Here is a 72,089-nt window from a genome sequence, read left to right on the forward strand (position 1 = left end):
TTTGATCATTAAACACTGCACATTGGTTGAGCATCACAATTTTGAAGCTCATTAATTGTGATAGATCTATGAAGTTAAATAAGATTGAGAGAATGAAAGCAAAAAGCTGTCAGTAATTGTAGGGTGCCCTATATATAAAGTTATTTAATAATTAAAGAGTAAAATCTCACATAGGCATGTGTATAGGTAATACATATTATATATAAGATATGTATGTGTGTGTGTGTGCGCACAGAGAAAGAGAGGCAGAGGAGAAGAGAGGACAAGAGAGAAAATACAACTATATTAATATTACTGAAAGAAGGCAAAAGTTAGAAAATTGACGTGGTGCATTTTTTTAGTGGAAATACGTGGTATGCTGATTGGCAAGCAAGAGTTAGGGTAGGATTTAGTTGAAATCAGGATAATGATCACTTTATTACTTCTGGAGTCCTCCAACCTTTCTTATCGGCTCTTGAATCTCCTACTCCCAGTATGGAAATACTACACCTGAGTTAGTCAACCAAGAAACTTTGGTCTTAGATAAATTATCTTAATTCTATGTCATTCATTTTACCAAATTTGCAGTCTCATATAATAGCTACATCAGAGCAGTAGAGTTGGGAGTTGTTCCCTTTTCAGAGGTATGGAGATTTATAGAACCCTATCAATAACCTCAGATATACAGATGATGCCACCCTTATGGCAGAAAGTGAAGAGGAGCTAAAGTCTCTTGAAGAAAGTGAAAGAGGAGAGTGAAAAGTTGGCTTAAAGCTCAACATTCAGAAAATGAAGATCATGGCCTCTGGTCCCATCACTTCATGGCAAATAGATGGGGAAACAGTGGAAACAGTGTCAGACTTTATTTTGGGGGGCTCCAAAATCACTGCAGATGGTGACTGCAGCCAGGAAATTAAAAGACGCTTACTCCTTGGAAGAAAAGCTATGACCAACCTAGATAGCATATTCAAAAGCAGAGACATTACTTTGCCGACTAAGGTCCGTCTAGTCAAGGCTATGGTTTTTCCAGTGATCATGTATGGATGTGAGAGTTGGACTGTGAAGAAGGCTGAGTGCCGAAGAATTGATGCTTTTGAACTGTGGTGTTGGAGAAGACTCTTGAGAGTCCCTTGGCCAGCAAGGAGATCCAACCAGTCCTTCTGAAGGAGATCAGCCCTGAGATTTCTTTGGAAGGAATGATGCTAAAGCTGAAACTCCAGTACTTTGGCCACCTCATGCAAAGAGTTGACTCATTGGAAAAGACTGATGCTGGGAGGAATTGGGGGCAGGAGGAGAAGGGGACGACCGAGGATGAGATGGCTGGATGGCATCACTGGCTCAATGGACGTGAGTCTGAGTGAACTCCAAGAGTTGGTGATAGACAGGGAAGCCTGGCGTGCTGTGATTCATGGGGTCGCCAAGAGTCAGACACGACTGAGCGACTGAACTGATCCATGGAAAATACATCATCCTCACTGCATACATAGAGCAGTTAGCGCGTGGCATGACTTTTTTTTTTTTTAGCTTTTTATTCCTGCTCTCCTCTGACTATCCTGTGACCAATTTGAGAGGGCAAACTACCTGATTAACCTGTATAATTTCAACATTACTGGTGCTCAACAAATGATAATGGAATTCAAAGAAGTTTAGATTTAGCAAAAAGAACTTTTGATAACCTGAGTCAAATTCATTCTCTAAATTTAGTACAATAAGTTCAAAAGCAGGTTTTTAGGCAGAACTATTACCAAACTAATAACACGCATTTTTTAAGTAACAACTTTACAGCACATTTCTTCTGTAAAAGACCCCATGAGAGACACAAAAGTAAAGGGATATATTACATGGTAGAAAAGACTTGTCATGAATTGACTTAAAAAATTAATTTATTTATTTAAATTGGAGGCTAATTACTTTATAGTATTGTGGTGGTTTTGCCATACATTGACACGCGTCAGCCACAGGTGTACATGTGTCCTCCCATCCCTCCCACCTCCTTCCCCACCCTGACCCTCTGGGTTGTCCCCGAGCACCAGCTTTGAGTGCCCTGCTTCATGCATTGAACTTGCATTGGTCATCTATTTTACTCATGGTAACATACATATTTCAATGCTATTCTCTCAAATCGCCCCACCCTCACCTTCTCCCACATAGTCCAAAAGTCTGTTTTTTACATCTGTGTCTCTTTTGCTGTCTGGCATATACGGTCATCATTACCATCTTCCTAAATTTCATATATATGTGTTAATATATATATTGTTTTGTATTGGTGTTTCTCTATGAATTGACTTTAAGTGTGGTTGCTTACTGAAAGTAAACGATTCTCCCCAAATACAGACATCCTAGAAACAAAGAAAAATTTCTACTTTTGTGATAGTGAAAGTCACTCAGTTGTGTCCAACTCTTTGAGATCCAATAGACTATACAGTCCATGGAAATCTCGAGGCCATGATACTGGAGTGGGTAGCCTTTCTCTCTTCCAGGGGATCTTCCCAACCCAGGGATCGAACCCAGGTCTCCCACACTGCAGGTGGATTCTTTACCAGCTGAGCCACAAGGGAAGCCCAGGAAGTTGTTTGAGTCAACTCCATTTTTTTTGAAGAATCCTTTCTAGAAACTGATGTTTATAGGTCTTTAAGTGTGATGGAATATAAACCAGAGAAAAACTCAAGTAAGAGAAACTTAAAGATGGAGAAGGATGGGGAAAAAGCAGTGGGAGTTTGATTAGAAAGCTGTCCTGGCTGCTCCAGTAGCAGCACTTCCTGTCACTTAAATTGAAAATTACGTGGTCTGATTTATCATCTGAGTCACAGTACACACAATACTGAATTTACTTCTGTCTCTTGATATCTCTTCCCTCAAACTTCACTTTCCTTGGTCTACAAGGACCAGAGAAAAACTGAGGTATTAGACATGGAAACAGAAATATTTTTAAATACTGCTATAGTGCAGCCCAGCTTGCCTTCCCCATAGAGAGGCAGAAGGGTAGAACTTTATATCAGACTCTGCGGATGGTGCATGGGCTGGCTGTGTGGATTGCCCCAAGGGGTGAAAGATCAATTCAGCTTTGCTAAGCTGTGTCAGCGGTGGCTTTCTCTAAGATGCTGATATGGCTCTGGTTGACATTTTGAAGAAATTTAGCTGCTTTGATAAGGTTAAAGAGGGCAACCAGCCACAAAAAGAAAACAAAACACAAGGCTGCTTAGAAGCTTGATTGCATTGCTAGAAATGGGTTGTCAACTGACAAAGTTACCAACACCCATGACCCATTAAAAAAATTAAAATGAAAGGGACAAAAAAACAAAAAAGATGAAAGCAAAGAAAAGGAAAAAATAAAACAAAGTTCTAATAAAAACTTCTCCATTAATTTAGGATATTTATCAGCTATTCTAATACTGTAAAAAAATAAGTTTGGCTCCTGCCAATTAAAGGCATATCTGGCCTACTGTTTCTAACCCCCTTGAGAAGTGTAATGGCACCAATTAAAAATCCACATGGGATCAGGGAGGGAATAACAGCTTTTATGGATCTGTTGAGAAAAATAACAAAGTTTGCATTGTCTTACAAAAAATCTTTTTTAAATGAATTGCTGTTGATGTCCATACAGTATAAAGAAAATCCATCCAATAAAATTTAGCAATATGTACCTCAATGTAACCTATACTTTCAATTTAAAAATTCAACCAAAGCATTGAATTTATGCCTTGACATTGATCATGGCTATTTAGCTTCAGTTCTAAGTAACTCAATTTAGTAACATGGTACAGAACACAGCTTATTAAAAAGGTTATCATATAATATCATATGTGAATCAAATAGCCAGTCCAGGCTCAATGCATGATACAGGATGCTCGGGGCTGGTGCACTGGGATGACCCAGAGGGATGGAATGGGGAGGGAGGTGGGAGGGGGTTCAGGATGGGGAACACGTGTGTACCCGTGGTGGACTCATGTTGATGTATGGCAAAACCAATACAATATTGTAAAGTAATTAGCCTCCAATTTGAATAAATAAATTTATATTAAAAATAAAATAATATAAATTAATTTTAAAAAATAAAAAATTAAGAGGTTATCAAAAATATTCTCCAGGAGCCCACAATAGCTGTTGCATGAACTAATAAGCTATCTGGTTGGATATGTTTGTTCACTTTTTTAAGAAAATAAGGAAACTGCACTTGTGCTACTCTCAATATCTAATATCCACTTTTAAAAGATGTATCTTGTGGAGTTAGTTATAAAGTGTAATTCTTCCAATCTCTGCTTATAATATTAATGAATGAGTGAATCATTAATTCTTCAAAATCATATAAACTGATTGGTCTATGTACCCATTACTATTCTAGATTTTAAGTTCTAGGGATTCATCATTGAAAAAAGCTAATGTTGCTCCTCTCAAAGGACCTTAAATTGAGAGGACGAGTAGTAGATGGAGAAAGTAAGATAAAAGTCAACATCGCTAACAAACTATCTGGTAATTTAGAAGATGAGAGGCTTTAAGGAAGAAAGAAAAAGGAGGGTGGGGGAAAGGATGTGATGCTTGTTGCAACACAACTAGGGTGGTTATGGTAAGCTTCATTGAGAAGAAACATTTGAAGTAAGGCTAGAAGAGAAGAAGGTCTGTGTTCCTGTATGGGTGGCAGGGTATGAGCGGACTTCAGAGAGAACAGTTAGTGCAAGGCTCCAAGGCCTGAGCTTGGGTCTGGAGTGTTCCAGGAAAGCAAGGAGGTTGGATTGGCAAGAGATTGTGATGGAAACAGAGAAAAGGCAGGGGATCAAGTTACAGAGGAAATGGAGAGCCAGATTATCTGTGATTTGTAGCCCTTTGAAAGGACTTGATTTGCTCTGATGAGAATAAGGAATCAGAAGATTTCCAGCAGAGAAGTGACATGCTCTGACTTATGTTTTCAGAAGATTGAGTCTTCATGATACAAAGAAGCAGGAGAACCATTAGGAGACTATTCCAGTAAGCCAGGAGAGATGGTTTAGACCAGGGTGGTAAGAAATAAAGATGGCAGGAAGCATTCAGATTCTGGATGAAGTTTGTTTCAACTTTTATTTTGAGTTGATTATATAAAGAAATTTGCAAACATAACTGAAAATTCTTGTATACTCCTCATCCAGCTTTCCTTAGTAAAAACTCCTTATATAACCATAGTATGATGATCAACACTAAGAAATTAATGTCAATACTCTATTATTGGGCTTCCCCAGTGGCTCAGTGGTAAAGAATTCACCTGCAATACAGGAAACATGGGTTCAGTCCCTGGGTCAGGAAGATCCCCTGGATGAGGACATGGCAACTCACAATAGTATTCTTGCCTGGAAAACCCCGTGGACTGAGAAGCCTGGAAGGCTACAGAACATGGGGTCGCAACGAGTGAGACACGTCTGATGTGACCGAACATGCGCACATGCATGCACCCTGTTATCAACTAAATTCCAGGCTCGAATCAAAATTCATCATTTTATCCACTGTCTTTTGCCTGTTCCACGATACTTTGCAGAATCCCATCTTGCATTTATTGGTTATTTCTTTTCCAATCTGTGACAGTATTCAGTCTTTCTTACCTTTCATAATATTTTCTCTTTTAAAGAGCACCAATCTGCTACTTTGTACAGTGTCCTTCAATTTAAGTTCAAAGTTTTCTCATGATCAAAATGAGTTTATACATGTTTGTCAAGAATACCAAAGAAATGATATATCTTGATACTTTCCAGGGCATCATAATCAAAGGGTCCATGATATCAATAAATCTTATTACTAACTTTGATCACTTGGTTATGGTAGTATCTTTCTCCATGGAAAGTTAATAATTTGATACTCTACAAACCTGCTTCTCTTCAAATATCCGTCCATTTTTTAGTATTCATCAGTGCATCTTGTCTGCAGCAATTGTGCTCCTTGGCTACTAGTGATTTCCCATTTCTTTTCTATCAGTTAAGTTCAGTTCAGTCACTCAGTCGTGTCCGACTCTTTGCGACCCCATGAATCGCAGCATGCCAGGCCTCCCTGTCCATCACCAACTCCCGGAGTTCACTCAGACTCACGTCCATCAAGTAAGTGATGCCATCCAGCCATCTCATCCTCTGTCGTCCCCTTCTCCTCCCTCAATCCCTCCCAGCTTCAGAGTATTTTCCAATGAGTCAAATCTTGTCATGAGGTGGCCAAAGTACTGGAGTTTCAGCTTTAGCATCATTCCTTCCAAAGAAATCTCAGGGCTGATCTCCTTCAGAATAGACTGGTTGGATCTCCTTGCAGTCCAAGGGACTCTCAAGAGTCTTCTCCAACACCACAGTTCAAAAGCATCAATTCTTCGGCACTCAGCTTTCTTCACAGTCTGACTCTCACATCCATACATGACCACTGGAAAAACCATAGCCTTGACTAGACGGATATTTGTTGGCAAAGTAATGTCTCTGCTTTTCAATATGCTATAAAGGTTGGTCATAAATTTTCTTCCAAAGAGTCAGCGTCTTTTAATTTCATGGCTGCAATCACCATCTGCAGTGATTTTTGGAGCCCCCCAAAATAAGGTCTGACACTGTTTCCACTGTTCCCCATCTATTTCCCATGAAGTGATGGGACCAGATGCCATGATGCTCGTTTTCTGAATGTTGAGCTTTAAGCCAACCTTTTCACTCTCCACTGTTACTTTCATCAAGAGGCTTTTTAGTTCCTCTTCACTTTCTGCCATACAGATGGTGTAGTCTGTATATCTGAGGTTATTGATATTTCTCCCAGCAATCTTGATTCCAGCTTGTGCTTCCTCCAGCCCAGCGTTTCTCAGGATGTACACTGCATATGAGTTAAATAAGCAGGGTGACAATATACAGCCTTGACATACTCCTTTTCCTATTTGGAACCAATCTGTTGTTCCATGTCCAGTTCTAACTGTTGCTTCCTGACAAGCATACAGGTTTCTCAAGAGGCAGGTCAGGTGATCTGGTATTCCCATCTCCTTTAGAATTTTCCATAGTTTATTGTGATCCACACAGTCAAAGACTTTGGCATAGTCAATAAAGCAAAAACAGATGTTTTTTTCTGGAACTCTCTTGCTTTTTCCATGATCCAGCGGATGTTGGAAATTTGATCTCTGGTTCCTCTGCCTTTTCTAAAACCAGCTTGACCATCTGGAAGTTCACAGTTCACTGTATTGCTGAAGCCTGGCTTGGAGAATTTTGAGCATTACTTTACTAACTTGTGAGATGAGTGCAATTGTTCAGTAGTTTGAGCATTCTTTGGCATTGCCTTTTTTTGGGATTGGAATGAAAACTGACCTTTTCCATTCCTGTGGCCACTGCTGAGTTTTCCAAATTTGCTGGCATATTGCATGCGGCACTTTCACAGCATCATCTTTCAGGATTTGAAACAGCTCAACTGGAATTCCATTACCTCCACTAGCTTTGTTCGTAGTGATGCTTTCTAAGGCAATATGCATAATGCCCAATATGCTACTGGAGATCAGTGGAGAAATAACTCAGAAAAAATGAAGGGATGGAGCCAAAGCCAAAACAGTACCCAGTTGTGGATGTGACTGATGATAGAAGCAAGGTCCAATGCTGTAAAGAGAAATATTGTATAGGAACCTGGAATGTCAGGTCCATGAATCAAGGCAAATTGGAAGTGGTCAAACAAGAGATGGCGAGAGTGAACGTCAACATTCTAGGAATCAGCGAACTAAAATGGACTGGAATGGATGAATTTAACTCTGATGACCATTATATCTACTACTGTGGGCAGGAATCCCTCAGAAGAATTGGAGTAGCCATCATGGTCAACAGAAGAGTCTGAAATGCAGTACTTGGATGCAATCTCAGAAATGACAGAATGATCTCTGTTCATTTCCAAGGCAAACCATTCAATATCACAGTAATCCAAGTCTATGCCCTAACCAGTAATGCTGAAGAAGCTGAAGTTGAACTGTTCTATGAAGACCTACAAGACCTTTTAGAACTAACAGCCCAAAAAGATGTCCTTTTCTTTATAGGGGACTGGAATGCAAAAATAGGAAGTCAAGAAACACCTGGAGTAGCAGGCAAATTTGGCCTTGGCATACAGAGTGAAGCAGGGCAAAGGCTAATAGAGTTTTGCCAAGAAAATGCACTGGTCATAGCAAACACCGTCATCCAACAACACAAGAGAAGACTCTACACATGGACATCGCCAGATGGTCAACACCAAAATCAGATTTATTATTTGCAGCCAAAGATGGAGAAGCTCTATACAGTCAACAAAAACAAGACTGGGAGCTGACTGTGGCTCAGATCATGAACTCCTTACTGCCAAATTCAGACTTAAATTGAAGAAAGTAGGAAAAACCACTAGACCATTCAGGTATGACCTAAATCAAATCCCTTATGATTATACAGTGGAAGTGAGAAATAGCTTTAAGGGCCTAGATCTAATAGATAGAGTGCCTGATGAACTATGGAATGAGGTTCATGACATTGTACAGGAGACAGGGATCAAGACCATCCCCATGGAAAAGAAATGCAAAAAAGCAAAATGGCTGTCTGGGGAGGCCTTACAAATAGCTGTGAAAAGAAGAGAAGTGAAAAGCAAAGGAAAAAAGGAAAGATATAAGCATCTGAATTCAGAGTTCCAAAGAATAGCAAGAAGAAAGCCTTTAGATAAGAAAGCCTTCTTCAGTGATCAATGCAAAGGCATAGAAGAAAACAACAGAATGGGAAAGACTAGAGATCTCTTCAAGAAAATTAGAGATACCAAGGGAACATTTCATGCAAAGATGGGCTCGATAAAGGACAGAAATGGTCTGGACCTAACAGAAGAAGAAGGTATTAAGAAGAGGTGGCAAGAATACACAGAAGAACTGTACAAAACACGACCCAGATAATCACGATGGTGTGATCACTCACCTAGAGCCAGACATCCTTCTTTTCTATACTTGATTAAAATTTTATGGTAAGGAAGAGTTGTCTGCTTTCCCCTATGTATTTGTCAGTTCTATTTTTTTATTGATGCGTGTGTGTCTGTGTGCTTGTGTTAGTCACTCAGTCGTGTCCAACTCTTTGTGACCCCGTGGACTGTAGCCTCCCAAGCTTCTCTGTCCATGAGATTTTCCAGGGAAGCATACTGGAGTGGGTAGCCATTCCTTTCTCCAGAGGATCTTCTCCATCCAGGTATCGAACCCAGGTCTCCTGCACTGCAGGCAGATTCTTTACCAATGTAAATTTATCTTATTCTGTGGGTTAAAGTCCAATGCTATCCATTATTTTGTGCTCAATTTTTTTTCAACTTTAGGAGCTTTTTTCACGTTGGCAGCTTATTCCTTGTATAAACCACCATTTTATTTCAAGCATGTCCTTATTTCTGGTACTACAAGATAATCCGTGCTCATGGTGTCCCATTCCTACACCAACCCTGTAATCAACCACTTCACCAATGAACACTGGTTTCTCTGATTAGAACTGGTGTTTAAAAACCATGGCCATAGCACAAGGCAAGCTGGTGTCCTCGTTGCTACTGGATTTCATTTTTTAGATCCTATCAGTGAACAGAGTTGGGTTGCTTTGTATGTTGGTTTTGAAAATTGTAATGTTAGCCTAATTCTTTTGACTTTAGTGGCCCTTCTTCAAAGCCCATTTGAAATTTTTCTTTTGACTCTCTTCTTGCTTCAGTGTATTCTAACTTATTATTCACTTATCAGGTGATATTTTAAAAATAAGTTTCTTTCATTCCTTCCCGAGTTCAATCAACTCCTTTTTCATTCTCTCAGTTTTTAATTCATTTGGGTATTTAACTTTTTTGAATTTCTGATTCAAGGTGAATACCCATTTTCTCAAATGCTTTTTTGAGTTTGTTTAATTCTGTTTGGAGTGTTGATTAATACTTTTCTTTCATTTCATGATTATTTTCCAGGAGAGTTTTATTCGATATATTTCTGTGAAATTTTGCTTCCTTATTATTATTATTTTTTGCAGTAGTTCTTTATGGATTGGACTTCCCTTTTGTACATTTTCATGATATAAGAGTGCCTTATATGATTTCTAAGTAAGTGGTTTTTCTGTTAGTCTAGTAAAATCTAGTCACTTAAATGGATTATTGCTTGTTTGTTTTCTCTTGTTGGGGGAGGGTGATGTGAACCTTCTAATTTTATAGTTCTCTTTTGCTTTGAATGACTTTACATATTTCTCTATTCTCTCCCACCTCCAACCATCATCGAATTTCCAAAAGTTAGTTTTTCTTCCCTTTTTTTCTCCTTCAGAACTATGGTTTTGGAAGACTATCTTTTTATATTTTGCCTGTGGTTTTAATTATATGCAACCCTTAAATCTCTTTCAGTTGCACACCTGGAACTTTAGAGATGCTCTGATTCTTTAAATTATGTGTGCTTTGAAATTCCTTTCCTCTAGTGAGCGCTCTGATCTACCTAGTCCCTTTTTTGTAATTCAGATTTTGCACTGGTTTCATCTTTCTGATGTCTATCCCACTGCTCATAGATTACTAGCACCCTTCTTTTGTTTGCTTGACAGTTTTCTGGACTTTTGATTATTGGAAATTTTTGTGGTTGGGCAGTCGTGGGCAGAAATGTAAGGAATTCGAGTTCTGGCTTTTGCTATCCTTTTCTCTTTCTGGTCACAGTGATTTTGAAGTTTTAGTAGTCTCTGTTTTCAAGTCATATGGATGGTTATATTTTATATAAGAGTTTTATGCTTGTGAAACTACCTTGTATTTTTGGGAAACAAAAATGTAGGAAGTTGATTAAAGTGTAACCTTTTCTTTAGACACCTGGATAACCTCTGGATAAAATTTCAAAATATAACCAATGTAATTTTCTGAGATTATATGTGTGACCTAAGAAAATGAAGGGAGTCAAAGGTGATTCCAGGAATTTTTGCCTTAAAAACTGGAAAGATGGAGTTTCCACCTCATTACGTAGAGAAGACTTTGGGTGGGAAAGTTTTGGAGGGTAAATAACTAATAATATCAGGTGCCATTCTGAACCAGCTAGTTACAATTTTGCTCAGAAGAAAGGCGAAACCAATATTTTATGGTTATTGCTATGTCTCATGATATAATAGATAAATTTAAAGGCCCTTTCATTTTTTGCTTTAGTTTTCTGTCTTTGTCTCTATTTATCTCTCTCTCTCTCTAAATTTGGATTCATTCCAATTTTTATTTTAACTTCTGTTGGATTTTTTCCCATTCAGGTTTATTTCTGTTTTTCATCTTCAGGATACCTTGGTCACCCCCATCACCACTTCCACTGCTTTTCAGTGAGAATCTTTCTCAAATGTAATCCACACAACTAGCTTTTTGTCTCTGTCAGCTTAAGTTAAATATACTGTAAAAATAAGCAACCCTAAAATCTCAGTGACTTAAATCAACAAAATATATTTCTCACTCAAGTGACATATTTATGACGTTTTGATTGATCTTTGCTCCGTGGCCTCTTTGCTCCAGAATCTTGACCGATGGAACAGACTCTATTTGAAACATTGATGATCTTATAGAAGAAGAAAGACACATGGGGAGCCATGTTTCTGATCAGAAGTGGCACACATGATGACTTTTCACATTTCATTGACTTAAGCAGCTCATGTGAATGGGCCTGACATAAATGAAAAGAAATGTAATCAATTTGTTTCATCCATATCTCTTCAGCTTGGTGATAGAAGACTGGGTGTTTAAATGCCATTTTTCCAACCTTGGATATCCCCTGACTTAATCTTCTTCGTCAAGTGTCTATGCAGCTAGTTACATGGCAGTCCTTTAGAACACAGATGTTACAGCAATAAAAGGATACACTCATAAAACTGAGCATGTTTACTTGCAAGGAAACTTTAGGTTACTCTTCCATTTTATTCTTAAATTTGTCCTAAAATAACAGGTAGAAAAGTATCACCTTGAGCAAGGCAGTCTTCAATACACGCAGTCAGTCAGTTCAGTCGCTCAGTCGTGTCCAACTCTTTGCAACCCCATGAATCGCAACACGCCAGGCCTCCCTGTCCATCACCAACTCCCGGAGTTCACTCAGACTCACGTCCATTGAGTCAGTGATGCCATCCAGCCATCTCATCCTCTGTCGTCCCCTTCCCCTCCTGCGCCCAATCCCTCCCAGCATCAGAGTCTTTCCCAATGAGTCAACTCTTCACATGAGGTGGCCAAAGTACTGGAGTTTCAGCTTTAGCATCATTCCTTCCAAAGAAATCCCAGGGCCGATCTCCTTCAGAATGGACTGGTTGGATCTCCTTGCAGTTCAAGGGACTCTCAAGAGTCTTCTCCAACACCACATGCAAGTACTATTTTAAAAGTATGCTAAATCAAGTCTCAAATATTCCTTTTTCTTATGAATAGAAAAATGTGGTATATCAATCTATGTTACATTTGCCATTGGAAAGCATTCTAGAGATCTGATTGGTGGCGTAGTATAGCTCCTCTTTGTTTTTCACTTGATACTAATATTAAATTAGTCTGCATTCCATTCATTCACCCAAAAAAAGTTTATTGCTATCCAATTATGTCCCAGGGCTTTGTGCAAGGCATAAAAGAATATTTGGTTTTCCTGAACAAACTTGAAGTCTAGTGGCAAGATATTTATTAAGAAAATGATTTTACAGATAACCATTATTTTAAAGAAGATGCTCAGCCTACTAGTTGGAAACTCTGATGATATACAGACTGCTTATGGGTGACTGTAAGCCATAAACTTACCAAGTAAAATGAAACATGTAAAAGAAATTAAGTTTCCTATGACTACTCTATAATACACAGAATTTGGAGACAGATTCTCCAGAGAATTTCTCTACATAAAGAGATGGCTTCCCAGGTGGCGCTAGTGGTAAAGTACCTGCTTGCCAATGCAGGAGACAAAAGAGGTGGGGTTCAGTCCCCCGGAAGATTCCATGGAGGAGGGCATAGCAACCCTCTTCAGTATTCTTGCCTAGAGACTCCCACAGACAAAGGAGCCTGGTGGGCTGCAGTTTGAGGGGTCGCAAAGAGTTGGACAAGACTGAAGTGACTTAGCACTTAGCACAAAGATATATCATAAAGCTGACACCTCAAAGGCAGTTCTGGTAGTGTGTTAAATGCAAAAATTATGCACTTAATTGGTACCAAAGCAAATGGCAATGTTGGTACAACATTTAAAGCAAAAGATAAAAATGGTCTTTCTGCTGTCTAACATGTATGAGTTATAAAATAGCTAGTGGGAAGCTGCTATATAACACAGGGAGCCTAGCCTGGTGCTCTGTGATGACTAGAAAGTGAAAGTCACTCAGCAGACTCTTTGCAACCCTATGGACTATACAGTCCATGGAATCCACCAGGCCAGAATACTAGAGTGGATAGCTAAGGGATCTCCCAACCCAGAGATCAAACCCAGGTCTCCCACATTGTGGGAAGATTTTTATTTATTTATTTATTTTTTTTACCAGCTTAACCACAGGAAAGCCCAAGAATATTGGAATGGGTACAGTCCATGGGGTCACTAGGAGTTGGACACAACTGAGCGACTTCATTTTCACTTTTCATTTTCATGCATTGGAGAAGGAAATGGCAACCCACTCCAGTATTCTTTCCTGGAGAATCCCAGGGATGGCAGAGCCTGGTTGGCTGCTGTCTATGGGGTCACACAGAGTTGGACATGACTGAAGCAACTTACCAGCAGCAGCTGCAGCAGCCTATCCCTTCTACAGAGGATCTTCCCAACCCAGAAATCCAATCAGAGTGTGCTGCATTGCAGGCAGATTCTTTATCAATTGAGCTATCAGGGAAGCCCCATGATGACCTAGAGGGGTGGGATTGCTGGTGTGGGGAGGCTCAAGAGGGAAGGGATATAGCTATACATGTAGTTATGACTAATTTGAGCTGTTGTATGGCAAAAATCGAACACAACATTGTAAAGTAATTGTCCTCCAGTTTAAAAAAAAATAGAAATTTGGAGATTTTTTGTTTGCTTAGTCATCAGGTCCTTTATTCAAATTATTCAAAGTTTTACAGAGTTAGGAAGGTTTCCTGAGGAACTGAATATTGTAGGAGACATTTTCATTTCTAGGGGAGTTGTCAATTAACTTGGTTACCTTAAACAAATAACAGCCTTTCTAAGTGTCAGTTTTCTCAAGCCTAAAATGAGCAATTGAACTGGATGATCTAAGCTTCCTTCTAGCTGTGCTTGCTAAATGCTTCAAAGGACTGAAGCAGATTGAAAGGTAGTACATATTATAATCCTCAGGTACCTGAACTCCATTCTTAAGCTAATCATGCAATTCTGCCATTTAATATTTTTTCCTACGTTTTTACTGTCACTATAATTCATCTGATATCATTAAACAATTAGGCACCTATAGTGCATGGACTGTAGCCTACCAGGATCCTCTGTACATGGAATTCTCCAGGCAAGAATACTGGAGTGGGTAGCCCTTTCTTTCTTCAGGGGATCTTCCCGACCCAGGGATTGAACCCAGGTCTCCTGCACTGCAGGAAGATTCTTTACAGTTGGAGCAACCAGGGAAGCCCCATACAAAGCATTCCACTGACTTAATCATAATACTAATATTTAGATGAAAGTTTATTATTTTTAAAAAGTCCAAAGAGTCAATACAAGGGGATACTGATATGTAAAGTTGTAAGGGCATTATTTGGTATACGTGTATGAATATGTTTATGTGGATACATACATATATATATATATCACTTTTCTACATGCTAAATGTATTTCTCATGACTCTACACTTTTCTGCTATAGAGATTTCTGAGAAGCCTTGTGATGGATAAAAATAAGTTTATTTTTTGCTAAGAATACCAAGTCCCATCTTTCTCAAAAAAATAATTTAACACTTTGTAATTTGTATATGGTCACTTTCACACATCGCTAAGCCCCAGGATATTTTGAGTCCATCTGCTGAATACTCAGACATCTCCATCAATCACATAGCAGATGCTGTGCAATCAGAACCTTTGGCTCTCTTCCCTGATTTTTGGATGGAAGAGAGGACCAGTTAGGGGTTTTGGAGACAGCACTTCAATTTCTAGTGGATGCCCTTGCCCATGTAGGGCAGCGGCCTGATGCTCTAGTGATATCTACTCAGCCAGTTTTTTTCCATCCACTTTGGTGCCAGAAGGCTGTGGCCTAAATGGGTCTTTAGCCACTGCTCCCAGACCACTCTTTGCATGCCAGATCTTTAGGAATGCTTGTCAATTAAGGAAGCTTCCCAATAGATCTCATCTGTTGTTTAGTTGCTGTTGTGTCTGACTTTTTTCAACTCCATCAACTGCGGCACCCCAGGCTTCCCTGTCCTTCCCTATCTCCTGAAGTTTCCTCAACCTCATGTCCATTGAGTCATGATGCCATCCATTTCATCTTCTGTCGCCTCTTTCTCCTCATGCCCTCAATCTTTCCCAGCATCAGGGTCTTTTCCTGTGAGTCAGCTCTTCGCATAAAGTGCCAAAGTATTGGAGCATCAGCTTCAGCATCAGTCCTTCTGATGAATATTCAGGGTTGATTTCCTTTAGGATAGACTGGTTTGATCTTCTTGCTGTCCAAGGGACTCTCCAGAGTCTTCTCCAGCATCACATTTCCAAAGCATCAATTCTCATCTGACTTGTAGCTAAGATTTTTAGATTCACCCTCAACTTATAATTCTAACAAATCCTCCAGAGAACCCGAGTTCTTCCACAGGGATTTGGAATAGTTCCTGGGTATCTGAATTCTGTCAAGAGGCAAGACAAGTTTCCATAGTTCTGCCCATATTCCGTTACTTAAGAAGGTATCTTTTTTGGCTGATAGTTCTGAAGTAGAGGCATGTCTCTATGAATTTTTAAATGTAATTCTCACACATCTGCCTTGAAGTAGGTATTTTTAGTATTGATATTTTTCACAGAAACTGAGTTTTATAGAAATGAACTCATATGCTCATGCTCAAGAATACAAGTAGCATAGCCAGGAACTTAAACCCAGAGATGTCTAACTTTAAAAGTTTCCAGTGTAAGACCTGGGGCTTCCCTGCTGACTCAGTGGCAAAGAATCCACCTGCCAGTGTAAGATATGTAGTTTCAATCCTTGGTCTGGGAAAACCCCTTGGACTAGGAAATAGCAACCTACTCCAGTATCCTTGCCTAGGAAACCCCATAGACAGAGGAGCCTGGTGGGCTATAGTCCATGGGGCTACAAAGAATTGGATACAACTGAGTGCCTAACATTTTCTCTGATACTTTCTCCAGTATTTTCAGCAAAGTGAGTCTTGTCTTCCTGTGTGTTCCAGGGATTATGATGATTATTCTCATGCCAGTCTACCAGACTAGATTGACTGAGAATGGAATATAGATTATCCCTCTACCTGACATATCATACATACCCAATATGGAAGTGAATGGACTCCTGGAGCAATTATGTTTGTTTTGAGATTTTTCACAGTATTTTTGACAATGTATCACTGAATAACACATTTTTAGAATCGAAGGGTGTCTGTGTTGATTGCAAAATTTTTATTTATTTATTTACTTGGCTTCAGCAGTTCTCAGTGGTGGCATGTGGGATCTTCAAGCTTTGTTGTGGCATGCAGGAACTTTTAGTTGCAGAGTGTGAAACCCATGGGATCGTTTCATTTCAGCTTGGGGGAATCTTTAGTTGTAGCATGCAAACTCTTAGCTATGGCATGTAGGATCTAGTTCTCTGACCGGGCCCCCTGCATTGGGAACACAGAGTGTTAGCCACCGGACTGCCAGGGAAGTTCCACAGAATCTCAAGTTTTAATTGTTCTAAATTTTGTGGGGAGTAAGAAGATAGACTCGAAGACTTTTAAACCTCTAATAGATCAAGATATTTCGAATTGAAATATGCCCACAAACAGTTCTCTGCCACGGAATCAACTTCATGTAAATTATTAGAAGAGGACTCTCCCACTGTGTGTCTAGAACCTGCAAAAGCAGCATGGTATATATACCATATGACATGAAATAAGTTTACTGTACCCATTGTTATCTAGCAGGATATTCTCTGAGGCTAGAGGGTGAGATAGAAGTGGTAGAAAGTTTTTCTGACCAAGAATATCTTTCTTCTTGGATATTAGAACTATCAGTTCGAATCGCCAGTCTATGTTCAATACAGGATACAGGATGCTTGGGGCTGGTGCATGGGGATGATCCAGAGAGATGATATGGGGTGGGAGGTGGGAGGGGGGTTCAGGATTGGGAACTCATGTACACCCGTGGCAGATTCATGTCAATGTATCACAAAACCAATACAGTATTGTAAAGCAAAATAAAGTAACAACAACAAAAAAAAAACTATCAGAGAGCAGTGTCCCATAGGGACACACCCTCTGAAGAAATGTTTTAAGAGGTGATTTATCTCTAACGATATCTCCACACCCTCTCTTAATGTTCATCCTTGAGAAATGAGTTCAAGTGTAACAGCCATAGCAAGGCCAAAATATACCACTCCATCTTGAAGTAAGAGAATTATTTGACTAGATCCTTACCTTGCATGCTCAGTTACTCAGTCATGTCTGACTCTTTGCAACCCCATGAACTGTCCTCTGTCCATGGAGTTCTCCAGGGAAGAATCCTGGAGAGTGCAGCCATTTCTTTCTCCAGGGAATCTTACTGGCCCAGGGATCGAACCCACATCTCTTGTATCTCCTGCATTGGCAAGTGGATTCTTTATCACTTTTACCACCGCACCACCTGGGAAGCCTCAGTTCCTTGCTTTATTTGGACTTTATATTTAGAGGCAGCACATCCCTTAGATAATCCATGTCTTGAAGCTGAAGTAATAAGTTAACTTAGTGAAACTGGTATTTCTGACTTTATTAGAAAACAACATGAAGGCATTTTATAATGGTTGGTCATTAATATTAAGAACAATGAGTGATAGTCTAATTCTGAGCTTCAGTTTTCAATATAATATACATAAAAGGATGCTAATTATTGTCACTAAGTGATTAATACAAAGTGCCAAACAGGGCAATTCATTTTCTAAAACTCTTTTGGGAAACTGAATTACCTGCTTTTTCTCTCTCCATTGACAATCTCTTTTGTATGGCTTTGCCTTAAGGCAATGATGAAAAATATGTTTACTTTTACAATTTGGTTCATGCAAAGTGCATATTAGAGGAGTTTCAAAATAACAGTTGTGGGACTTCCCTAGTGGTCCAGTGGTTACGACTCTGCGTTCCCAATTCCAGGGGGCTGGGTTCAAACCCTAAAGTTCATTCAAGTTTTTCTATAAGATGTGATGGAAAAACCCAAATGGACTTCTTGGGCAACCCATTAGATCCTGCATGCTGCAACTAAGACCTATTTGTAGCAAGAAAAAAGAAACCTGTTGATTTTCTGTCTTATGGTTAAGACTCTATTCATCAACGACCCAATCAAAAAATGGGCCAAAGAACTAAATAGACATTTCTCCAAAGAAGATATATGGATGGCTAACAAACACATGAAAAGATGCTCAACATCACTCATTATTAGAGAAATACAAATCAAAACCACAATGAGGTACCACTTCACACCAGTCAGAATGGCTGCGATCCAAAAATCTGCAAGCAATAAATGCTGGAGAGGGTGTGGAGAAAAGGGAACCCTCCTACACTGTTGGTGGGAATGCAAACTAGTGCAACCACTATGGAAAACAGTGTGGAGATTCCTTGGAAAATTGCAAATAGAACTGCCATATGACCCAGCAATCCCACTGCTGGGCATACACACTGAGGAAACCAGAATTGAAAGAGACACATGTACCCCAATGTTCATCGCAGCACTGTTTATAATAGCCAGGACATGGAAGCAACCTATATGTCCATCAGCAGATGAATGGATAAGAAAGCTGTGGTACATATACACAATGGAGTATTACTCAGCCATTAAAAAGAATACATTTGAATCAGTTCTGATGAGACGGATGAAACTGGAGCTGATTATACAGAGTGAAGTAACCCAGAAAGAAAAACATCAATACAGTATACTAACACATATATATGGAATTTAGAAAGATGGCAATGATGATCCTGTATGCAAGACAACAAAAAAGACACAGATGTGTATAGTGGACTTTGGGACTCAGAGGGAGAGGGAGAGGGAGAGGGTGGGATGATTTTGGAGAATGGCATTGAAACATGTATACTATCATGTAAGAATCGAAACACCAGTCTATGTCTGATGCAGGATACAGCATGCTTGGGGCTTGTGCATGGGGATGACCCAAGGGATGTTGTGGGGAGGGAGGTGGGAGGGGGGTTCATGTTGGGATCGCATGTACACCCGTGGTGGATTCATGTCAATGTATGGCAAAACCAATACAGTATCGTAAAGTAAAATAAAGTAAAAATTAAAAAAAAAAAACTCTATTCATCTTCCCTTTAAAAGTTGGGACTCTCTGCAACCCCATGGACTGTATCCTGCCAAGCTGCTCAGTCCATGGGGATTCTCCAAACAAAAATACTGAAGTGGCTTGCCATGTCCTCCTCCAGGGGATCTTCCTGACCCAGGGATCGAACCCGTATCTCCTGTGTCTCCTGCACTGCAGGAGATTCTTTACCTGCTGAGCCATTGGGAAGCCCAATAACATATTAATTAATAATAATTTAAGAGACCAAATACTGGTTTTCTAGGCTAGAATTGATGGAGAATTAGGGAGATTATTTTTTACTCTTGATACAAAAAAAACTAAGCTAAAAATACTCAAGTGTACAAATAAGCATCTTATCATCTTGAATTGTGGAGGAAGAAATGGCAACCCACTCCAGTATTCTTGCCTGGAGAATCCCAGGGATGGAGGAGCCCAGTGGGGTGCCGTCTATGGGGTCGCACAGAGTCGGACACAACTGAAGCAACTTAGCAGCAGTAGCAGCATCTTGAACTGGAGATTCACACACATCATTGAAAATGAAATACTCTGTGAGTAATAGAAATTCTAGCCTAGTACATTAAAGAAGCAAAGGTTTGGTCTCTCACATAGAAATAAACAGTCCAGGGCAAGTCTATTATCATAAGATATAGTTCTTGACATCCATCCTCACCTCATGGTCTCTGGATATCCAGCCATCTTTTCTAGATTTAATTCTGAAATAAGGCAGGTAGGTATTAAGAGAAGAAACCTTCCTTTCCCGTGAGAGACATTTTAGAAAGTCTTCTCATGTGCCATTTACCAGGACTTGGTCGCATGGGCCACATGGCTTGTGGCTGGGTCTACTGCAGAGAGAAAAGTGTGGAAATGGATTAGGAGTCTTCATCACAGCTATAGTAATTAAAACTATGGACCTGGCATAGTGAAGGAAACAATAGAAACTACAGATATTTCTAAGAGCTTATTATGTGTCAGGCATTAAACTCAGTGCTTTATATACTTTTTTTAAATTTAATATTTAAAATAACTATTTGCAAATGAGGAAAAGAAGGGAGGTGTTAAGTAACTCAGCCAGGAGATACAAGAGTGGCAATACCAGATCTGAACACAGATTACTCCACACTGTATTACTTTGCTAAAGTAACAGTGAATTAATAGAGCAGAATAGAGAGCATATATAATAATTTACATAAAGTCAAGTTGTCATTGATTCATTAGGCAAAAATAATTATAGAATTTATGATACTAGGATAATCGGTTTTTATTTAGGAAAAATTCAACCAATATTCTCAACTCACAGCATACAACAAGATTAAAATTATATGCATTTAAAAAAACTTTAAACTACAAAATACTTGAATAAAATATATAAGTATTATTAATAATGTTTCTACTCTAATACTGACTAAGCAAGGAACTTCTGACCAGAAATATGAGGAAAGAAATGCAAATAAAAAATTGGTTTGACTTTAAAACTGTTCAAAAAAATTTTTTTAAAAGCTGAACTAGCAAAGAGAATATAAAACAAAATTTCTAGGATGAAATTTAATTTTTCATACATCAAAATTTCATTCCAATATGAATACACAAAAATATTGGCAAAAATCATTAACAGGAAACAGGAAACAGAAACCCAGGAACACATTAAACATGAAAAAATAACTAGTATTTTTTAACCTATCAAAAATTAGCAAAATTAAAAAGCTAATTGCATTTATGTTGCAGCATCCCCATGTGTCCATAGAACTGTTCTAAAAAAGCAACTGAGCAGTATCCCTCAAGCTTTCTTGAAGAAACCACACAGTAACTTAAAACCTTGACCAATTAATCCCTCTTTAGGAATCTATTCTAAGGATTTTGTGAAAGAGATAGTTAAAGATTTATTTCCAGCTATGTTTATGAGAACAATATTTGTAGACACACAGAAAAACTGTATACTGTGTAATGACAGCACAAACAGTATAACGTGTTATACAAACAGTATAACAGTATAACTCTGAAGACTGCAGTCTACAGAGCCACAGACTGAGTTCCTTGCTTACTAGCTTTGAGACCCTGAGAAAATTGTCTAACCTTTCTACGTCTCTGTTCTTTATCTGTAAATGGGTATAATGATAGTAAAGATGATATCTACTTCATGCAGCTGTCTGAGAGGAAAATATTAATATATGTAACAATACTTAGAAATTTGTACAAAGAAAAGGCTATTGTTTCAGTTATTATAATTATCATTATTATTTTATGACTATTTTTATGGTGTATATATCAGATAGACTTCTATTTAGCAAAGCAAAGGAAAACTGTTCTCAAAATGAATGACATAGAATAGCTCTTAATGAAACGTTAAGAAATATAAAAATTATAGAATTACTGTTTTCCTTTTTTTTAGCAAAGAATTTATATTTATAGATTAAAGACTGGAAGGAAATTTGAGAAAATGTGAATAGTAGTTGTCTGTGGGATTATAGGCAATGGAATTCATCATATCAGCAGATTAAATAAGATAAAACTTAGAGTCATCACAATAGATACAAAATACATTTTGGCAAAATCAACATTCATTCATAATAACTCTCAGCAAACTAGAAGTGAAAATGAAATTCTTATGCTTCATCTATGGTATCAATCAAAACATTTACCATTAGCATCATAACTTATAGTTGAAAAACTGAATTCTTTCCCCAAAGATAGGAAACAAGGCAAAAATGTCTACTCCTACTCCACATTCTCCTAGAGGTCCTAGACAGTAAAATAATACATGGAAATTTTGTCAAAGGCAAACAGATTAGAAATGAAGAAATGAAACTGTATTGATTTACAGATGATGTGACTGTATGTAGTGAATTTCAAAAAATTTATATAGAAATGCTATTAGATCAAGTGAATTTAATAGAGTTGCAGAATACAAACTCAACATACATAACAAGAAGCTGTATTTCTATATGCTTCCTATATATAATTGCAAATTGTAAGTTTTTTGAAAGTTTCATTTAAACTAGAATCCCTAAAAGGGAAATATTTAAGGATAAATCTAATAAAGTATGTGAAAGCTTTGTATAGTTTTATGATGAAAACTATAAAATCTTGAGAGAAGTCAAATAAGATTTCAATATAAGGTAAAAATATACTAGATTCATTAATTGGAAGACTGAATATCATTAGATATCAATTTTATCCCAAACTCATCTATGGAATCAAACAAATTACCAGCAGGATTTTTTTTGGAATTGAGCCAGTTCTAAAATTTATTTTGAAAAATAAAGAGCATTGAATAGCCAAAACAAAAGAACAAATTTAGAGGCCTCACATGACTTTATTTTAATAGTATAAAGCTAGAGTAATATAGACAGCATGGTATTAGCAAATGAAGGACACAGATCAGTGGAACAGAACAGACAATAGATAAATATATATGATCAAATGATTTTCAACAAAGGTGCTACAGCAGTTCAGTGAACAAATGATCTTATTTTCAACAAAAGTTGCTGGAATGACTGGGCATTATAAGCAAAAACATAATTCCTGACCCATACTTCACACAATTTATAAAAATTAACTCAAAATTGATCATAGATCTAAGTCTAAACCTATAAAACTTATATCAGAAGTCATATAAGACACTTTTTGATTATCCTTTAGGCAAAGAGTTTTTTTTTTTTTAAGACAAAAGGCAGGAACTATAAAAGAAAGCATTGATAAATTGATTAGACATGAAATTGAAATGTTTTAACTCTTTACAAATCATTAAGGAAAAGAAAGAGACAAGCGACATAGTTAAAGAAAATATCTGCACATATTCTGTATTCAGAATATAGAAACAACTCTCACAATGCAAGGATAATAATAACAAATAAAAAGTGAGAAATGAGTTGAAAAGACATTTTATTATAAAACAGATGTGGATGTCAAATAAGAACAAGAAAAGGTGTTTAACATCCAGACATTAGAGAACTCCAAATTAAAACCAAAGATAATGGTACTTACATATTAAAATGCCTGTTTTTAAATAAAATAATACAAAATGCTGGCAAGGATGTGCAGCAACAGAAATGCTCATATATTGCTGGTCAGTTCGGTTCAGTTCAGTTCAGTCACTCAGTCGTGTCTGACTCCTTGCGACCTATTGAACCACAGCATGCTAGGCCTCCCTGTCCATCACCAACTGCCGGAGCCCACCCAAACCCATGTCCATTGAGCTGGTGATGCCATCCAACAATCTCATCCTCTGTCATCCCCTTCTCCTCCTGCCCTCAATCTTTCCCAGCATCAGGGTCTTTTCAAATGAGTCAGTTCTTCGCATCAGGTGGTCAAAGTATTGGAGTTTCAGCTTCAACATCAGTCCTTCCAATGAACACTCAGGACTGATCTCCTTTAGGATGGACTGGTTGGATCTCCTTGCAGTCCAAGGGACTCTCAAGAGTCTTCTCCAACACCACAGTTCAAAAGCATCAATTCTTCAGCTCTCAGCTTTCTTTATAGTCTGACTCTCATATCCATACCTGACCACTGGAAAAACCATAGCCTTGACTAGACAGACCTTTGTTGGCAAAGTAATGTATCTGCTTTTCAATATGCTGTCTAGGTTGGTCATAACTTTCCTTCCAAGGAGCAAGCGGCCTTGAATTTCATGGCTGCAGTCACCATCTGCAGTAATTTTGGAACCCAGAAAAATAAAGTCAGCCACTGTTTCCACTGTTTCCCCATCTATTTGCCATGAAGTGATGGGACCAGATGCCATGATCTTTGTTTTCTCAATGTTGAGCTTTAAGCCAACTTTTTTACTCTCCTCTTTCACTTTCATCAAGAGGCTCTTTAGTTCCTCTTCACTTTCTGCCATAAGGGTGGTGTCATCTGCATATCTGAGGTTATTGATATTTCTCCCAGCAATCTTCATTCCAGCTTGTGCTTCCTCGAGCCCAATGTTTCTCATGATGTACTCTGTAAATAAGTTAAATAACAGGGTAACAATATACAGCCTTGGCGTACTCTTTTTCCTATTTGGAACCAGTCTGTTGTTCCATGTCCAGTTCTAACTGTTGCTTCCTGACCTGCATACAGGGTCTCAAGAGGCAGGTCAGGTGGTCTGGTATTCCCATCTCTTTCAGAATTTTCCACAGTTTTTTGTGATCCACACAGTCAAAGGCTTTGGCATAGTCTAAAGCAGAAATAGATGTTTTTCTGGAACTGTCTTGCTTTTTCCATGATCCAGCAGATGTTGACAATTTTGATCTCTGGTTCCTCTGCCTGTTCTAAAACCAGCTTCAACATCCGGAAGTTCACAGTTCACATATTGCTGGTGAAAATGAATAAATGCTGCAGCCACATTGGAAAACTGTTTGGCAGTTTCTTCAAAAGTTAAACATACACTTACTCTACAACTCAGCAATTTTCCTCCCAGGTTTCTATCCAAGAGAAACTCATGCACAAGTCCACAAGAAAATCTTATGCAAACATTCATTCATAGCATCTGTAGTCAAAATACCCCCAAACCAGAAACAATTCAAATGTCATCAGCTGATGAATGCAGAAACAAATTGCGCTACATTCATGGTATGGAGTGTTAATAGGTATAAGAAAAAAAAGAAAATATACTGAACATCATGGTTGAATCTCAAAAGCATATGCAAAATGAAAGAAGCCAGACTGAAAAAGCCAAAATACTACATAATTCCATTGTATGCCTTTCTGGAAAAGAGAAATCTTAGGTACAAGGAAACAGGTCTGGGGTTTCCAGGAGGTGGTCATCTATGAAGTTCATAGGGAAATCTTTGATATGATTGAAATATTTCATATCTTGGTTGTTGCGGTGGTTATTTGACTGCATACATTGTCAAACTGTAAGAACTATATACCTAAAAGGAATTAGTTTTTTTTTTCTTTCTTTTTTTTTTTTTAGTTTTTTATTTTTTTAATTTTAAAATCTTTAATTCTTACATGCGTTCCCAAACATGAACCCCCCCTCCCACCTCCCTCCCCATAACGTCTCTCTGGGTCATCCCCGTGCACCAGCCCCAAGCATGCTGTATCCTGCGTCAGACATAGACTGGCGATTCTATTCTTACATGATAGTATACATGTTAGAATGCCATTCTCCCAAATCATCCCACCCTCTCCCTCTCCCTCTGAGTCCAAAAGTCCGTTATACACAGCTGTGTCTTTTTTCCTGTCTTGCATACAGGGTCGTCATTGCCATCTTTCTAAATTCCATGTATATGTGTTAGTATACTGTATTGGTGTTTTTCTTTCTGGCTTACTTCACTCTGTATAATTGGCTCCAGTTTCATCCATCTCATCAGAACTGATTCAAATGAATTCTTTTTAACTGCTAAGTAATACTCCATTGTGTATATGTACCACAGCTTTCTTATCCATTCATCTGCTGATGGACATATAGGTTGCTTCCATGTCCTGGCTATTATAAACAGTGCTGCGATGAACATTGGGGTACATGTGTCTCTTTCAATTCTGGTTTCCTCAGTGTGTATGCCCAGCAGTGGGATTGCTGGGTCATATGGCAGTTCTATTTGCAATTTTCCAAGGAATCTCCACACTGTTTTCCATAGTGGTTGCACTAGTTTGCATTCCCACCAACAGTGTAGGAGGGTTCCCTTTTCTCCACACCCTCTCCAGCATTTATTGCTTGCAGATTTTTGGATCGCAGCCATTCTGACTGGTGTGAAGTGGTACCTCATTGTGGTTTTGATTTGCATTTCTCTAATAATGAGTGATGTTGAGCATCTTTTCATGTGTTTGTTAGCCATCTGTATGTCTTCTTTGGAGAAATGTCTATTTAGTTCTTTGGCCCATTATTTGATTGGGTCGTTTATTTTTCTGGAATTGAGCTGCATAAGTCGCTTGTATATTTTTGAGATTAGTTGTTTGTCAGTTGCTTAGGAATTAGTTTTATTGTATGTCAATTGTACCTCAATAAAACTGACTCAAGACCAATATCAACAGACAGAATTGGTGACTATGGAAGCATTCAGAACCTAAGAAGACCCCTAAGACCTCAATAGCATTCAATTCTTTCCAGTAATTATTCCTTGTTCTTTCAACACCACCTCCTAGTGACTGAAAGTATTGGGGATAGTGGATTATTAAGTAAAGAGAGGTTTATTTAGCGTTAAAACTCCAGCATCTGAAATATATCTTTTGATCTCCTTTACCACCAGGTCAAGGACTTTGAGCTTTATTTCTTTTTATTTAGTGCCTAGTACATGCTGGAGAAATGTGTCTTAGGTTGAATAAAATTGGGAAGGGATAGTCAGGGAGTTTGAGATGGACATGTACACACTGCTAAATTTAAAATGGATGACCAGTAAGTACCTCCTGTATAGCACATGGAACTCTGCTCAATATTATGTGGCAGCCTGGATGGGAGGAGAGTTGGTGGGAGAGTGGATACTTGGCTGAGTACCTTCATTGTTCACCTGGAGCTATTACAATATTATTAATTGACTATACCCCAATACAAAGTAAAATGTTTTTGAAAATTGAGAAAAATCCTCTGAAGTGGTAAAATTTGCACCATCATTCATCTCTGTTTACCCAATAATCCTAGATCTGAACATTTTCCTGTTTCTGTGTGTTAGTCACTCAGTCATATCCGACTCTTTGCAACCCCATGGACTGTAGCCCACCAGGCTCCTCTGTCCATGGGGTTCTCCAGGCAAGAATACCGGAGTGGGTTGCCATGCCCTCCTCCAGGGAATCTTCCCAACCCAGGGATCAAACCCACGTCTCTTACATTTCCTGCGTTGGCAAGCGTGTTCATTAGCACCATCTGGTTCATTAGCACCATCTGGGAAGCCCATATTCAATATAAAACATGGATCCTTTTTGTTTTTTTTTAACTATTAATATATTCTTTTAATCTACCTTTTTTGTTAAGTAGTGCAGCAAAAGGTATCTTCATTTTAACATGTGGTGTACTTATAATGCCCATTTAACTTACTAGATATGCCCAAAACACCTCTTCACTGATTCTGTAGCAGTCTATGAATTCATAATCACCTTGAACATTTTGACATAAGCAAAGCAGGAACTGAAGGAATGAGGCCCAACAGAAGTGAAACAGAATATTGTGTATGCCTATCTCAGACTTTCGAAAATGGCTTGTCTGGTCTGTGAGGGCCCAGGAAACAGCAACTGAACTGGGGGGATCCACAGAGCTGGAACTCGGAATCAAGGTCTCTATGTGATGACAGCTGAGACACCAATAAGGACAGTAGCATCTCACTTTCTCAGATTTGGGGCACTGTCATTTTTGGAGATGATTGGATACATGTTGAAGGTATACCCACTTAATGCTTCTGCTTTCCAGTGTCTGGTGTCTTTTGTTCTTAGGGAACACCTCATGCAATATTTCTAGAGACATCTTCCTTATTTATACTGAAAGAAAGCCTCTGGTCATGAGCAGCATTTAGAAGAGCCTGCCATCCATCTTCGGGGAAGGCCAAAGTGTTCCATCTCAATTGTGTAATGTCCTAGAGGTACCCTGGACAGCACCATCTCTGCTGAAAGCGTCTCTACTTGTAGATTAAAAAAATAAGAATGTGCATAGGGTCATAATTCTTCTCTGTATCTATTTCTCCCAGTTACAGTAACTTTCTTTGTTTAGCAGAGCAGGAAAATATACACAGTGCTCTTGGAAAACATATTGAGCTGTCATCATGAGGCGTGTGCTCTTGACAGGGTATCTACTGCTATTGTATGTTCAGGAAGAATGGAGGAGAAACAGAAGCATCTTTATGTGTAAAACCACTGTCTGCCCTGTTAGAAGTAGTTCACAGAAATTGGCCCCTCCTCTTGGGGGAAGGGCAACAGATTCTACTTAGCGTTCTGTTTCTGACCTCAGAGTCCAGTGATGTGGTAACTGAAACTGAAGGTCACTCAGTCGTGTCTGACTCTTTGCCACCCCATGAACCATAGAGTTTATGGAATTCTCCAGGACAGAATACTGAAGCACGTATCCTTTCCCTTCTCCAGCGGATCATCCCAAGCCAGGGATCGAACTCAGGTCTCTCACACTGCAGGCGGATTGTTTACCAACTTGGCTATCAGGGATGTACACACTATCTGTTTGCTTACCATGCCCACTACAGTTGGTAATGCAGCTACCAGGATCCTTAATGATCAGAGTTCATTTTTGTCCTCCTGGACATGGAACAACAGACTGGCTCCAAATAGGGAAAGGAGTACCTCAAGGCTGTATATTGTCACCCTGCTTATTTAACTTATGGCAGAGTACATCAAGCAAAATGCTGGACTGAATGAAGCACAAGCTGGAATCAAGATTGCCAGGAGAAATATAAATAACCTCAGATATGCAGATGACATCACCCTTATGGCGGGAAGTGAAGAAGAACTGAAGAGCCTCTTGATGAAAGTGAAAGAGGAGAGTGAAAAAGTTGCCTTAAAACTCAACCTTCAGAAAACTAAGAAAACTAAGTGATGGCATCTAGTCCCATCAGTTCAGTTCAGTCGCTCAGTCGTGTCTGACTCTGTGACCCCATGAATCGCAGCACGCCAGGCCTCCCTGTCCATCACCAACTCCCGGAGTTCACTCAAGCTCATGTCCATCGAGTCAGTGATGCCATCCAGCCATCTCATCCTCTGTCGTCCTCTTCTCCTCCTGCCCCCAATCCCTCCCAGCATCAGAGTCTTTTCCAATGGACTGGTTGGATCTCCTTGCCGTCCAAGGGACTCTCAAGAGTCTTCTCCAACACCACAGTTCAAAAGCATCAATTCTTCGGTGCTCAGCCTTCTTCACAGTCCAACTCTCACATCCATACACGGCCACTGGAAAAACCATAGCCTTGACTAGATGGACCTTAGTCAGCAAAGTAATGTCTCTGCTTTTGAATATGCTATCTAGGTTGGTCATAACTTTTCTTCCAAGGAGTAAGCGTCTTTTAATTTCATGGCTGCAGTCACCATCTGCAGTGATTTTGGAACCCCCCAAAATAAAGTCTGACAGTGTTTCCACTGTTTCCCCATCTATTTATGGCATCTAGTTATTATATAGCATTATATACCATGGTTGGGGAATATTGAGCATATCCTGAAATAAAAAATGAAAGTGTTAGTTGCTTAGGTGTGTCTAACTCTTTATGACCCCATGGACTGTAGCCCACCAGTTTCCTCTGTCCGCGGAATTCTCTAAGCAAGAATACTGGAGTGCTTCTTCAGGGGATCTTCTCGTCCCAGGGATTGAGCCCAAGTCTCCTGCATTGCAGGCAGGTTCTTTACCATCTGAACCAACAGGGAAGCCCTAAGTGTGCTCAAGCCTGGTCATTTCAAGTATTTGTACAAAATAGAAATTCCTGTTTCATATATATTCATATGATCATATATATATATATATTCAGTTCAGTTCAGCAAATTTGTCCAATATATAATATGTATTATATACATATTATATGTATATATATTATATGTATTATATACATATTATTTGTATATATATAATATGTATTATATGCATATAAAAGTCATATATATTCATAAAATGGATTTATATACATATGATCTATATGAATATATATATGAAACTTGGGAATTTCTATTTTGTAAAAATTTTTGAAATGACCAGGTTTGAGCGCACTTAGAGTTTCCCTGGTGGCTCAGATGATACATTCTGCCTGCAAGGCAGGAGACCAAAATCCATGGAGATTCCCAGGTGGCACCAGTGATAAAGAACCCTCCTGCCAATGCAAGAGACATGAGGCACGGATTCAATCCCCGGGACAGCGAGATCCCCTGGAGAAGGAAATGGCAACCCACCGCAGTATTCTTGCCTGGAGAATTCCATGGACAGAGGAGCCTGGCAGTCCATAGGGTTGCAAAGAGTCAGACATGACTGAAGCCACTTAGCAGGCAGGATGAAAGCACACATATAAAATCCCCAGTGAGTCCTATTTTAAGTAAGTCACAAACTCTAGGGCCTGGATTCTGATGGGAAGACAGTTGTGGGGATCCTCTCACTAAGATAAGAAGCCTGCCTATTCCCAACACAGTTCTCACACATGAATTTTGTCAGTCTGATATAAGATATCTAATTGAATTTTTTTCTTTAGATTTATGTCCACCACTCCATGTTACTTTTATCACCATAGTTATGGGTTTGAAGATTCCCTGATAGCTCAGATGGTTAAGAATCTTCCTGCAATGCAGGAGGTGTGGGTTCAGTCACCTGGAGAAAGGAACGGTTACTCATTCCAGTGTCCTTGCCTGGAAAATCCCATGGACAGGAGTCTGGCGGGCTACAGTCCAATGGGTCACAAAGAGTTGGACATGACTGAGTGACTGACACTTTCACTTTCATAAACTTTAAACTAAAATCATGAAAATACACTTGATTTGCTATCCTGCTTCTCCCCCTCACCAATCTTAACAAAAACATAACTTTATAGCCCATTGCTTTAGCCAGAAATGTAGGGGTTTTCTATGATTTCTTGCCTTCCATTACTCTTCAATTTAATTTGTAACCAAGTCCTATTGATCCTACCTCCTGAACAATTCCCAGATCTATGTTTCTCCCTTTATTTATTTTCTAAGAACAAGCTTGGAGAAGGCAATGGCAACCCACTCCAGTACTCTTGCCTGGAAAAATCCCATGGACGGAGGAGCCTCATAGGCTGCAGTCCATGGGGTTGCTAGGAGTCGGACACAACTCAGCGACTTCACTTTCACTTTTCACTTTCATGCATTGGAGAAGAAAATGGCAACCCGCCCCAGTGTTCTTGCCTGGAGAATCCCAGGGACTGGGGATCCTGGTGGGCTGTCGTCTCTGGGGTCGCACTGAGTCGGACACGACTGAAGCAACTTAGCAGCAGTAGCAGCAAGAACAAGCCTAATGAAATTTTTACTGCATCAAATCTGAAAACTTGGAATGTACAGCTTGGTGACAATAGTTAACAGCAATGTATGCTTGAGAGTTGCTAAGATAATAGATCATAAGAATTCTTATCTCCCTTTACAGACACACACACATTGTTAGTATTGGTGGTGATGAACATTAATCAGACTTGTGATCATTTAGTGCTATATACAAATAGCGAATCATAATATCATATATCTAAATTCACATGTTATATGTCAATGATAACTTTTTTCAAATGTTTTTTATTGTGGTAAAGATCACATAGAATAAAACATGCTATTTTAACCATACTTTACTGTAGAGTTCAGTGGCACTAAGTACATTCACATTGTTGTGCGACTTTCAGACATCATCCACCTTCCGAATTTTTCACCTTCCTAAACTGAAACTCTGTCCACATTTAACACTATCTCCTTACCCTCACTCCCCATCCCTCACTGTACATTCTGACTCTATGAATTTGACTAGTCTAGGTGCTTTGTATAAGTGGAATCAAACAGTATTTGTCTGTACCTAATGTATGTTGGAATGCATTTTTAAGGTGAACTTAATGCATGTCCTACAAACAGATTGTATCTTTTTCTTTCATTATCAATCCTATTGCAAACCTTCATCATCTCTTTCCCAGATTCTGCAATAGCTGTGTAACTGGTCTCCCAGCTCCAATCTACATCCCACCACAATCCATTTTCTATTCAGCAATAGTCATCTACAAAAATACTCTCTAGACATTTCCCATCAAATTTAAAATATCTCCAGTCTTCTTAGCCCAGCTTATGAGTTTCTCTAAAATTTGGGCCCCGCCTTAGCCATCTGTCCTCAACTCATCTCACTCCTCTGTTCACCCATAGGTACAGACTGACTTTCCTTCAGTTCCCCGAGGGCACCCAACTCATTCTTGCCTCAGGAAGTGTCTGTCTTCTAACTATGTGTTAGCCCTCTGCCCTTTTTAGTTCTTGACTTGAGTGTCACCTTCAGAGTGTTTCATGAACGATTATCTATTGTGTAACTGTTTGCTCAGCTTCTAGAACAAAGAATGACAAAAAGGTAGATTCCAGAATACTGATGGAGTTAAACCTATGCAGATGAGAACACTGATACCTGAAGAAATAAAATTACCCTCAGTGAATGGCACCTGGGGAATAGAATTTCAAATCCCAGTGCTCCTGACTGCTTTATTCCCCTGCTAGAATTAGACTCTTGACTTTTGCTATGCCTGTGTTGTCCTCTCTTCAAAACCAACTGGTTGAGAACTCCTTTGATGTCACTACTTGGAAAACCTTTACTGGTTCTCCATTGCCTATAACTTTCTAGCATTTAAAGTCCTTACACTGAATTCATTTCATCTATGAAATATTTTTTCCACTACCATATAGAATTCCTGTCCTCTTGTAGCCAGTGTTTGCCATGTTAAAAATTCCTCTATTTTTTTCTTTTACCTCTCATCTTTAGAATTCTGTCTCCATTTCTGGTTTTTTTCCACCACTGATGTGATACTAACTCATTCATTAGAAATTCACAGAGGGTCAACTCAGTGTTAGTCATTGCTCAGATTCAAGACCCTCCCCTGAGCCACGGCTTTAGTAAAGGTTGTGTTCTAGAACTTTCCAAAATGCACACTTCTTTGGGTACAATGCCCTCGTTGGTAGCTCCTGCTGAGCCAGTTTTCTGATTCAAACTCTAGTTTCATAAATCAGGAGCTCCCTTTGACTCTGATTTTTAAGGTTTCTAGAAAATTAGTGGCAAATTATATATATCCTACTGCAAAGTTCATATGGGCCTGGAATTATTCTCCTTTTGTTCTATGAAAGTTTGCAGTGAGTGAATTAAAAAGAAGTGAAAGAAAACTAAGTGCTCTCAAACTTCATCCGTAGACGCCCACTTCCATGTTGAGGCAAACTTTAAGAAATATATACTTTTAATGAAGTCCCATTAAAAACAGATATACTGTGCAGGGTAGCTTTTATATATTTCTTTTCACATCATTGCTGATTTCCCAAGGTACTTGTGTTCACAGAAGCCCTTCTTTTCCTATCAGCCTGCTTCTCCTGCCAAATGCATTCATTGAGGCCACAAGCAAAGATTTAGAGAAAATGTTACCACAGAAGCAAAACGATGCCTCTAAAACAGCACTGTAATTTTAAATCATAGACTAGGAGCACACTGATATGAAAAGAGAGTTTGCTTCCATTATAACTGAGGAAATTATGTTGAGTAATATAAAGCAAAGGGAAGAAAAAAGAAAGAATAATACATAAACTTCAGTTATTTGTTTTTAATGTTACTGATCAGAATTTGGTCACTTGTGACGCTGCTGGAACATTCCTTCCATCATTTCAAAGAAACTATGACTTTGAACTCTAAACCAAAAATGGTGGCCCTGAAACTCTTATTCCCAATGCTGCAGGGGTAGCTGCTTTAGTCACCTGCTTCTTCATATGAGGACTAGATTTCTCTAGTGAAACTGGAGGCACAGGGTGTAATTCTGGCGGCTGACTCTTCAAAAATAAGAATCCCCTTGAGTCCTCCTAGGAGTTTTCACTTCTAGAAACTAGAGCTAGATTTTCTAATGTACTTACTGCCTAAACTTGGTCATTTTTATTTACCTTTCTATGGTTTATTTTTTTCCTACCCATTAAGTGAAGCAATACCTGTATTATATGACTAACATAAGAATTAAATGAGTACTAGGACAGTCCTCACCATTGCCTTCACACTCTAAAGTTCACCATTTTCTTTTGCCCTAAATATCTTCTTTGAAGACAGGATGGTATTCCTGAAATTCTGTCTCTACATCATCTTGCATTTATTCATTTTTTTTGGTTGATGTAATTACTTGCTTCTCTATTTATTGCTTCCTGATCCCCTGCTGCTGCTACTGCTGCTAAGTCACTTCAGTCGTGTCTGACTCTGTGCAACCCCATAGACTGCAGCCCACCAGTCTTCCCTGTCCCTGGGATTCTCCCGGCAAGAACACTAGATTAGGTTGCCATTTCCTTCTCCAATGCATGAAAGTGAAAAGTGAAAGTGAAGTCACTCAGTCGTGTCCGACTCCCAGAAACCCCAGGGACTGCAGCCTACCAGGCTCCTCCATCCATGGGATTTTCCAGGCAAGAGTACCTGATCCCCTACTCTTGCATAAATATCCTCTGTTTGTTTATTGCTAGATTTCCCAGCTATAACCTGCTTGCCTTTTAGAACTTCTTTCATTTATTTATTCATTCATTCCACAATTATCTAATGTCCAGCTGCTCTATCCCAGGGAATAGGCAAGACACTATGAATAACAAGACAAAAAAATGGAACTTCCTATGTTGAAGGAGAAATTCTGTTAATTTGATAGATCAGGGCTAAATAGATCACAGCTAGATAGGCTAGTAGGACGTTTCCAGTGGAGCCCTGAAACAGAAGGCAACACAGTTCAGAGGAATTATGAAAAAGTTCTGCTCGTCATCTGGGTGTTCTAAAGGAGACTAAGACAAAGGCTTAAATATTTGAAAGGTGGTCCCAGGATGAACAAGAGAGAAGTGTGGCAGATGGGACATGAGAGTGAGAAAGCCAATAAGTGGTGTGTCGATGGATGGACTGTGGGTGACCGAGGCTCACTCTGAAGACCCTTATAGAACTCAGCTCAAAATTTTCCCACAAAGAAATGGGAAAGCTGGGAATATTTTTCTACCAATTGAATGTCTCTTTGGTTGAGGAGTGCTTTCTGGGTGTTGAATACCTGCCTTAAACTTCAACTGTAAATGCTACCCTAGGACCAAAGAAAGCCCTCCAGGCAGAGAAGCATAAAAAAAAAAACAAAAAACAAAAAACAAAACAAAAAAACAAACCAAAAGGCAGGTGTCTTCAATGGGTGCTATCAGAGTATAAGCAAACTGTTTGCTGGGGCTATAAATGTACATGGAAAGGAGCTGAGAGGACAGAGGACAGGGCACACAGAATCTGCTGCACAATTCTAATTTTTCAAAGTTCCATCCTTTAATTGCTGCTCTCTAGTTGCTCACCTAACCAGTGCTCCAACCTTACTTGAATCTCAGCTCTTACAGAAACAGCTATTTAGTTCTAAACAAGCACACATTGTAGAAGATATTTTGCCTTGCATTTCTTACCTATAGTTGGCCTTAGCCATAGATATTAGTATTTTCCCCAGCAGAATCAAAGTTTGTGTGCTTTAAAATGGCTGGGATGAAAGATGGCTTCCCATTATATCCCTCTGCTCCAATAGACATTAACTGATGGGTCTTTATACTCGGGAGTAGGCAAGACATAATGTGACTTTCTTTACTCATTGACCGAGATAAAACTTTCCTCTGGCCTAAAGGTCTTTTATGAATTGTGCTACTTTTCCTAAAGTGAAACAATGATATATAGATATTTTTGAAACTGTTTCATTTGTATCACATGATTCCTGATTACAGATTACCCCAAATATGGTGAGTTTTATGAAGGCAGTGACCTTTGCCTTCCAACCAACCTCTTTACCTTATCCTTTTACAACTATCAAAGTTATTTTTCTAAAACATGTCCAAAAATAGCATTCCCTTCCTGATAAATTTTCACTGGCAAGTTCAGATTTTGGCATGGTATTCAAAATCTTTAAGAGTCTGGTTTCATCTTTGGATTTTGAATACTTTTTAAAATACTGAAACGTATACCATTTTAAATATCTAAACATATTCATGGCCATTTCCAAAATTCTATCCCAAAGATATGCTGCCAGTACTGTTAGAAAAGTACCCACACAAGGCCATTTGTTGTAGCACTATTGGTAATAGCAAAGTCTGCAAACAATCCAACGTATCATCAGTAAGAAACCAGTAGTTGAATGACAGTAGTGTCATTACACAGTGAAATGTTAAGCAGCTATAAAAGGGAATGAAATGTTAGTTTTTATAGTTCTATGGAATGATCACAGGTTATCTCACAGAGTAAGTATATATACTCAAATTTTAGCATCTCTAGGAGGTTACACTTGTTTGATAAGATGGAGTAGTTGATATGTTTTACTGGAGTTCTTAGACAAGATCCAAGTTTCTCTACTTCAGATATTATGGTATCTAATAAAAATGCTTGATTCCCTTTAGTGTTTAGCAAGTTAGATGCTTGGAAAAATATCTGATCACTTCTAAACCATTAGATCATCAGGCTGATATTATTGGTATAACAGCAGCTCATTTTGTCTCTGGGACTTTAGCTTCTCATTTCTTAATATTGTTTCTACCTTTCATATAATCTTGTCAGTCAGTACCCTGGCTCAGTAGCATTCATTGAGCATTGCATTAATCCTTTTGAACTTACCGAGTATCAGATGTTACAGAGAAAGCTAGATGTTTTCCAATATCATTCTTAGCAAAATAATTTGTAGCTGTGTTAATCCAGTAAAAGATTCCATTTCTTATACTCCTTTGAAGCTACATGTGGTCATGTGACTAAGTGCTGCCCTTTGGGATGTGCATGTATTTTCCAGTGCAGTTCTTGGCTTGCACACTTCAAAGGAAGAAGCATGCCTGACCCCTCCAGTGACCCCTTCCCATGGGCCATAATGTGGATATATTGACAGCAGCTGGGACGCCCATTTTGAGCAGTGAAATGCAAACTCTGGACTGAAAATGGCATAGCAACAAGATGGAAGGGTGTGGGTCTCTGTTGATTGTGGTACCTCCTACTGGCCTTGGATGACTGAGCCATATTTTATGGAAGAAGAAAATAACTTCCTATTCTATAAACCGTCATTCTTGTGATCTCTCTCTTAACAGAAATCAAACTTTCACCCTAACTAATACATTAAGAAATAACTTAGATTCTGGGAAGAATAAAGGCAACTTGTTAGTTCTCAGCATTCTTCACAACGGCTTAGTTTTTTTTCCCACTGTCTTTTTAATGTTTATTTTTATTTATTTGGTCTTAGTTGTGGCATACATGATCTTCAGTTGCAGCATGTGGGATCTGTGGCATGTGGGATCTAGTTCCCTGCTCAGGGATCAGACTCGCCCCACCTTCCCTCCACCATTGGGAGCACATAGTCTTGGCCAATAGAACACCAGAGAAGTCCCCAATAGCTTAGATTTTTTGAAGTAGAGACTAGAAGTTTAAATAGTTTCATAGTTTGAAAATCTGTGCTGATAGAAATTTATTATATCTATAATTCTAACATGTTTTTTGCCCTAGTGCTCTTAATCTTCCTTAGTTTGCTCTCAAAACTCTAAAGCAAGTTGAGCTAAGAAACAATGTATCAAACAGTATCGGTTGAAGCAATTTACGGACACCAGTTTTAATATCAATTTTATAGCGATATCGCCAAATGTCAGAAGAGCAAAATGAAATCCAGTGTAAACCTTGTCCTAAAAATAATTGTCTAAAATGTTGAAGTTCAAAGAATATGTGGGTAACCTGAGGCCTTAACCATACTTAAAAATTGGAAATGGCGGTTGTAATATGAGGAGAGAAAAGTGTGTGTAATTTTCAGACTGTGAGAAAGCAATTATTTTCTTGGGTCAGAAAAATTGTACTAGGTAATTTTTCATCCCTGTTTTTCAAGCTAATAGCTTCCAGGTTCTTTTAACAAACAACCTAACTTTCAAGATAGCTGGCATCAAAATAGTTTCATATTTTAATGCTCAGTAAAGAGTCAAATACTTGACAACTGTGGAACTCTGAGGAATGTGTATCTAAAGTATTTTAAGAATAAGAGGGAGTTATGAACAATTCAGCTGTGAGGCAGCATTTCTCAAGGCAAGGATCAAGGATCACCAAGTGAAATATTTAAGAGGTTCCCCAGGAGATCTGTTTACACACAGAAGTCAAAAACCAATGATTAACTGTATAAATGTACAAAGGCAAAGTATGATATCTATAGTTACCATTTATCAAATATCTATTATGTATCAAGTTTGCTTACATGAGATTTCATTTAATCCTGACACCTCTAAAAGATAGACAACAGTTCACTGTTTTACAAATTTAGAACTTGAGAGATAGAAACCTTGAGTAATGGCAGAGGTCCAACATAGGCTTTGGACCTATGTTGATTCTCACTACGATATACACAAGCATTTAATGTTGCTTAGGTTTATATTTAAATAGTGATGCAGCTGATATAGTGATCAGAGGCTTATAAAAACTATTTAATCACTGAGTGCTCAAAATCTCTAATGCTGGGATATATAGGTTCTTTCAAGATGCAAAGAAGTAGAAGACATAAGGTCCTTCCTCAGTGACCTTAAATTTAGTTGGAGAAAGAAAACATGTAGAGAATAAAAGTAAAATAACACAGAATGGCCCAGAGATGACTCTCCATAATGCTGGACTTGAGGCTATGGCCAGGATGTACCTAACATAAAGAGTGAGTGAAAGGACTTTCCAGGGAGTTGATATTTAAGATAATCACTTACATTTGGCAAACCTTCTCCACACTTATGTTTAAATCATGAACACATTTAAATCATCCTAATCTTTGAGGCCCCCAATTATAATAGTCACATACAATAGGGTATATAAATCTTGCTTAAGGAATTACATTGCCTTCTCTGCTTGATATTTTGGCAGATCTCAAAGGTGAGTGATCGCCTATTCTGTCTCCATGTTTCACAGATGAAGAAACCAAGGTTTAAGATGTAAAGTAATTATCCAAGGTCGTTCAGTGTATCCATCATAGTTCAATGAAACAAAGTCAACTATTGGCAGGGTTGGAATCTATTCGCAACATCTGCTCATAGATATTTCGTAAGAAAAACCATCTGGGAGGCATGTTTTTAAATAAAACACATTCTGAGAGCCTTTTAGGAACACTCAGTGGAAATGTATTTTGATATTGCTTCAGATTGCATTCAATATAATACTTTGCCCCCTCCAAGTTGGAGCACATGACTCAGGGATTTATAGACATGACTGAGGAGGGAGCAGAGACGTCACATCACTGGGCATGCAACACAATTTCAGAGCATCTTCATCCTGAAGAATTCAACATGCTTTGCAAACATAGTTTAATTAAGCTTCACAGCAGGGGAATCTAAGGTGGAAGAGGGTAAGAAAGATTGTAAAAGAGAAGCACGTGAGTGCTTAGAAAATGAAATAGATGTGAGGGTGACCTTTCTATGATCATTGCCACTTTATTGATCTCAAAGGTGGGTTAGTCCCCTTCTCGAAGCTGTACACATTGCATTAAAGAAGGTGACCTTTTTCTCAACTGACACATATTTTTAAGTTAAATATATGCCCATCTTTGCCTTTAATCATTTTTTCATCCTGTTAACTCAGAAAACAGCTACTGAGAAAGTGCATCAATTGGTACTTTGCTACATACTGTGAATAAGATGAATAATAATAAAGATGAGTAAGTTATAGCTCTTAATAACAAGGAAACTACAGTCTAGTAGAGAAATTAAGAAATGTATAAAAACTACTGTTAATGCATAACATAATAAATACCATATTAACTCTGTGAAAGAACATTAAAAAATTTATAACAGATGGATGACTCTAACCAAAGAGAGCTGATTTTTGGCCTTCTGTTAATTCGATTCATAAGGTTGAAATTTAGAAATCTGAGTATTACTGGTTTTGCCTAATGTGCTTTTTTTTTCCTTTTTTTTACAAATGAGTTGAGTAAAGGTGTAGATAACATGACAATAAGAATTATGAATAGTATGAGACTACAAGGGTTAGAAGAAATAGTGAAAGTGAAAGTTTGCTCAGTCGGGTCTGACTCTTTGTGACCGCAAGAACTATAGAGTCCATGAAATTCTCCAGGCCAGAATACTGGAGTGGGTAGCCATTCCCTTCTCCAGGAGATCTTCCCAACCCAGGTCTCCTGCATTGCAGGCGGATTCTTTACCAGCTAGCCACAAGGAAATCCCAAGAATACTGGAGTTGGTAGCCTATCCCTTCTCCAGGGGATCTTCCCAACCCAGGAATTGAACTGGGGTCTCCTGCATTGCAGGTGGATTCTTTACCAACTGAGCTATCAGGAAAGCCCCAAGGGGGATGATAAATTTGAGATCTAAGGCGATATTAATAGTGTGGACAGATGGGCTGCATTTAATAAGAACACAGGTAATGGAAATTCATTTTTTAGTTCTATATTTGAATGCAAAAACCAATGCTATAAGTTTATAAAACTCTACTCACAAAGCTCATTTAGGAAAAAAAAAACCACTGTAACAAAAACAGCTAAGACTCACAGTATTTATACTATGTGCCAGATACTCAACTATATACTGTAAATATAAATATATATTATATATTTAATACTTTAATTAGGTATACATTATATATTTAATACTTTATATTATATATATATAATCCTCACAATAGACTATGCCCTGGGCACTAATATTGTCTTCATTCTATAAGTGAGGAAATGAAGTATTGGGTAAGTTAAGTAATTAACCCAATTTGATTCCTGAGCCAATTATTTGAAGCATGATCTGTTTTTTGACAGATCGAGGCCCCAATTCCCCTCTTATTTTTTCAGTTATAATATGTAGGAGTGTTTTCTGGGCACTTAAGTACAAAGTAATGATGATATTAATGCTTTAAGGTGGATTCTGAGCTTCTTTTCAGATCTTTTTGGAGTGAAATACAAAATTGTTGTTGTTTTTCATCACTAAGTCTTGTCCAACTTTTCTGTGACCCCATGGACTGTAACCTGTCAGGCTCCTCTGATCCATGGAATTATCTGGGCAAGAATACTGGAGTGGGGTGCCATTCCCTCCAGGGGATCTTTCCGACCCAGGGATCAAACCCTCCTCTCCTGCACTGGCAGGGGATTCTTTACCACTGGAGCCATCTGTATGTGTGCTGGGTGTGTAAACTCAGTCGCTCAGTCATGTCTGACTTTTTGCAACCCCACCTAGGAAGCCCAAAATACAAATTACTTACATAGTATAAACTCTATTTGGTCATGTTTCGAAGTAAAAAATGTCATAAAGACAATAAAAAAATCATTCATTTAATGTTGCATGAGTCATTGGAAGGACAGATGTTGAAGTTGAAACTCCAGTACTTTGGCCATCTGATGCAAAGAGCTGACTCATTTGAAAAGACCCTGATGCTGGGAAAGATTGAGGGCAGGAGGAGAAGGGGACAACAGAGGATGAGATGGTTGGATGGCATCACTAACTCAATGGACATGGGTTTGGGTAGACTCCAGCAGCTGGTGATGGACAGGGAGGCCTGGCATGCTGTGGTTCATGGCAAAGTGTTGGATGCGACTGAGTGACTGAACTGAACTATGTTTTCCAGATGTATTTGGTAAGCAGAAAATCTCATATCGTTAACATTTTTAATGAAAACCACCCCTGATGGAGTGTGTTGTGATTTTTGAGTAACCATTACTGTTATTTCTGTTGTGACCCTGACATTTTAATTGGCTTGCTTTGCTTTTTAGAGCTTTTGCCTTGCTTTCCATTTGTTCTTCTCTGCATGGAAGGATAAACCTTCTTCTCACTTAAGTCAGTTAACATCAAAATGAATTTTTTCCTTTTCCATTAACAAATAAGGACTCTGCTTGGAGTTACAATAATAGAACAAAATATATATTAAAGTAGAATTAAAATCCTCTCCCTGTGACAGCCTAGTCTTTTTCTTTACCTCGGTAAATACAGATGACCCTTGAACAAGGTGTATTTGAATTGCATGGGCCCATTATATGTGGATATTTTTTTCCATAGCATAATACTAGATTACTATACCACCCCTGATTGGTTGAATCCCCAGTGTGAAACCAACCATGTGTTCAGAGGGCTAATTATAAATTATACATAGATTTTGGACTGTGCCAAGAATCCATGCCCCTAATTCCCCAGTGGTGGTACCGCTAATACCCACCCCCACACACTGTTCAAGGGTCAACTCTATCAAATATTTTAAATGTTGAACCTAAGTTTCATGTGCATATCTGTTTCTCCATAATGTCTGGCATTGTGTTCCCACTGTTGAGTACATTTAACAAATAATTGTTTAAGCATGACCTTGGAAAACAAGTTCAGAAAAATCAGTATATTTTATGTGTCAGCAAAACACAGACTAAAAAAATACAGTAGATACCCTACACATGAACCTTCAAGTTGCGAACTTCCAAAGACATGAACATGCCTTGGCATGTCCAATCACATGTTAGTTCAAGTATCTGAGTACATTGTCACATGCCTGCATCCTCTACAAATGGTTGTGCTTTTGTGTACTTTACTTTATAGTGCTATATAGAGTACAGCTGAACAATAAGATTTATTCCAAGCCCAGGATGTCCAGAAGCATGCATGAAAGCAATGTTTATAGCCAGTTGCATTAGCTGGGTACCTAGGCTACCATTGTTGGACTTACAAGCTAATTGGACTTACAAATATGCTCTCAGAATTGAATTTTTCCTTATGTAGGAGATTACTGTTTTTAGTATCATAAAACACAAACTACCAACTTTCAAAGCCCAACTAAAATAGAATATAAAGATTGGGTCTTATAAATAAAAGTAATATCAAATATCCTTTCTATAAAGCCACCTAAAACTAAATTCATATTGACAGACTCAAAGCTATGTGCGTGCATGCTCAGTTGCCAAGTCCAGTCCAACTCTTTGCAACCCCATGGACTACAGCACTCTAAGCTACTCTGTCCATGGGATTTCTCAGGCAAGAATACTGCAGTGGGTTACCATTTCCTCCTCCAGGAGATCTTTGCGACCTAGGGATTGAACCTGAGGCTCCTGTGTCTCCTGCATTGGCAGATGAATTCTTTACCACTGAGCCACCTGGGAAGCCCCAACCCAATCTAAATTTTGCTTTCAAATGTTCCAGACCCACCATAGCCCTGGAGCTCTCCACAGCTGAAAGACAGGGATACTTATGGGTGTTGGGATAAATTATTGTCTGTCTTTCATCATTTCATCTGCTCTTTAAAAATTATCTCCCTGATGGCTTTGTTTCTCTAAAAGTGTTATATCAGAAGAAGCGCAGAAGTCCCATGAGAAAGAAGACATAATTCTCCATGCTGGGTGGAGACTCCCTATAGGACCCTGAAGGAGTGATGACCTGTATCAGTCTATAGCAGTATTTCAGGGAAGTGGCAAGACTTGGAGATGCTAGAAGAATGGTGTGCCTGTGAGGCCAGACTCTTTATTCATTTCTAATTCATTCAACAGCTCCCACTGAAGTTTTCTGTGTGCCAAACACCGGGATAGACACCTGGGATACATCACCAGAGAAATGAAAATTTGCTGCCTTTCAGGAATTTATATATTACCTGGAAAAGAGAGATAATAGACAATGTTCATCATAAAGAAATACCTTATAAAGGATGCTCAAGTGCAATAATTATGATTTTAAAAAGCAAGGTCAGAGTGATCACTCAGGGATGTGAGGAGGGGGCCTGATAATTTTAAATGGAACCATCACAATAGGCTTCACGAGGCCTTTGTGTCTTTGAAAAGAAATTTTAGTAAAGACTTAAAGGAGGCAAGGGCTTAGCTCCTGAGCTGTTTGGAGAAGAATGATCCAGGTAGCCAGAACAACTCATTCAAAGGCCTCAAGGCAGGAAGGGTCCTGACATTTCTGTAGAAGAGAAGGAGGCTAGTATGTGTCGGGGGTGGGGAGAGAGTGAATGTATGTTTGTGGGAGAGAGACAGATGCTGGCTGTTAGCCGTTGTAAGGATTTGGGCTTTTATTCCAAATGAAAAGGTGAGTTATTGGAGTTTTGACCTGAGCAATGACACAATCTTTGTTTTCAAAGGATCACACTAGTTACTCTGTTAAGAATAGACTGTTTGGTGATAGGTTGGCAGGGGTGGGGAACTCAAAGGGAAAAAACCATTCGACTGACAAACTAGGGAAGACAGGGTGACAGCTTGAACCATGCTTACAGCAGCGAAAGCTGAGGAAAATGGTTGGATTGTGGATGCACAATGAAGGTAGAATCCATAGGATGGCCTCACGGCTTAGGTAAGAGATGAGAGAGAAAGACCACAACTGAGGATAAGAAATCAAAGACTTAAGTTGCAAGCATCTCAGTATCAGGTTAAAAAAATTTCTAGTTTGTAAGCAAATGGGAGTATCTAAAAGGAACACATGATTTCAAAAGGAGGACATCCCTGGTCATCACAGTAGCCTGAAGATGAAAAGTCTTGTCTCAATTTTTGGGTGCCTCAGAAATCTCTCCAGATTTTTACATGATCTGAGAGAGGACAGGGGAGATTAATAGTTTAAGTTGCATGTCCCCATTATCTGTCAGCTGCGCTGTGCTCAGTCAGTCGTAGACTCTCTGGTCCAAGTCAGTTCAGTTCAGTTCAGTCGCTCAGTTGTGTCCGACTCTTTGCGACCCCATGAATCGCAGCACGCCAGGCCTCCCTGTCCATCACCAACTCCCGGAGTTCACTCAGACTCACGTCCATCGAGTCCGTGATGCCATCCAGCCATCTCATCCTCTGTCGTCCCCTTCTCCTCCTGACCCAATCCCTCCCAGAATCAAAGTCTTTTCCAATGAGTCAACTCTTCGCATGAGGTGGCCAAAGTACTGGAGTTCCAGCTTTAGCATCATTCCTTCAAAAGGAATCCCAGAGTTGATCTCCTTCAGAATGGACTGGTTGAATCTCCTTGCAGTCCAGTTACAGCTGTTCAAATATGTGCTTACACGCATCATAAGGATGCAGCTTGTCAAGTTTCCCACAAATTGGACACACCTGTGGAACACACCGCTCTTAAATAGCATTATATACTTCATCCCTCTCTTCCAGTCTCTGCTCTGGTCCAGCACAGCTGCTAACCTGCCCTCTCAGATCCTTGCTTGATTTTGTGTGTGTTTCTCTGTCAATGTGACTCCTTTGGCTCAACCTGTGGCTTATAAATCCATCCACTGTGTTGCTTGCGGTTTGCTCATTCTCTCTTGAATTGAAGATTGGCAAAATTTTTTCTATAAAAGGCTAAACAGTCAATATTTGAGGCTTTGTAGAAGGCATTGGCACTCCTCTCCAGTAATCTTGCCTGGAAAATCCCATGGACGGAGGAGCCTGGTGGGCTGCAGTCCATGGGGTCGCACAGAGTCAAGCACGACTGAAGTGACTTAGCAGCAGCAGCAGCAGCAGGCCGTGTATAGTCTCCGGTACACATCCTTCCATGTCTTTGCTATTTGTTTCTTTTTGTTGTTGTTGTTGCTTTTACAACCCCTTTAAAAATCTGAAATCCATTCTTAGCTCAAAGGTCAATAATAAAGCAGGCATTGTGTCAGCCTTGATCTGTAGGTCATAGTTTCCCTGTAGGCTGTAGTCTAGTCTGCTGACTGCTAGGCAGAGTATAGCTTCCCAGGTGGCACTCGTGGTAAAGAACCTGCCTGCAAATGCAGGAGACATAAGAGATGCAGGATCAATCCCTGGGTGGGGAAGATCCCCTGGAGGAGGGCATGGCAACCCGCTCCAGTATCCTTGTCTGGAGAATCCCACTGACAGAGGAGCCTGGCAGGCAGCAGTCCAAGGGATAACAAAGAGTCAGACAGGACCAAAGTGGCTTAGCACACTCACGCAGAGTAGACAACTACGTGTCTGCCCTGCTCTTGAGGAACGTTTGGGAAGTTTCTAGTCTGGGGCTACCTGTTGGAGCCTTCTAGTGCATGTCCTCTGGTGCACACAGATGCATGTTTTTATCGAGAATATACCTGACTGTGGAATTGCTGGGTCATAGGGTATAATTCTGTATGGATATGTATGCATGTCTGTGGCATGTGTATCTGTATTCAACATAATTAGACATTTCCAACCAATCTTTCAAAGAAGCTATACCAATGTACACTGCCAATACTTGGTGTTTTTCATATTTGTATATTTTCTTAACGATTTATCAAGTTAAACAACCTCTCAGTTTCACGGGCTATTCTGATAAATATAAACTGGTGACTTTTTTTTTTTTTTTGGCCATGACATGTGAGAGCTTAGTTCCCAGACTAAGGATTGAACCCATTCCCTCTGCATTAGAAATACAGACTCTCATCCACCAGACTGTCAGGGAAGTTTCCTGACACAAATCAATTGAATGAAAGTAAATTTTAAAAAAATCATAATTACCAAATAGGAGTTTGTGAGCTAAGATTATTTCATCATATTCTTCTGGTGGCTCCCATTTCAAGTAGAGTAAAATGTAAACACCTTGTCTTGTAAAACTATCCAATCTGGTCCCTGGCTACCTCTCTGACCTAATTTCTTGAACAAGTATCTTCGGTTATTGTGACCTTTTAAAAGCTTCTGGCCACAAGGCCTTTGCAGCAGTTGTGTCTTATGAAAGGAGGAATAATCTTACCCTGATCTTCTTATGATTGGCTGCTCCTCTTCAAACAGGTGTCAATTTAAATGTGACCCACTGTGAGTATCCTTCTCTGCTCACTCCATCTGGCCGATCTGGCAGTCACTCTTCTCATCACCATGCTAGAATTCTCCACGTAGCACTCATCACCTCCGACAATTTTAGGGACTATGTCTGTCTTACTTTTATATTCGCACCTCCTGGAGCAGTACTTACACATAGTGTGTTCTCAGTAAATGTTAATAAGAGGATATAAGTGATAGCACACAGTGAACAATGTCGCATTTGTGATCTCCAAAGAAAAAGCTTTAGTTTCGGAACCAGGGACCAGGCTTGATCACTCAAGAGCGTTTGTGTAGCAGAGTCTTGTTAAAGTAAGAAAAGGGACAGGGAAAGCTTCTGACACAGACATCAGAAAGGGGACGGACAGCGCTACCCTCACTAGTGATAGCAAGGGAGTTATATACTTTTTAAATGAGTCATTACAATAAATCATAAGAATGTCTCAAGTTTGTGAAAATGTTACCAGACCCACTCCCATAATTTACATTTTAAGATATCAGGATTCAGTTCGGTTCAATTGATCATGTCTGACTCTTTGCAACCCCATGGATTGCAGCATGCCAGGCCTCCCTGTCCATCACCAACTCCTGGAGTTTACTCAAACTCATGTCCATTGACTTGGTGATGCCATCCAACCATCTCATCCTCTGTCGTCCCCTTCTCCTCCCACCTTCAATCTTTCCCAGCATCAGGGTCTTTTCAAATGAGTCAGTTCTTCACATCAGGTGGCCAAAGGATTGGAGTTTCAGCTTAAGCATCAGTCCTTCCAATGAATATTCAGGACTGATTTCCTTTAGAATGGACTGGTTGATCTCCTTGCAATCAGGATTAGTCAGAAGGTTTTCAGGAAGGAGAAACTGTCCTCAAGCAGGATACATTGTTGTTATATAATCCCTGCTGATCCTGCTGCTAGGTCGCTTCATGTCTGACTCTGTGCCACCCCAGAGACGGCAGCCCACCAGGCTCCCCCACCCCTGGGATTCTCCAGGCAAGAGCACTGGAGTGGGTTGCCATTTCCTTCTCCAGTGCATGAAAGTGAACAGTGAAAGTGAAGTTGCTCCCGAATCTTCACGACACCATGGACTACAGCCCACCAGGCTCCTCTGTCTATGGGATTTTCCAGACAAGAAATCCCTAGTACAGAGTTAAACTAAGTTGTGTAATCATCAATTCTGAGCTTAAAGGAAAACAAAACAAAACAAAACACGTTATATGTGTCTAAGACTAAAGAATGTAGAGAAGAAAAAAAAAAAGTTGTCCTTTCCTCTTTCTTGAGAATTCCAGACCCCTATCTCCGTCCGAGGTCAGGGGCGGCGGCTGAGAGTGCCAAGCTGCCACAGCACAGGAGCAGCTGAGAGGAGCTACCCCATATCCGAGGCTAGGGGCTGCAGCCAGGAGGAGCAACCCCACGTCCAAGGAGCAGTGGCTGCGCAGGCGCAGGAGGGCCTGGAGGAGCTATTCTATGTTCAAGGTCAGGAGGGGTGGCAGTGAGGAGATACCCCTCATCCAAGGTAAAGAGCAGTGGCTGTGCTTTGCTGGAGCAGCCATGAAGAGATACCCAACATCCAAGGTAAGAGAAACCCAAGTAAGATGATAGGCGTTGCAAGAGGGAATCAGAGGTCAGACACACTGAAACCATAATCACAGAAAACTAGTCTATCTAATCACACCAGGACCACAGCCTTGTCTAACTCAATGAAACTAAGCCATGCCCGTGGGGCCACCAAAGATGGGCAGGTCATGGTGGAGAGATCTGACAGAATGCGGTCCACTGGAGAAGGGAATGGCAAACCACGTCAGTATTCTTGCCTTGAGAACCCCATGAACAGTATGAAAAGGCAAACTGGTAGGATACTGAAAGAGGTACTCCCCAGGTCGGTAGGTGCCCAATATGCTACTGGAGATCAGTGGAGAAATAACTCAGAAAAAATGAAGGGATGGAGCCAAAGCAAAAACAATACCCAGTTGTGGATGTGACTGGTGATAGAAGCAAGGTCCAATGCTGTAAAGAGCAATATTGCATAGGAACCTGGAATGTTAGGTCCATGAATCAAGGCTAATTCGAAGTGGTCAAACAGGAGATGGCAAGAGTAAACATCGACATTCTAGGAATCAGTGAACTAAAATAGAGTGGAATGGGTGAATTTAACTCAGATGACCATTATATCTACCACTGTGGGCAGGAATCCCTCAGAAGAAATGGAGTAGTCATCATGGTCAACAAAAGAGTCCAAAATGCAGTAGTTAAATGCAATCTCAAAAACAACAGAATGATCTCTGTTCATGTCCAAGGCAAACCATAAAATTTCACAGTAATCCATGTCTACGCCCCAACCAGTAATGCTGAAGAAGCTGAAGTTGAACGGTTCTATGAAGACCTACAAGACTTTTTAGAATGAACACCCCCAAAAGATGTCCTTTTCATTATAGGGGACTGGAATGCAAAAGCAGAAAGTCAAGAAACACCTGGAGTAACAGGCAAATTTGGCCTTGGAATATAGAATGAAGCAGGGCAAAGACTAACAGAGTTTTGCCAATAAAATGCACTGGTTACAGCAAACACCCTCTTCCAACAACACAAGAGAAGACTCTACACATGGACATCACCAGAAGGTCAACACCAAAATCAGATTGATTATACTGTTTGCAGCCAAAAATGGAGAAGCTCTATACAGTCAACAAAAACAAGCCCAGGAGCTGACTGTGGCTCAGATCATGAACCCCTTATTGCCAAATTCAGACTTAAATTGAAGAAAGTAGGGAAAACCACTAGACCATTCATGTATGACCTAAATAAAATCCCTTATGATTATACAGTGGAAGTGAGAAATAGCTTTAAGGGCCTAGATCTAATAGACAGAGTGTCTGATGAACTATGGACGGAGGTTCGTGACATTATACAGGAGACAGGGATCAAGACCATCTCCAAAGAAAACAAATCCAAGAAAGCAAAATGGCTCTGTGGGGAGGCCTTGGAAATAGTTGCGAAAAGAAGAGAAGTGAAAAACAAAGGAGAAAAGGAAAGATATAAGCATCTGAATGCAGAGTTCCAAAGAATAGCAAGGAGAGATGAGAAAGCCTTCCTCAGCAATCAATGCAAAGAAATAGAGGAAAACAACAGAATGGGAAATACTAGAGATCTCTTCAAGAAAATTAGAGATACCAAGGGAACATTTCATGCAAAGATGGGCTCGATAAAGGACAGAAATGGTATGGATTTAAGAGAAGCAGAAGATATTAAGAAGAGGTGACAAGAATACACAGAAGAACTGTACAAAAAAGATCTTCATGACCCAGATAATCACGATGGTGTGATCGCTCACCTAGAACCAGACATCCTGGAATGTGAAGTCAAGTGGGCCTTAGAAAGCATCACTACGAACAAAGCTACTGGAGGTGATGGAATTCTAATTGAGCTATTTCAAATCCTGAAAGATGATGCTGTGAAAGTGCTGCACGCAATATGCCAGCACATTTGGAAAACTCAGCAGTGGCCACAGGACTGGAAAAGGTCAGTTTTCATTCCAATCCCAAAGAAAGGCAATGCCAAAGAATGCTCAAACTACTGCACAATTGCGCTCATCTCACATGCTAGTAAAGTAATGCTCAAAATTCTCCTAGCCAGGCTTCAGCAATATGTGAACTCTGAAATTACAGATGTTCAAGCTGGTTTTAGAAAAGGCAGAGGAATCAGAGATCAAATTTCCAACATCCGCTATATCATGGGAAAAGCAAGAGAGTTCCAGAAAAACATCTATTTCTGCTTTATTGACTATGCCAAAGCCTTTGAATGTGTGGATCACAATAAACTGTGGAAAATTCTGAGAGAGATGGGAATACAAGACCACTTGACCTGCCTCTTGAGAAATCTGTATGCAGGTCAGGAAGCCACAGTTAGAATTGGACATGGAACAACAGATTGGTTCCAAATAGGAAAAGGAGTATGCCAAGGGGGTATATTGTCACCCTGCTTATTTAACTTAAATGCAGAGCACATCATGAGAAACGCTGGGCTGGAAGAAGCATAAGCTGGAATCAAGATTGCTAGGAGAAATATCAATAACCTCAGATATATAGATGACACCACCCTTATGGCAGAAAGTGAAGAGGAACTAAAAAGCCTCTTGATGAAAGTGAAAGAGGAGTGTGAAAAAGTTGGCTTAAAACTCAACATTCAGAAAACGAAGATCATGGCATCTGGTCCCATCACTTCATGGCAAATAGATGGGGAAACAGTGTCAGACTTTATTTTGGGGGCCTCCAAAATCACTGCAGATGGTGACGGCAACCATGAAATTAAAAGACGCTTACTCCTTTGAAGAAAAGTTATAACCAACCTAGACAGCATATTCAAAGGCAGAGACATTACTTTGCCAACAAAGGTCCGTCTAGTCAGGGCTATGGTTTTTCCAGTGGTCATGTATGGATGTGAGAGTTGGACTGTGAAGAAACTTGGGCACTGAAGAGTTGATGCTTTTGAACTGTGGTGTTGGAGAAGACTCTTGAGAGTCCCTTGGACTGCAGGGAGATCCATCCATTCCATTCTGAAGGAGATCAGCCCTGGGATTTCTTTGGAAGGAATGATGCTAAAGCTGAAACTCTAGTCATTTGGCCACCTCATGAGAAGAGTTGACTCATTGGAAAAGACTCTGATGCTGGGAGGGATTGAAAGCAGGAGGAGAAGGGGATGACAGAGGATGAGATGGCTGGATGGCATCACCGACTCAATGGACGTGAGTTTGAGTGAACTCTGGGTGTTGGTGATGGACAGGGAGGCCTGGTGTGCTGCGATTCATGGGGTTGCAGAGAGTTAGACAAGACTGAGCCACTGAACTGAACTGATCTCATCAGGGACCCCAGACTTCTTATCAACCTGCCTAGGAATTGACTTTCTCATAGGTACTAGGTATGTCAGTCTTGGTATCTGGCTGTCCTCGTCATTCATTCAGGGAATGTCTTCATCAATGGTCCTAGCATGCAGCCGCCTTTTGACAAAAGTGAACTCTATTGAAAACATAACTTTAATAAGAACTCCTCTAAAATCCAGGACTTCCCTGGTGGCTCAGTGGTAAAGAATCTGCCTGCCAATGCAGGATATGTAGGAGATGCAGGTTCGATCCCTGAATTGGGACGATTCTCTGGAGAAGGCAAGGGCAACCCACTCAAGTTCTTGCCTGAAAAATGCCATGGACAGAGGAGCCTGGTGGGCTGTATAGACCATGGGGTTGCAAAGAGTCAGATGCAACTTAGTGACTGAGCACAGGCATGAGCCTCTAACACCTGGGTCAGAAAGCAAAGAAATAACTGCCAGAAGACAGTCAGCCTACATCTGAGAGATCATGAAATCGAACTGTGACTGGAGAAGCCGGGCCAGAATGGAATATGCTGAAGTGAGAGGCTGGGGAGTGCAGAGGGAGGAAACTCAAAGTCAGCAAGGGAAGGCAGCTGAGAGAGAGTGAGAGCTAAAAGGATCACCTTGGGGATGCAAGGGCAGAAATGGCTCTTCTCAAAGTGAGACCTGCACCATTGTGACCCTTGACCTTCAATTTCCATAGAATTCCACTTCAATTCAAAGTATAGCACAGGGATCTCTGTTCAATATTCTATCATAACCTAAATATAAGTATTTGAAATAGAGTAGATACATGTTTATGTATAACAGAATCACTTTGCTGTACACCTGAAACTAATACAACAGTGTTAACCCGCTACACTCCAATATAAAATAAAAATTAGAAAAAACAAAGAAAATCACGTGGTTTTTTTGTTGCCTTTTTTTTTTTTTTTTTGCAGTAACTTGAACAAAATGGTATTCTTTATATGCAGTTGGAGCCTGACCATTATATTATGGTAGCTTGTGGGTGATTACTTAATCATCAGTTGATTACTATTTATTTACTGAACATCAGGTCAATTCATTTGTTTTGTTTTTATTTAATTACTAAGTTGTGTCCACCTCTTTTGTGACCCCTTGGGTTGTAGCCTGCCAGGCTCCTCTATGGGATTTTCCATGCAAGAAAAGAGAAGTGGGTTGCATTTCCTCCTCCAGGGGATCTTCCTAACCCAGGGATCAAACCTGAATCTCCTGCATTGGCAGGTGGATTCTTTACCACTGAGCCACCAGAGAGGCCCATTAGATCAAGTCACTAAAAGCATTAATTGGATAATGCCAATTTCAGGTTAACCATTCTAGGAAACTTTAAGATATAATGTTAACAATAAAATAATAGAGTGCAGCTGAAATAGTTTTGTTTTCTGGGAGCCCTTCCCCTCCTGGCAGTCAGTGGGCACCTTGCATTTTTCTGTGATGATCTGAAACCTCCTGCAGTGAACAAGGCAGCCTCCACATAATCAGGAGCAATCATAAGTGGGATGATTTTACACCATTTTGTTATAATTAGACCAGCTTTTAAAAAAAAATTATACATGGCTTTCAAAACCAACAACCTTCATCTCAATTCCTCTAGGAAGACGTGCAGAGTGGTAAAGTGGATTGAGGACTTGGTAACTAGAACAAGGAAAAAGGAAACAGAAAAGAATATTGCTAGATTTCTCTTCATCCTCAAACTGCAAACTGAAGAGCAGACAAAAATAATAGCCTGATTCCCTGCACCTTTGAACAATAACCTTCATTACTCTGTTCCCAAAGGAAAACTGGCTGACAACAGACCCTCAAAGTACTGATGGATTTTCTCATACACTTGTTTTAACCCTAGTTTTTCCTTTTCATTTCAAGAGCAGAGATACTGTGTGTGTGTGTGTGTGTGTGTGTGTGTGTGTGTGTGTATGAAATTCAGATATCCTATTATTTCCTGGCCACTGTCTCCAGTTGTCTTTAGTGTATGAGGCATATAAATGTTTTCACTCAGTGGTACCAACTGTTCAGTTCAGTTCAGTTGCACAGTCGTGTCCAACTCTGTGATCCCATGGATTGCAGCACACCAGGCTTCCCTGTCCATCACCAACACCTGGAGCTTACTCAAACTCATCTCCATTGAGTCAGGGATACCATCCAACCACCTCATCTTCTGTCATCCCCTTCTCCTCCCACCTTCAATCTTTCCCAACATCAGGGTCTTTTCCAATGAGTCAGTTCTTTGCATCAGGTGGCCAAAGGATTGGGGCTTCAGCTTCAGCATCAGTCCTTCAATGAATACTCAGGACTGATTTTCTTTAGGATAGACTGGTTGGACCTTCTTGCAGTCTAAGTCAAGAGTCTTCTCCAACATCTCATTTCAAAAGCATCAATTCTTCAGTGCTCAGCTTTCTTTATAGTCCAACTCTCACATCTATGCATGACTACTGGAAAAACCATAGCCTTGACTAGATGGACCTTTGTCGGCAAAGTAATGCCTCTGCTTTTTAATATGCTGTCTAGTTTGATCATAGCTTTTCTTCCAAGGAGCAATAGTCTTTTAATTTCATGCCTGCAGTCACCATCTGCCATGATTTTGGAGCCCCCAAAAATAGTCTTACACTGTTTCCATTGTTTCCCCATCTATTTGCCATGAAGTGATGGGACCAGATGCCATGATCTTAGTTTTCTGAAGCCAGCTTTTTCACTCTCCTCTTTCACTTTCATCAAGAGGCTGTTTAGTTCTTCTTTGCTTTCTGCCATAAGGGTGGTGTCATCTGCATATCTGAGGTTATTGATATTTCTCCCAGCAATCTTAATTCCAGCTTATGCTTCTTCCAGCCCAGCATTTCTCATGATGTACTCTGCATATAAGTTAAATAAGCAGGGTGACAATATACAGCCTTGATGTACTCCTTTCCTGGCTTGGAACCAGTCTGTTTTTCCATGTCCAGTTCTAACTGTTGCTTCTTAACCCACATATAGATTTCTCAGGAGGCAGGTAAGGTGGTCTGGTATTCCCATCTCTTTCAGAATTTTCCACAGCTTGTTGTGATCCACACAGTCAAAGGCTTTGGTGTAGTCAATAAAACAGAAGTAGATGTTTTTCTTGAACTCTCTTGCTTTTTTGATGATCCAGCAGATGTTAGCAGTTTGATCTCTGGTTCCTCTGCCTTTTCTAAAACCAGCTTGAACATCTAGAAGTTCATGGTTCACATACTGTTGAAGCCTATCTTGGAGAATTTTGAGCATTACTTGCTAGCATGTGAGATGAGTGCAATTTTGCATTGCCTTTCTTTGGGACTGGAGTGAAAACTGACCTTTTCCAGTCCTGTGGCCACTGCTGAGTTTTCCAAATTTGATGGCATATTGAGTGTAGCACTTTCACAGCATCATCTCTTAGGATTTGAAATAGCTCAACTGGAGTTCCATCACCTCCACTAGTTTTGTTCGTAGTGATCCTTCCTAAGGCCCACTTGACTTGTTCCAGGTTGTTTGGCTCTAGGTGAGTGATCACACCACTGTGGTTATCTGGGTCATGAAGATCTTTTTTGTACAGTTCTTCCATGTATTCTTGCCACCTTTTCTTAATATCTTCTGCTTCTTTTACTAACGGTCACATGGGCAATGTCACATGTACTAACTGTCACATGGGCAAATACACAGTATATGCAGCCATTGTCATTTCAGTATGGAAAAAAATAGTTACAGTGATAGCAACCAAGTTTCTGATTATTTATTGAAGTCAGTATTTAGGAAGCATTGAATAAGCCTTCACATGAAGGCAGACTGTAGGTCCTTCAAGAACGATGGTAAGTTCTTTTTCCTTATTTATGTATTTTGCATGTATGTGCTCAGTCCTGTCCAACTCTTTGTGATCCCAGGGACTGTAGCCCACCAGGCTCCTCTGTCCATGGGATTTCCCAGGCAAAAATACTGGGGTGGATTGCCATCTCCTTCTTCAGGCCATCTTCCCAACCCAGGGATCAGACCCACATCTCCTGCATTGCAGGTGGATTCTTAAACACTGAGCCACCTGGGAAGCCCAAAGTATAATTTCTTTACAGTATTGTGTTCGTTTCTGCTGTACAACAAAGTGAATCAGCCATATGTACACAAATATCCCCTTTTTCCTGGATACATGTGTAAAGGGACTGTAAATGTTGAAGAAAGAAGAGACCAGTGTATTGAAGCTCTCCTGAAGTCAAGAAAGTTCTTCTCAAGCTGTAACAGGAATACAAAGAGCTTGTTAAAAGACATTCTGATTTACCAGTTCTCAAGTGAGGTCCAAGAATCTCCAGTTCTCACAAGTTCCAGTGGAGGCAATGCCGTGGATCAGAAGATCACACTCTAAACAGTGAGGATCCAGACAAATGCTAGCCAGGGGCAACATGTTATGAGCCAAATAAGTAATTTCCTAGTGACCATGTTAAAAAAAAGTAAAAATAAATAGATGATGTTAATTTTAACATTATATTGCATTTAACTCCATATACCCAAAACATCATTTCAACATGTAAATAGCATATAGTATGTTAATAAGATATTTCTCATTATATTTTTTAAAATTTCCTACTGAATGAAAGATTATTTACATTCTTGCTAGTCACTCAGTTGTGTCAGACTCTGCAATCCTATGGACTCTAGTCGCCAGCCTTCTCAGCCCATGGAATCTTCCAGGCAAGAATACTGAAGTGATACTGGCGTGGATTGCCATTCTCTTCTCCATTGGATCTTCCTGACTCAGGGATTGAACCTGAGTCTTATGCATTGCAGGTGGATCCTTTACCACCTGAGCCACCAGGGAAGCCTTGAAGTTCTATAGTGCTTTACAACTTTCAAAAGTTTCACAGCCATTCTTTTCTATGATCCTGTAATAATCCTCCCCCTCCTGTATTGCCCCCACTTCCCTCTCCCCACGCGTTACCATAGTTTGTTCTCTGTATCAGTGAGTTTGCTTCTTTTTTGTTATATTCACTAGTTTGTTATATTTTTTAGATTCCACATATAAGTGATATGATAAAGTATTTGTCTTTTTCTCTCTGACTTATTCATTAAGCATAATGTCCTCCGAATCCATCCATGTTTCCATGTGGCTGCAAATGACAAAATTTTATTCTTTATGTCTGAGTAGTATTTCACTGTGTGTGTGTGTGTGTGTGTGTGTGTGCACGTGTATGCCACATCTTTATTCATTAATCTGTTGATGGACCCTTCGATTGCTTCCATAGCTTGACAATTGTAAATAATGCTGCTATGAATACTGGGGTGAAAGTATGTTTTTCAATTAGTGTTTTGTTTCTTTTAGATATATACCAGGAGTGGAATTGCTGAGTCATATGGCAGTTGTATGTTTATTTTTTTAAGAAAACTCCGTACTGTTTTCCACAGTGGTTCACCAATTTATGCACCAATTTACATTCCCACCGACAGGGTGTACCAGGGTTCCCTTTTCTCCACATCCTCACCAACAATTGTTCTTTGTGTTCTTTTGGATGACAACTATTCTGACAGGTGATTGGAAAAAGAAATGGCAACCCACTCCAGTATTCTTGCATGGAGAATCCCAGGGAATAGAGGAGCCTGGTGGGCTGCCGTCTATGGGGTCGCACAGAGTTGGACACGACTGAAGCGACTTAGCAGCAGCAGCAGCAGAAGCATTCTGACAGGTGTGAAGTAATATCTCATTGTGGTTTTGACTTGCATTGCCCTGATAATTAACAATGTTGAGCATTTTTCATGTGCTGGTTTGCTCTCTGCATTTTCTCTTTGGAAAATGTCTATTTGGTCCTTCTGCCCATTTTTAAATCATATTGTTTCTGTGTTTTTTTAATGCTGAGTTGTTTATATTAGTTGGATATTAACCCATTATTGGTGATATCATATGTAAATATTTCCCCCCATTCTGTAGAGTGTCTTTTTACTTTCTGATGTTTCCTTTGCTGTGCAGAAGCTTTTAAGTTTAATTAGGTGCCATTTGCTTATTATTTGTTTATGCACTTCTGTTTCCTTTGCTTTAGGAGACGGATTCAAACCATAATGCTATAACTTATGTCATAAAGTGTTCCATGTGTGTTTTCCTCTAAGAGTTTTATAGTATTCGCTTTTACACATTTAGGTATTTAATCCACTTTGACTATATTTTTATACATATTTTTAAGTCCAAGGTAAGAGAAACCCAAGTAGACTGTAGGTGTTGTGAGAGGGCATCAGAGGGCAGACATGCTGAAACCATAATCACAGAAAACTAGCCAGTCTGATCACGTGGACCACAGCCTTGTCTAACTCAATGAAACTAAGCCATGCCGTGTGGGGCCACCCAAGACGGGCGGGTCATGGTGGAGAGGTCTGACAGAATGTGGTCCACTGGAGAAGGGAATGGCAGACCACTTCAGTATTCTTGCTGTGAGAACCGCATGAACAGTATGAAAAGGCAAAGTGATAGGATACTGAAAGGAGAACTCCCCAGGTCAGTAGGTGCCCAACACGCTACTCGAGATCAGTGGAAAAATAACTCCAGAAAGAATGAAGGGATGGAGCCAAGCCGAAAACAATACCCAGTTGTGGATGTGACCGGTGATAGAAGCAAGGTCCGATGCTGTAAAGAGCAATATTGCATAGGAACCTGGAATGTCAGGTCCATGAGTCAAGGCTAATCGGAAGCAGTCAAAGAGGAGATGGCAAGAGTGAACGTCGACGTTCTAGGAATCAGCGAACTAAAATGGATTGGAATGGGTGAATTTAACTCACATGATCATTATCTACTACTGTGGGCAGGAATCCCTTAGAGAAATGGAATAGCCATCATGGTCAACAAAAGAGTCTGAAATGCAGTACTTGGATGCAATCTCAAAAACAACAGAATGATCTCTGTTAGTTTCCAAGGCAAAGTATTCAATATCACAGTAATCTAAGCCTATGCCCCAACCAGTAACACTGAAGAAGCTGAAGTTGAACGGTTCTATGAAAACCTACAAGACCTTTTAGAACGAACACCCAAAAAAGATGTCCTTTTCATTATAGGGGACTGGAATGCAAAAGTAGGAAATCAAGAAACACCTGGAGTAACAGGCAAATTTGGCCTTGGAATGCAGAATGAAGCAGGGCAAACGCTAATAGAGTTTTCCAAGACAACGCACTGGTCATAGCAAACATCCTCTTCCAACAACACAAGAGAAAACTCTACACATGGATATCACTAGATGGTCAACAACAAAATCAGACTGATTATAGTCTTTGCAGCCAAGACGGAGAAGATCTATACAGTCAGCAAAAACAAGACCGAGAGCTGACTATGGCACAGATCATGAACTCCTTATTGCCAAATTCACACTTAAATGGAAGAAAGTAGGGAAAAGCACTAGACCAATCAGGTATGACCTAAATCAAATCCCTTATGATTATGCAGTGGAAGTGAGAAATAGCTTTAAGGGACTAGATCTGATAGACAAAGTGCCTAATGAACTATGGACGGAGGTTCGTGACATTGTACAAGGGATCAAGACCATCCCTATGGAGAAGAAATGCAAAAAAGCAAAATGGCTGTCTGAGGAGGCCTTACAAATAGCTGTGGAAAGAAAAGTGAAAAGCAAAGGAGAAAAGGAAAGATATAAGCATCTGAATGCAGAATTCCAAATAGCAAGAAGAGATAAGAAAGACTTCCTCAGCAATCAAAGCAAATAAATAGAGGAAAACAACAGAATGGGAAAGACTAGAGATCTCTTCAAGAAAATTAGGATACCAAAGGAATATTTTATGCAAAGATGGGCTCAATAAAGGACAGAAATGGTATGAATTTAAGAGAAGCAGGAGATATTAAGAAGAAGTGGTAAAAATACACAGAAGAACTGTACAAAAAAGATCTTCACGACCCAGATAATCACAATGGTGTGATCGCTCACCTTTGTCATAGATTAATTGACCATAAGAGTGTGAGTTTATTTCTGGGCCCTCTATCCTCTTCCATTGATCTATGTGTTTGTTTTTGTGCCAGTACCATACTGTTCTGGTTACTTTAGCTTTGTAGATGTATTTTTAATACTATGCCTTGGAAATCCATTGTGTAGTTTATACTTACAGCTCCTCTCAATTTGCACTAGGCACGTTTCAAATGCTTAGTAGCCACATATGTATATTGGCTACCATACTGGAGAGAGCAAGATCTCCAGGGACAAGCATAACCTGTTATCAGTGAAGTAAGTATCTATTTTTCTTAGTGAGCTCTCAAACTACCACAACATGTATTTTGCAAGAATGTCTTTCTTACCATTTTGCTAAAGTCCTACTTATTCTTAATTCTTTTAGATTGAATTATATAGAGATTAGATTACATTGTAGTCACAAATGATGTTTTTGTATCCAGTCTCTGAATTATGTGTCTTTGAGCAAATAATTTAATTCAAGTCCATTTACACTACATAAATTTACAAAGATATTGTCTCATAATGTCTTATGCTTGTCTGTATACTATTTGCTCGCTGAATTTGAATCTGATTATTCAAATTTTAAACATGAAAAGCTGGTATGAAAGGTGAGTTTAATTAATCATTAATACTCTTTCATGCCTATACTTGGGAGAGTTAAGTTTTCAGTTTGTTAAATCTTAAAAAACAAGGACAGGGGTCAGATCAACTATGCTCTGATGGGCAGCAGTAAAAATGTGGGGAAGGGAGAGGTGGTTCAAAAAATTACAGAAAAGTAAAATGAAGATTCCACAGTAGGACTCACTGGACAGTGGACTGGGTTGGAAAGAACTGAGGATGTGTTTCTCAGGGCAGTGAGAGGAAATAGAGAGTAGACTACATGGCATCATTTAGAAAAAGTTGGCTTAAAGCTCAACATTCAGAAAACTAAGATCATGGCATCCGGTCCCATCACTTCATGAGAATTAGATGGGGAAACAGTGGAAACTGTCAGACTTTATTTTGGGGGGCTCCAAAATCACTGCAGATGGTGACTGCAGCCATGAAATTAAAAGACGCTTACTCCTTGGAAGAAAAGTTATGACCAACCTAGACAGCATATTCAAAAGCAGAGACATTACTTTGCCAACTAAAGTCCGTCTAGTCAAGGCTATGGTTTTTCCAGTGGTCATGTATGGATATGAGAGTTGGACTGTGAAGAAGGCTGAGCTCTGAAGAATTGATGCTTTTGAACTGTGGTGTTGGAGAAGACTCTTGAGAGTCCCTTGGACTGCAAGGAGATCCAACCAGTCCATTCTGAAGGAGCTCAGCTCTGGGATTTCTTTGGAAGGAATGATGCTGAAGCTGGAACTCCAGTACTTTGGCCACCTCATGCAAAGAGTTGACTCATTGGAAAAGACTTTGATGCTGGGAGGGATTGGGGGCAGGAGGAGAAGGGGACGACAGAGGATGAGATGGCTGGCTCGATGGATGTGAATCTGAGTGAACTCCAGGAGTTGGTGATAGACAGGGAGGCCTGGCGTGCTGTGATTCATGGGGTCGCAAAGAGTCCGACACGACTGAACGACTACACTGAACTGAACTGAAGGTGCCATGTTATTTAATTTTGAAAGCAAAGAAACTGCATAATTATATGGCATATCATAGTTGTTTAAACATAGAGCATTTCATCTAAGTCCAGAGTAGGGAGTGACTGAGAATTGTCTAAGATTCAGGTGAGAAGACAATTCAAATGATATGCATACCCGCAGAGATTTTAATTACCTCTTCACGGCCCAAACAGATTATAGAATATAGTCAGTCTTCAGAATTGTTATGTGATGTGTCTTTAGTGTTGAAAGCCACTGTGTTTATATTTGAAGTGGTTTTACTTATTGTAACCAACAGTTTATTTAGTCTTTGGGAGTAAAATATATAACAATACTAAAACTGCATTTCTGTTTTCCATTTATTCGTTCATTCTTATTTGCTTGACATATGATTCAGTGCATACTCATTAAGAGTGAATAGCTCAGTCTCTACAACTTTGAGAAATTTCTTTCCCTAAACTTTTGAAGCTAGGTATCATTTAAAGATCATGTATTATTTGCAAAACAGGAATAAAGACACAGACATAGAAAACAAATGTATGGACACCAACGGGGGAGAGGAGGGATGAGAGGAACTGAAAAATTGAGATTGATACAAATATACTGTTGATACTATGTATAAAATAGATATTTAATGAGAACCTGCTCTGTAACTCAGGGAACTCAGTGCTCTGCGGTGACCTACATGGGAAGGAAATCCAAAAAGAGGGGATATATATGTATATGTATGTATATATATATATGTAAACAGATATAGATATCTATAGAGATATAGATATCTATATCTGACTCACTTTGTTGTACAGCAGAAACTAACACAACATTGTAAAGCATCTATAATCCAGTAGAAATTAATTTTTAAAGATAAAATAATAAAGATTGTGTATTGTTCCTTTCCTAATTCCCACCTCTCAATTTTTGTACACAAGTTTTACATGTAGCTAGGTCTCTCCTTGCAGCATTAGACAGTTGAGGTAATATGTAATGAGACCTCTTTAATTCCAACCTCACAAATTCAAAATGTGTGTGAATTCAGACTTGGTCTTAATACCATTTAGTTTTACGGTATGTATTAAGTACATGCAAATTTAATCTATAGTTTCAATCATACAATTCTAACCAGTAAAGCATTTGGTCATACCAAATTTCATATAATTTTCTCATTCATAAATTATCCTCTTCTCTATATTAAATCCAGTCTGGAAGGGCCTCTATTTCCTGGCATTCGTTAACCATTAATTGCATGCATATATAACTGTGGGTCAGGAAATTAAATTCAATTTAAGACCAGCTATAAAACTGATGTTCTATTCATTTAGACTGATCCTCTTTCCAATTATGTTATTAGAGAGGTTTAATCTCTTCTGAATTTTTTGTTCTGTATTACATGGATTAGACAGAAATCTAAAAATTTTCCAAAATGTATAATAAGTTGACTATTCAATTTTGCACACAGTAGTAACTGACTCTAAGTCTAGGGTCAGGGATCTGAATTTTCTTGACTTTCTCCTTTTTTATGGCTGCAATGTCATTTAGAAAACAAACACACAACTACAAAATAGGAAACTAAATATTAAAGTTTGTATCTTTAGGGCTTTAGTATGTGTGCTAACCAGGAAACTTCCTGATCTGAAATCTCATTCTTCACAAACTAAGCCTCTTAAGTAGACTGTAGTAAAAAATCAACTTACCCATCTTGCTTTTTGAAATTTATTTTTAATTGGAGGATAATTGCTTTACAATGTTGTGTTGGTTTCTGCCATACATCAACATGAATCAGTTATAGGTATACATATGTCCCCTCCCTCTTGAACTTCCCTCCCAATTTCCACCCCATCCTTCTCCTCTAGGCTGTCACAGAGTGCTCTGTGACATCTTGCTTTTGCTCATGGATTATCTAGATGCTTCTCTTCCAATTTTCTTGGCTCAGTGGAAGATACCTGAGTAGACATTTTCATGTGTTCATTTATTCATGTGATCTATTTTTGACCGTGGATGTTTTCATCCAGAGCGATGGGTTAGTATCATAATGGCTTTTCTGTTTACGTGTCCAGATCACAAGGCTTATGAAAATCACTTTTCATCAAGGGGCTTGCTGCCTGACTGCACTGGGAGAGCTCCAGGCTGATGCAACACTTGCAAGATTTTATTGCTTCCATTGCTTCTGCTGTGTTTAATGGGTTACATTTCAAAAGTTCACTCTCCTCTCACCTCAGGTATACCCTATTAGATTATCTCATTTTAATTACCTTGTTCCTATTTTCATCACATTGCCATAATTTCCCTTCATGCCCAATTTGTTAACTACTTTAATGGAAAAAAAAAAAAAAGCATGCTCTGGTCTTTCAGCCCTGTTTCTGATCATCAGAACGGAATACGTCATGGCAAGCTTGCTAATGAAATCCAGCTGATGACAAGTTCCTTGACTCTAACTTTGGGAGCTGCTGAAACAAGGTGAGAAAAATTCACAACTGTAATGCTTGAAAGAGATAGAATGGTCTCATCATAAACTGAGAAATTTCTCAATAAAAGCAAAAGAATGTCAACTGAAAAGTTTTCCAAAAGCTTCTTTATTTGTCAAGATATTTTCAATCCAGAGGAGACTGTCACATACCTTATTACTATGCTAATATGTTATCTAACAGCTATAATTTTGACATAGTTATTTCTGACAATTGGGCAAGTATTTAAAGCTATTTTAATATATTTGCATCATTTATTTCATATACACCTATATACATACTTTTTCTATTGTTACCCCCCTCTATTCTGTTAGGTTTTTGTGTTGTATTTCATGAATATCTTTGTCATTCTGAGGGGGAATTTTTTTCTTCCAGGCCAAAACAGATTTTTTTTTTTTAATGAGTGTATATTTCCCCTATGTCATGATGTAACCATTTAAAATACATATATGGAAAAAGTCCTGTGAGCCTGACAGACATCGGTGGAATTTTGATCCCGTTGCTTTTTGCCAGGGTTGACTTTTCCTTACTTCTGTGAGCTTCACCATTCTCATCTGGGCGTGCATGCGTGTGTGCCAAGCCACTTCAGCCGTGTCCAACTCTGTGCAGCCCTGCGGATGGTAGCCCACCAGGCTCCTCTGTCCATGGGGTTCTCCAGGCAAGAATACTGGAGCGCATGCCTTCCTCCAGGAAATCTTCCTGACCCAGGGATCAAACCCTGCTCTATTCCATCTCCTGCAAAGAACTTGCTGGTGGGTGCTTTACCACTAGCGCCACCTGGGAAGCCCTCTTATCTGGAAGACAGAGATAGATCCTGATAGATACAACCACCCCTTCCTGCCTGACAATCTAGGTTCCGGAAACATTAAGTGGCTTGGACGCTTAATGGATCTCCATACAAACCATGTTCCTTTTCTGTTTTATAACTTTAAGCTGCAATCTCTGCTCTCCACTCTCCCAGCTACTTTGCCAGTCTCAGGTCGACACCTCTTTTGGCTCAGGTATCTCTTCCTGCAGGAAAGCTTCAACAGGTGACCCACCCCTCCTCATTCCATTTAGCTCCAGGTTGGGAGTACCTTCTCTGTATCCCCACACCTCCAGCCCCATCACCATCGTGGCATCTAACAAAGAGCATTTTAAAATGAATCTACACACCGAGGAAACCAGAATTGTAAGAGACACATGTACCCCAATGTTCATCGCAGCACTGTTTATAATAGCCAGGACATGGAAACAACCTAGATGTCCATCAGCAGATGAATGGATAAGAAAGCTGTGGTACATATACACAATGGAATATTACTCAGCCGTTAAAAAGAATTCATTTGAATCAGTTCTGATGAGATGGATGAAACTGGAGCCGATTATACAGAGTGAAGTAAGCCAAAAAGAAAAACACCAATACAGTATACTAACACATATATATGGAATTTAGAAAGATGGCAATGATGACCCTGTATGCAAGACAGCAAAGACACAGATGTGTATAACGGACTTTTGGACTCAGAGGGAGAGGGAGAGGGTGGGATGATTTGGGAGAATGGCATTCTAACATGTATACTATCATGTAAGAATTGAATCGCCAGTCTATGTCTGACGCAGGATACAGCATGCTTGGGGCTGGTGCATGGGGATGACCCAGAGAGATGTTATGGGGAGGGAGGTGGGAGGGGGGTTCATGTTTGGGAATGCATGTAAGAATTAAAGATTTTAAAATTAAAATAAATAAATAAATAAATAAATAAAAATAAAATAAAATTATCTACATGTTTGCACCCCTTGTGGTGGTTGTTCAGTTGCTCAGTCATGTCAGACTCTTTGAGAACCCATGGACTGCAGCCCGCCAGGCCTTCCTGTCTTTCACAGTCTCTCAGAGTTTGCTCAAACTCATATCCATTGGACCCCTTCACAGACTGAAAGCCGCAGGGGGCTGAGGCTGAAGCATCACTTTATCCCCTTAGTTAACACAGTGTCTGTCACAAACAAAGCAGTCTATTAGGACCATTCCTTCCCTCCCTGAGCTCCCAGATCTTCCTGGATTCAGCTAATTGTTCAAATTGCTCACAAATTGTCCTCATGAGTTTTCCATGGTTTCTAGGCCACATCATAATCATAGTGCTCCACACATTACTTCTTTTTCGTCTATCTTCTCATCTATACTGTGAGACCTCTGAAAGCCAGAGTTTCATCATCTTCATCCCAAGATCCTCAGAGTCATAGAATGGGCACTTGGCAAACGCCAATTGAGATGAATAATTACTTTGGCAATAATTATCACCAGCTTTCCAGTTAAGAGAAATTAAATCACATTCTGGTTGTAAATATGAGCAACTTAATTGATAAAGATACAAAATTTTCTATTTGTGTATCATATGTGGAAATTTCTACCTGCAAGTTGGTTGAATTCATAAAGAAGCTGTATTCTCTTCTGTGAAAATAAAGTGTAGTTTTTTTTATTAAATGTTAAAAATGTTTTTATCTCTCTCTAAGCTATCCCTGTTTAAATGCTGTCTGGAGGCAGCCTTTAAAGTTATTAAAGGAACTTCGCATGTGCTTTCAAAGATTAACGTCCACCTCAATGATCCATTGTGAGGTCTTACTGCTCACTATAATAGACTCTACCTTATTGGGTCATTTATTAAAATCATACCACTTAATTCGATGTGTTGCCATATGTAGTCATGACTCAGCCTTGGCTAGGACTTCAGTGTGTCAGTTGTCCTGCTTTTTCACCCTTACTTAACTCCCTAGCTCATTCTATACAACAGATAATTCAAACGTTTGCCATTTGTTTCAAATTCATAATTGCAGGCAGAGCATGCACGCTTAGCTGACTTTGCCTCCTACTGCAGTGATACAGTCAGTGACAACTAAGGTTGATCTCCGCCATTTGTAAACCTCTCTGATTTTCCATATCATCAGTCCTGCTCACCCTGTGTGTCTCCTCCTCCTCTTTTTCTTCCATCAAGTTTCCATTCCGTCATTCTTTAGTGAAAATTTTTCTAACAAACTTTCTATTTTACCCCCATATATAATTCTTTGACTCCTTGCTCGTTGAGATCACCAATGAACAATTTATTGAACTACATATGATCCCTTCTTATTTTGCATAAAACTCAACCTTTCCACTGCATAACTTGAAGCCATCAAATATGGCTTCAAGGCTTCTGGCCTCTCCCCTTATGACATCTGCTTCCAATCCCCTTGTCTTGTTCAGCCTGTACCAATACAATGTAACCCCAGTAAAAATGATCTTTTTCCTCTGCAAATGCCATTTCAACACTAATGGTCTACTAACTTTCCGTTTTATTCTTAAGCACCTTGTGCACAAAAACTCTATAGGTATTTGTGCTGCAGTATTTGACACTACTGGTTATCCACTTCCTTCTAGAAAGTCTTCCTTGCCTCTAAAATGAAGTTCTCTTTTCTTCCTCCTCTCCCTTCAGAGTTGTTCTTGCTCTTTCTCTCCTCTATAGTTCCCTTTGCTTCTGCTGATCTCCTCAGTCAGGATTTCTTTGAGGATCTGGCCTGTGCTCTTTGCTCCCTGGGATAATTTCATTCATTCTTTGGCTCCAATTATCACCTTTCTTTTAATCACTCTTACATTGTCAACACCAAATCTAACCTCGCTTTCTTTTAAAGTAACCCCTAAATACACAGAAGAGATTATTATAAATACAGGGGTTCTCTAAATGCCTATTAAGATGATTTATGTGCCTATGGTTTATTGACAAAAACAAATATAATGTATTTTAGTATGTAACAAATTACATACTAATATATTTTAGTATGTAATTTAATCTGGTTCTTATTTTTATTCAAGAGCTATTGAGTTGACATCCTAGCACTTTCAAAATATGTTGCAAAAAACATCCAAGTTTTTTGTTGTTGTTTGTTTCAGAAATCTCTCACACAAAATAAAGAGATCCACTTAAACTGTGTGGGCTAAATATACAACTGGTGTTTGTTTTCTTATAGGACATGGGGAATTTCTCTGTTTTGCAGCACTACCTACAATATTTAGGCTTGAAAAGACTAGAACTTAGAATCTCTTAAGGAAAGAAAATATTATTTTGATAACTTCCACAAAACTTTCTTTACTCCAAATAGAGAGCCAATGACACTGATAATTTGCACTAAGATTTCTGATTAATTGCCTTGTGAGAATTTAATTAGCTATATTTTATCCTTTAAACAGAGAAACAATCTCATTGTCCATGTGTAGGTGAAGAGTGTACATATCAATAACATCAATGGCAACTACAGTGGAAATTGATTAGGTGCTGGCTCAGATGGTAAAGAATCTGCCTGCAATACAGGAGACCCAGGTGCAACCCCTGGGTAGGAGAGATCCCCCGGAGAGGGGAATGGCTACCCACTTCACTATTCTTGTCTGGACAATTCCATAAACAGAGGAGCCTGGCGGGCTACAGCTCATGGTGTTGCAGAGTCGGACACGACTGAGCAACTAACACACTATGTGAAAGCACAATACTGAGAGCTTTACAGATATTCTTATTTAATCCTCACAATAATCCAAAGGGGTAGTAGATACTATTTTTATCCTCACTTGACAAATAAGGACACTGAGGTTCAGGCACCATCAGTAACTTACCTGAATGTCATATAGCTAGTAAATAGCAAAGTCGAGATTTGAATTCATATCTGTCTAATTCCAAAATCAACCTTCTTATCCAGCATTGAGGGTAAAGAACACAGATCTCTATATCGAAGTAAGTCTCTCATCTTAGCTCTGCCATTATCCAGTTCTGTTACTTTGAGCAAATGCCGTAAACTCAATGAGTCTGAACATCTACACAAACATACTCATCATTAAGTTGTGAATTAAAGTCCCCTATAACTCCAAGCATTTTCCACCTTTTGTTTTCTCAACTTCTTCTCAATTCTTCAGATCCTCAGGATAATAGAATAGAGTTTCAGACTGAGAGAGTCAATAGATAAATGTTTTTATAAACAAAAAGCTGATTATAATCTCAGAGTGAGAAATTGATATATTTATGTTATCATTATATTTCAACCACTTGAGATACTACTATATCCTAGGGACTGTAAGCATTAAGTGCACAACTAAGCAAAACAGAAAGGATCTTGAGCACAATCTGAAAACAAAAAAATCAAGGACTCTGTACTTGTCGATCCAGTGCTATGGTAACCATCAGCTGTGATCACCTTTCTAAATTATGTGTTTAAGGTTTTCCCCAAGTTTCAGGTGGCTCAGTGGTAATGAATCTGCCTGCTAATGCAGGAGACGCAGGTCAGGAAGATCCTCTGAGGAAGCAAATGGCAACCCACCCCAGTATTCTTGCCTGGAAAAATCCCACGGACAGAGGAGCCAGGTGGGCTACAGTCTATGGGGTCCCAAAGAGTCGGACATGACTGAGCGTGCACACACGTTTTATTCCTAGTGTCACCATTGGGTTTGTGGCCATATCATCAAAATAAACAAGCTAACCCAATACCACAGCATTAAAATATATGGATCATGTCTTCCTGAAAGCAGAATTGACGTAATTTTTTCTTATTTAATGAGGAAGAGTAATTTTCCCCCTCCTTTCCTTGATTCCGTCATTTAATGATAACTTTGATGTCCTTGGGTATCCTGATGTCCTTTATAATGATGCATTCCCTATACAAATGATTAAAAATTATTAAAAGCTCAAAAATGCATGTCACATAGTAAGCTCATTTCTACCAAGCAAATTTAAGCATTTTGACGAAAAGTAATTTTGCAACTGCAATGCATTTTCATTTCTCTTTCCTCAAAAAATTGCTTACATTAAAAAACTGTGTATAATGTGTATGAAAATCATCTAAGTTTTCTGTTATAACTTTTTTAGTCTTTCACTTTTATTATAGATAGAGGGAAGAAATGTGAGATATTTGCTCTGTAAGGAAAATACTATAAACTCTAAAATCATTATTTTCTAAAATATATGATATATAAACTTATCATACTCAAGCTAACATTAAGTGCAATGTGAAATAGCTAAATATAAAACAAAACAGAGCAAAACACATAGTGTGCTCTTTGCTGCTGCTGCTGTCACTTCAGTCGTGTCTGACTGTGTGACCCCATAGACGGCAGCCCATGAGGCTCCCCTGTCCCTGGGATTCTCCAGGCAAGAACACTGGAGTGGGTTGCCATTTCCTTCTCCAATGCATGAAAGTGAAAAATGAAAGTGAAGTCGCTCCGTCGTGTCCAACTCTTAGCGACCCCATGGACTGCGGCCCACCAGGCTCCTCAGTCCACGGGATTTTCCAGGCAAGAGTGCTGGAGTGGGGTGCCATTGCCTTCTCCAGTGTGCTCTTTAACCCACTGGAAAGCTAAGAAATATGAAAGCGAAATGAAAGATAAGCTATTGCTTACAGAGGATTGACATGGTAGTTTTCATCCCTGGAGGGAATGGAGGAAGGAGAAATAAGGAGAAATCAAGCCAAATTGGTGAAGTTTTACTCATAAAGTGTGAGCTGGTATGGAAGATTAGAAACGTGAGGAGCCCTGGCCACAGAGAAGGTCAGCACCCAGCTCCCCACACTTTCTCATGGAACTGTACTGAGCCCTCTGAGGTGTACAAAATTTTCTGCTAAGTGTAGGACAGCAGCCTGCCTAAGGCTGAAAGCAGAGAAGGCGAACTGAGAGAGACCCTCCTATCTCAGGAGGCTGGTGAAAGTGGTGAAGGGCAGCACGTTTGAACCTCCTCCATATCCCCTAGCAAGTACCTTGCAGACACAAGTTGAGAGTAGGGGCGGGCAACAAGGATGAGAAACCATTTAGGGTGCAGAAAGTGTTCCTGTGGTGGGCAGAAGCTCCAATCTCAGTTCTCACTTTTCAGCCTTTAATTGCAAACCTCTTTGTACCATATATATGTGTCTGTGCGCTCAGTCATGTCTGACTGTTTGCAACCCCAGGGACTGTAGCCTGCCAGGCTCCTCTGTCCATGGAAGGCGGACAGCTGCCTTCTCGTTGGGTCCTCGCATGTCCTTTATTGTGTGTGCACGTGGACAGGGAATCTCTGGAGTCTCTTCCTCTTCTTAAAAGGACACCTATCCTATCAGGTAAGAGATACACCCTTATGACCTCTTTGACCATATCTCCTTAAAAGTTTGTCTCTAAACACAGTCACCTTGGGAGTTAGGGCTTTAGCAGATGACTTGGAAGCGGGGGGACAAAATTCAGGCCATAACCGTTTCTTTCCTTCCTGGGAGTCCCTACCTCCTTCAGTTTGCAGTCTGTCGTTTCCTTCAGTGAATTCCTTTAGGGAATTATTTTGTTTCCTTTATGTTTTTATTTATTTATTTAGCTGTACTGGGCCTTAGTTGCAGTTCACTGATCTTCAGCTGTGGTGTGCGACCTCTTCCTCATGGCGTGTGCAATCTAGGTCCCTGATCACGGATCAAATCTGGGTCCCCTGCCTAGGGAGTCTTAGCCGCTGGACCTCCAGGGTAATCTCTGTATGTTTTCACATGTTCCTGTATATTTGGTTTTCTTTCTTTTTTTTTTAATTTTATTTTTTTACTTTACAATACTGTATTGGTTTTTGCCATACATTGACATGAATCCACCACAGGTGTACATGAGTTCCCAACCCTGAACCCCCCTCCAACCACCCTCCCCATATCATCTCTCTGGACCATCCCCGTGCACCAGCCCCAAGCATCCTGTATCCTGTATCGAACCTAGACTAGCGATTCGTTTCTTACATGATAGTATACGTGTTTCAATGCCATTCTCGCAAATCATGCCCCCCTCTCTCTCTCCCGCAGAGTCCAAAAGTCTGTTCTTTACATCTTTGTTTTGATCTTGCTTGGTGTTTTTAAGGTTTTCTGTATCTTTAACTTGATGCCCTTCATCAGTTTTAGAAAATCATTTCTTCAGGCTTTACTTATGCCTCCCTTTCTACCACCTTTCCTTCTGGAATTAGAACTCTTTTCTTGTGGATTCTTTAACTAGATGCTTTCTTTCATATATCTTCCATTCTTTTGTTTCTCCTTTATTCTTGATATTTACTTTTAACCATATTTTCTCTTTACCTATTCTCTCTTTACTAGTGTCTGCATGCTAAGTCACTACACTCACGTCCAACTCTGCTATCCCACGGACTGCAGCCTGCCAGGCTCCTCTGTCCATGGGACTTTCTGGGCAAGGATACTGGAGGGGGTTCCCATTTCCTTCTCCAGGGGCTCTTTCTGACTCAGGAACCTGTGTCTCTTAAGTCTCCTGCACTGGCACACGTGTGCTTTACAACTAGCACCAGATAATAGTGGTGCGAGTATCCACTCCATTGTTAAATCTCATCCGACTCTCACCTCTACACACTGAGACCTTAGTTATTACATTTTTTAATTCTAGGATTTCCATTTGATTATTGATTTTCAGTTCTCGGCCAAGTTCTCAATAGTGTCCTTTTTTTCTTTAAATGTCTGTGTTTAATAACCCCATTGTTTGGATTGCTGATGCTTCTTGTACAATATATTATCTGTTATTTCTCATAGCTTTTATTACATTGTGTTTAATTAAAAAAACACACATTAAAAATCTCTTGTGTGTTTGTTACGGATATGTATATAAAAAGTTGCAAAATAATTTCAAGCCTAGGGTAACATCCTGCTTACCTAAAGAATGTTTTTATTTGCTACTGCCAGATATTCTGGAACACTAGTTACCAACAGATCAATTTAATCCAACTATAAGGATTGAGATTATTTAAAGCTGGGCTTTATAAA

Source organism: Capra hircus, chromosome 24, assembly GCF_001704415.2.
Source record: "Capra hircus breed San Clemente chromosome 24, ASM170441v1, whole genome shotgun sequence".
NCBI classification, from domain to species: domain Eukaryota; kingdom Metazoa; phylum Chordata; class Mammalia; order Artiodactyla; family Bovidae; genus Capra; species Capra hircus.